The sequence below is a fragment of the Benincasa hispida genome, chromosome 1 (genome assembly GCF_027475165.1).
Source record: "Benincasa hispida cultivar pf3 chromosome 1, pf3_genome.v1.1, whole genome shotgun sequence".
NCBI lineage: Eukaryota > Viridiplantae > Streptophyta > Magnoliopsida > Cucurbitales > Cucurbitaceae > Benincasa > Benincasa hispida.
The window spans coordinates 19,913,442-19,985,530 of record NC_143478.1 but is presented as its reverse complement, the minus strand read 5'-3'; the positions used below and the strand labels follow the sequence as shown (position 1 = coordinate 19,985,530).

The 72,089-nt window shown below is 35.2% G+C and overlaps 4 protein-coding genes and 1 long non-coding RNA gene across 10 annotated transcripts in view; 1 reads left to right on the top strand and 4 right to left on the bottom strand.

Annotated features, from left to right (window-relative positions):
• The window catches only part of LOC120070380 (ATP-dependent RNA helicase-like protein DB10), a 7,453-nt gene extending 5,600 nt beyond the window's left edge, over positions 1–1,853 (top strand). For all 4 annotated transcript variants that reach the window (XM_039022304.2, XM_090309193.1, XM_090309194.1 and 1 more), the window contains 2 exons: positions 1–205; positions 376–1,853. The exon at positions 1–205 is cut by the window's left edge and continues 73 nt beyond it. In XM_039022304.2, the coding sequence (XP_038878232.2) occupies positions 1–205; positions 376–1,405 (1,235 nt within the window). In that variant the 3' untranslated portion in view covers positions 1,406–1,853. The remainder of the gene's footprint in view (positions 206–375) is intronic.
• Positions 1,854–44,600: 42,747 nt separating this feature from the next.
• Positions 44,601–50,237, bottom strand: LOC120067178 (uncharacterized). The gene is made up of 3 exons (XR_005478941.2): positions 49,629–50,237; positions 46,782–47,068; positions 44,601–44,983 (listed from the first exon to the last, which is right to left on the bottom strand). It is a non-coding gene; the product is annotated as an uncharacterized LOC120067178 (long non-coding RNA).
• Positions 50,238–56,488: 6,251 nt separating this feature from the next.
• On the bottom strand, positions 56,489–59,007 carry LOC120069614 (DNAse I-like superfamily protein). The gene is made up of 4 exons (XM_039021414.2): positions 57,601–59,007; positions 57,233–57,440; positions 56,988–57,117; positions 56,489–56,901 (listed from the first exon to the last, which is right to left on the bottom strand). The coding sequence occupies exons 1-4, from the start codon at positions 58,425–58,427 to the stop codon at positions 56,651–56,653; spliced, it is 1,416 nt and encodes a 471-aa protein (XP_038877342.1). The 5' UTR covers positions 58,428–59,007; the 3' UTR covers positions 56,489–56,650.
• Positions 59,008–59,146: 139 nt separating this feature from the next.
• On the bottom strand, positions 59,147–61,733 carry LOC120069630 (tRNA/rRNA methyltransferase (SpoU) family protein). The gene is made up of 4 exons (XM_039021417.2): positions 61,255–61,733; positions 61,062–61,163; positions 60,322–60,448; positions 59,147–59,734 (listed from the first exon to the last, which is right to left on the bottom strand). Exons 1-4 carry the CDS (start codon positions 61,459–61,461, stop codon positions 59,514–59,516), a joined length of 657 nt encoding a protein of 218 aa, XP_038877345.1. The 5' UTR covers positions 61,462–61,733; the 3' UTR covers positions 59,147–59,513.
• Positions 61,734–62,609: 876 nt separating this feature from the next.
• On the bottom strand, positions 62,610–70,761 carry PPDK (pyruvate orthophosphate dikinase). 3 transcript variants are annotated; one of them, XM_039042957.2, is made up of 22 exons: positions 70,474–70,693; positions 70,253–70,308; positions 69,858–70,147; positions 69,612–69,668; positions 69,141–69,374; positions 68,669–68,806; positions 68,361–68,523; positions 68,011–68,246; positions 67,636–67,764; positions 67,371–67,550; positions 66,938–67,075; positions 66,599–66,763; positions 66,340–66,501; positions 66,098–66,187; positions 65,843–65,981; positions 65,520–65,697; positions 65,274–65,403; positions 64,826–64,954; positions 64,268–64,405; positions 64,099–64,176; positions 63,908–63,999; positions 62,610–62,894 (listed from the first exon to the last, which is right to left on the bottom strand). In XM_039042957.2, the coding sequence occupies exons 3-22, from the start codon at positions 70,125–70,127 to the stop codon at positions 62,852–62,854; spliced, it is 2,889 nt and encodes a 962-aa protein (XP_038898885.1). In that variant the 5' UTR covers positions 70,128–70,147; positions 70,253–70,308; positions 70,474–70,693; the 3' UTR covers positions 62,610–62,851. The 3 variants fall into 3 exon arrangements, with proteins under 3 accessions (XP_038898885.1, XP_038898878.1, XP_090173140.1); XM_039042950.2 differs by lacking the exon at positions 70,253–70,308 and having other exon boundaries at positions 70,474–70,761; XM_090317014.1 differs by lacking the exons at positions 70,253–70,308; positions 70,474–70,693 and having other exon boundaries at positions 69,858–70,154.
• Positions 70,762–72,089: the final 1,328 nt, after the last annotated feature.

Sequence of the window (72,089 nt, the reverse complement as noted above, 5' to 3'; positions counted from 1 at the left end):
CTAAGGTAATAATTTTTTGTTCTACGAAGAGGTTGTGTGATCAGCTTGCACGGAATCTTGGACGTGGTTTTGGGGCTGCTGCTATTCATGGAGACAAATCACAGGGGGAGCGTGATTGGGTATTGAACCAGTTTCGTAGTGGAAAGTCCCCAATACTAGTTGCCACCGATGTTGCTGCTCGTGGGCTTGACATCAAAGATATAAGGTAAGCCTTTTTTCTGCTCTTCTCTATGGTACCGAGAGAAGATCTTGGGAGTTGGAACTAAAAATTTGAAAGAATATGGATCTGATGTGGCTAGTTGTTGGGTTTGTATGCTAACTGTCATATGACCCCAGTACTTGTTATATGATCTATTTATTTCATTTTTATGCCAGAGTGGTGATCAACTACGATTTTCCAACTGGAATTGAGGATTATGTCCACCGAATTGGAAGAACTGGGAGGGCTGGAGCAACGGGAGTGGCATATACCTTCTTCTCTGAACAGGATTGGAAATATGCTGCTGATTTGATTAAAGTACTGGAGGGTGCGGACCAACCCGTGCCTCCTGAGTTGCGAAATATGGCTATGCGTGGTGGGCCGAGTTTTGGGAAGGATAGGGGTGGGATGGGACGTTATGATGCAGTTATGGGTGGCAGTCGCTGGGATTCAGGAGGCCGAGGTGGTATGAGAGATGGCGGGTTTGGTGGTCGTGGTGGTGCAAGGGATGGAGAGTTTGGTGGCCGTGGTGGGATGAGAGATGGCGGGTTTGGTGGTCGTGGTGGGATGAGAGATGGTACTGCTGGTGGACGAGGTGGGAGAGGTGATTTCTTTTCTGCACGGGGTAGAGGACGGGGTTTTGGTGGTCCTGCTGGTGGTCATGTTGGTTGGGGCAGGGGTGATCGTGGTGGCCCACATGATAGGTTCAATAGTATGGATGGACGTGGTCGTGGACGTGGACAGGGTCGATTTGATAACAGAAGAGACTTCAGTAGGAGTAGAGGCAGAAGTTATAGTCGTAGTCCTGAAAGAGTCCGAACATGGGGTTACAGCCGAAGTCGCAGTCGTAGTGGTAGCCATAGTTGCAGTAGTAGAAGCTGGAGCCGGAGTCGAAGTCGTAGCAGGAGCAGAAGTAGGAGCCGGAGTTGGTCCCGCCGTTATAGTCGAAGCCGTAGTCGTAGCCGTAGCCGTAGCCACGATAATAATGAGCGATCACGTGAGGGAAACTTTGATAGAAAGGACGATCCACCTCCCGAGTCAGTAGCTGCAACGTCTCCTGGCACACAAAAGAACACTTCTGAATCAGGAGAAGATGTGAGGCAGCTTCCTCCGGTGTCCAGGAGCGGTAATATCGAGCCAGTGAATCCAGAAATGGGTACCGACATGAGTGATCAAATTGTTAATGCAGCAGCTCAAGTAATATGAATGAATGTTTCTATCTGTTGGTTTCTGGATGAATGATGGCCGGCTTTGGGTTTTGATAATTCCCAATTTAATATCTTTTGAAAATTTTCTTGTAGAGAAGCTTATAAAGGAAAATTTAACTAATATGAAGGTTAACAAAGGTGGGGATTCGAGGGATCTTTACAATTTACGATTGATGATGATGCTGTATGAATACGTTGGCTGTGGTAGCAATTAGATAATTACATAGGGATGTTTGGGATCTGATAAAAGCAGAGAGTTGAGTTGAACTGATAATTATTATTTGAAGAGTTAAATTACTTCTATTGTGTAGAGTTGAGTCGGTAATTATTGTCTGTGTTTGGTGTGCAAAATCGAGTTGATGAATCTGAAAGTCAGTGTTTGGGTGTAAAGTTGAGTTGAGATATTTGATGCAGTTTTTGTAAATGAGATTGGTTATTTTTTTTCTTTTTCTTTTGTTTCTTTTTACTTTTGTTTCTTTTTTCTTTTTTGTTTTTTTTTTGTTTTGCTGTTGATTAATTTTCAGCTATACACCTATTTTCTCAACTCTTTTATGACAAACTAGAAAATCTCAATTTTTTTTTTTGAATTTGTAAAATATAACAAATTCTTTTCAATGTATTCTTTTCAAAATTGTAAAAATTATAATTCTCCAATCTGTAAAACATACCATCAAAATACATGTCATATTGCTGCTCAATTACTTATGAATTGGGATATTGTATGTATGTATATTGAATCTTGTTAACCCAAACATTATTATTTAACATGGTACACAAACGTTGAATAACTATAACTTGATAGTTTATATTTATATAATATGGATTATATATGTGGAATTGAAATTGCACAGAATAATTACCTTCCATTTCATAATGATGGTGAGAATGAGATAGTGTAGTACAAATATATTGTTCTAAACATCACAAAAATTATATAGAATATATGTTTTCGGGTTGAAATATTAAGTAATCAATTTAGTGGGTCCAAGCAAGTAGTCGTGTCCAGTATTGTGTAGTTGTTTCTCTTCTGGTACAGCGACGAAGAGGTCTATCTTTTGTTTTGTGCCAATTATATCAATTAGATTACATCTACCATCCTCAATTGGCCCTTTAATACCAAATATGGCTTGAACTACCAATGTCTAAATTCCATCTCATATTTCTTGATTTTTCATGCAACGAGTTCGTCCTCTGGATGGCTCTACTAATACGCTTGCTCTGCCGGTGGAAATATCTGGTACACTTGCTCTCCTCGTGGACATATCTACTTAATCTTCTTCCATTGCATCCTCAGACAGTTGGGTTTCTTCATTATATGGGGTAGGGTATTCTTGTGATCCTAGTCAAATCTCGTCCTCTATTTCCCAGAACAAATTTGACGCCATCACCATTAAGGGCTCGTAAGACTGCCCGGTTGCCCTGTCCTTCCCAAATACACTTATAGTTCATCATAATGGGGGAATGACTTGTTTTACAATCCTTTCACATTAAGTGACTTGTTTTACAATCCTTTCACATTAAGATGACTCTACATTGGTATATGGAAGCAATATTAGATTTATACAAAAAAAGGTATGGTGTACATTGTTCATTGTTTTAGAAAACTTACTCGAACTCAGACGTCGAAAATCTCCCTATCCACCTAAACGCACTTGAACTCCTCGTTCCATCCAAACTCTGATTGATTTAACATTCCGTTACTGCCGATATTGTTTATTCAAACTTCTAATCTTGCATTTGATGGTATTCTGGTAGTAGAGTATTCTGCCCGAATATTCTGATTTAAAAATCCTTCAGCATTAGGGTAGCCAACATCACACAAGTAGTAGTATCCTGTACCATTTTTGAGATTGTAATACATGTATATTGATGGAGTACTCAAGGTTGCTTATGTATATGAGTGATTTTTATATCCTTTGGAACCTTCAATTTTTGCGGTCGCGTAACTATCCCTCAAGACCCGGGCAGTCAAGCCCTCCCATTCTGGCATAACGAAGATGAATTCTCCGTTCTGGTCACAGACCACAATAACATTTGTGGCGATTTTCCCATTTCTAATCCTATATTGTGGTCAATCTACGACACTGACATTCACTTTCACATACTTGCCGTCCCATGCACCCAGACAATTCTGTTGAAATTGTTTAATCACGATAATTCGAGAAGATGCTAGCAAAATTTATTTCAAATACATTAATAGAATGGTATTGGAACTTTATTTTTATTTTTATTTTTATTTTTTATTTTTTAATTTTAAACCATTTTCATTATCCATCGGTACATGCACTTGTAACTGGTTCGAGGGTTTTCAACAAGACTGTGTGTAGCTATATTACTGCTAAGAGAACTGGATTGAAGTATCTCGAAACCATCTCGCTAGATCTTGAAAAATGTGTGCGTACTACTCTATTCTTCAGATTATGAGCAAGAATGTGTAGGAACATTGGCACCATCTCTTCAATACCAACACATCTACTTGGCTCCAAACATCCCATCGTTCTAATCATGTTACACAAAATCATAAACGTCTTTCTATCCATTTGAGTACTTTCGTGACATGCCAGGTCACTTTCGTAAATGAGGCGAAAGAACGTTGCAGAATGCAGTGTCTAATGTTCGCTGGTTGTTGGTCTATCCTTTTATTATTGTTAAACAAAATCGGCAATGTCAAGAACAATTGTCTTTGAGACTCTGTAATATTTGTTATGATTTTAAACAACTCCTGAACAATCTCCATCTTACTAGGATAAAGGGAAAATATGTGGATCCTGAAAGGATGAATTATACTTACAATTAGTAAACTTGGATTTAGTTACAAAATGACAAGTCGTAACAACCGAGTACATCATTCATATCCTACTATCCCGAGCCAAGTACACATTATGATCATTCAAAAAATGAAGCCTATTATAGTTGCAATAGTTGTACTACATTGTCCTATGCCCTTGTTATTAACTTGTCCAACGTGCACTGTATTGTAAGACCTATACGTGTGCTTCGCTTCATCGAATGTTTCATACGACTTGTATAATGCACCCTTGTACTCACTGACTTGTTTATGACATTCATGCCAGGATAAATAGATCCCTAGGTTACAACCAATGAAAATGACTTAGAATTTGTGTTTTCCCATCTACCTATATTTTCAAAACAGGGGTAGTCAATACCAGTGATCAACTTTAAAGTTAAAGTTCTAATGGTTATGGTATAAAGGTTCTCACATAGCCCTTTACTACCTATAAAAAACTAATTATTCAACTAGATATTTTAGTTGACAAATTATAAGTGTATCTACGTAATAGTGAAACAAGTCTACATAAGTATTATAATAGTTGAGATCTTTGGATTTGTCTAAAATTTATTATATTGAGTCGACGAACTGGTCACTTTCACCCATACAAATCAAAGGAAAATTCCTCATGAACAAGAGTCCATAACTCACTTAGGATTAAGACTAAGTTGCCTAGGTTATCCTAGTGAAATAGAAACCTAACTAGTAAACGATGTTACTTCTAGCGATTACTATTTCGCAGTACAGTCTTATGCAAACTTATTGCATAGGATATCCTCACTCGCATGTCTCCTACACGAAAGTGTTGGATCATTGCATTTATTTCAAATACAAAGTGGGTCGTATCCATAGTGTCATCAAGATAAGGTACCTAGCCTTATCCATATACTATAGACTCTTTAGGCTATATCTTAAATACTGATCTCTGTATGTCTTCACATAAAGTTCAAGACTCATACAACAATCTAGGATGTTAATTTATTGGATTAAGGTTATTTAGGCAAGATAAATACAAGATAAACAATAACTATTTATTATAATAAACATTAATAACACTTTATTAATGATCGGTCAAATGTCACATTTACTATTTACGAGTTTTAAGGCATAAAACCCAACAAACTCCTACTTGAACTAAAACTCTAGTTAGTGGGATGTATATACAATAAATAATCCAAAGTTGGAAATATTAAATGTATAAGTACATCACATGAAAAAGTAAATATACAAATACAATAAACTAGGGTATCATTATACCCATTACACATCTCCCATTTGCTTTAGATTATACTATATACTTGTCTCACATACCTAGATTCTCTAGATGACCCTCGAACACTTTAATCCAGAGAGTCTTCATAAATAAATCAGGACGTTATGCTCCAAAGCGATCTTCGTGACGATCACGTCTCCTCGTTACACTATCTCCCTTATTAGTTGATACTTCCTCTCTATATGTTTTCCTCATTTGTGGCTGCAAGATTCTTTCTAGTTGGTTACAACCCTACTGTTTTCACAGTATAATGTAATGGGCTAGTCTATATTTGGAACAAATTCCAAATCTATAAAGAACTTCCTAAGCCAAATGGCTTCCTTAGCTGCTTCCTAAGTAGCTACATACTTAGCCTCCATAGTGGCATCTACTATGCATCCTTACTTGATGCTTCTTCAAACTACAGTTAAGGGTGAACACTGACCTTGACATGGATTTTCTAGAATCCTTGTCAATCTAAAAGTTAGAGTCGGTATATCCTATAAGGATCAAATCCTTAGTCCCATACACCAGCATGTCATCCCTCATTCTCCGAAGATACTTGATGATGTTCTTAACCCCTGTCCAGTGGTCTAACCCTGGATTGGACTGGTACCTACTGACTATTCCCACTACATAACAAATATCAGGCCTAATGCAGAGCATAGAATAAATTAAGCTGCCCATAGCTAAGGCGTAAGAAATGCCTTTCATATCCTCAACTTTTTGAGGTGTCTTAGGACATTGTTCCTTAGACATGTAAACCTCGTGCCTGAAAGGTAATAAACCCTTCTTGAAATTTTGCATCAAATATCGAATCAAAATTTTTTCGATATACGTTGCCTGAGACAATGCTTGCATTTTGTTCTTACGATCCTTAATAATCTAGATCCCAAGGTCATATTGCGTCTTTCCCAAATCTTTCATTTGGAATTCGGCCACTAGCTAGTTCTTTATGTCAATAAGGTACCCTATATCATTCTCAATGAGTAGGATATCATCCATATAAAATACTAGAAAAGCTACTTTATTCTTGTTGATTTTCTTGTCTACACAATGCTCATCAACATTTTTGTCAAAACCAAAAGTTTCGATCGTAGGATCAAATCTAATATTCCAAAATCTGGAAGCCTATTTCAACCTATAAATAGATTGATTAAGCTTGCAAACTTTTTATTCTTGATCTTGGGCTATGAATCCCTCAGACTGAGACATAAGTGAAGGAATCGAATCCAACAGTGGAGATAGAACACCTTACATCCCACAATTCGATTTTACATTAAACAAAACATAATATATAAACATGTAAATTAGCATGCATCAAGGAAAATATTAGAAGATTCTTATCTTTGTAGATTCCCAAGTGTCACGAACAGTCATCTCCTAGTTCCAATAAATGGATCTCCAATGATCCTGATCATGAACAATTTCTTGAAAAATCTCGAACACTACCACGAGAGTAACCTTGTTATTCTCTAGAATTCCAATAGAGGAATAAGTGGTATCCAAATATTGGGAGAGGGAGAGGAGAAAAGGGGTTTTAGAGAGTAAGGAGGATTTTCTTTATGGCTTAGAGAAAATTCTGCACAATAACACTATGGTGTTGTGTATTGTGTTCTATGTATTCCAATGTATTCCGAAAGGGCCATAAGGAGGTCTTTATATAGAAAGAACTAAACCCTTTTCCTATATTTTCCTTTTATATAATTAAATAACACTTATTTGATTAATTAGCCCAATTAAATATCACTTATTTCATTTTAGTTTGAACAATAATTAAGTAACTATTTATACATTAAACCCAATTTAATGTATATATATTTAATTATCATATACATCCGATGTATATGTGGAAAACCTCTCTATTAATTAATTATTTACGAATCTAATTCACTTGAATTAATTAATTGAATTTTATTCAAATATTACTTTCCAATTTAATTATAAATCATATCCATAATTAATTATATATTAATCACATTAATATATAGTTTCCTCAAATTAATTTGAATAATTCAAATTATCTCTTTTAAGTATCCTCTAGTGAGCTAATGAGGGGACCTGGTGGACTTGTAGATCAGAAGCTCCAACGATATGAGATTAATTGGCTAAACTCATTAACCAAATTAATCAATATCTGTTAACTGTGGGTACACTCCACTAGAGACCCATAACTGCACTCTTCTCACTATAGATATATTTCTATGTCTACGGATATAGACAAACACTAGCAAGTTAGTCCTTCACGAGCATTCGTAACTCTAAGTGGGTCAAATTACATTTTACCCTTGGGTTACCTCTGACTCCTTAAGTACTAGTGCTCCTCTAATGAACAACCTGTTTATGGTCCAACCAATAAATAGAAACTTCTTTCAGGCCGACGAGAGGGTAGGACCTTTTGTTCAAGTCCCGGAGATACCATTTAAGTGAACACTCATCTACTTACCCTTAAGATAGGAAAGAGAGAATTCCATCTTGTATTATTATGTTCCCAGCTCCCTACTCAGTCTTGTCCCCAAAATGGTAGAATATTGTGCCCGTGAACTGGTCACCCTCACTCATGCAAATCAAAGGATAATCCCTCATGAACAGAAGTTGATAATATACTTAAGATTAAGACTAAGTCGTTGATAACTTGTAGAGATACAAGTTATTTATACTGTTTTATTTAGATATTGCGGCCAAAAGAAAGGAAAGTTGCGTTAATTGTATAGAAATTAGCTAAGAAATGCAAGAATTAAAAATTGTCGTCAATACACCCACTGACACCATTATGATGGTAGAAAAGAATATTTCAAATCTGTTTTATAGGAAATCAAGTCACCGCATGTGTTCAAGGCTCAAGATAAAAAGAACAACGCATCTACGTCGCATTGTACCCATCATACGGTGCATGCGACAATCGATCAATAGCTAAGCGATCAACGCAATCTCAACCGCATGCAGTAATAAAAAACAATTTCGTATTCGGGCAAACAATCGAAGATGTGAAGAGCAACGTAAATGCAGAGAATTCTGACGCGTGTACAGCTGACTGTTTTACATTTCGGACGGGATTGATTGTGTAATAGAAGGAATATTCACTCCACCATTTTTGGAACTGCCTTAATAATAAAGTAGGGACCACAAGTCAGAGAGTCAAAGTTTAGCCTATAAATAGCTCCGACCATTCCACTGAAAAAGGATGCTTGAATATAGAGAAAAGTGTATATACTGATATGAGGGAAAGACTGGTTGAACGACTAATCAGAGTAGATCCGAGAAGAATTAAGAGATAAGGCCGAGAGGTGGGACTCCGGGAAAAGAATCCTTCCGATCCCCACCGTTGAAGCTCTGTACGAAGGTCACCTCTACCAGACGAGCAAGCTTGAGAGGGAAGCTCTTCTGTTCATTCATTCCACACGCCGACAAGCAAAACCATCGTCCAGATCTATGTCAAGACGTTGACACTTTTCTGTATTTGTTTCTATCTCTTTATCATCACTTGTACTCATCTTCTTAATCTCTATCATTCACACCATGTATTAGACGCTTAATCTTAGTATCAATTCTTATGATCATTTTCATCTCCATCTTTCTGTCTATTTTCGTTCATCCTTAATTCACTTTCTCCACGATGTTTTCTTAATCCCTTGGATAATTAGCATGAATTAAGCAAGTAATTAATTGGGTTAAGGAAATAATTATGTTTGGTCAAATCATGCTAGATGAAATCTTCACCTGTGAAAGCAGAAGTGAAGATGCCATTTTGCCTATCGAGAGAGGGTTGGAAGAATGCGTTAACTAAAGCGAGAAGTACTTCTAGAGATGGAAGCAACCTTGCATTCATCACGTTCATCCCTATTTCACCATAGAGATATGGGAACGCGGCCGATCATCGAGAGGTATACGCCAAGGGAAAGCGGAACCTTAGATATATCTTTAACACAGTTAACAACCTTGCGATGTTTGTACTAATTATCCTTTCCCCTTCCGATTCATCCATAAAGACTTGCCCTCACAGACCACGATCCTTTGTATAAACTTCACAGTCAGTCTCGAACTCAGCATCATGTATATCATGTATCTTGTATCATGCATCACATTAGCTTAGGTTTATTTTCATCGCACTTTATTTTATTAATGCAACTTTAGTTTATCTGTACAATTTTACTTTACCGCAATTTAATTTCCTATACAAACACAATCTTTATTAATTGTAAAAACACCGGTCGCATATATCATAAATGTAACACACTAACGACATCAATCCCTGCGTTCGACCTCGGATCAATCCGAGAAACTTGCGTTGGGATTATACTTGGTTTCAGTGCAAGCAAACTTGTGACAACGCATTACTCCATAGCATACTACAAGCATTTAGTTAACAACACATATATCTAGAAATAGTCATGCCTAACACAACATCCACATTCCATTTCCATCTTTACATCATCAAGTTTATGGCAACATGAGCTTGTATGATTCATTCATCTGTATTCATATTTGTCCGCATGCTGTAAGTAGTGTGAATAAGCTTAAGATACAACATTTTATGCACAACAATCGCCTAGGTTATCTTATTGAAATAGGAACCTAATTAGTTAATGGTGTTACATCTAGAGGTTGCTATTTCACAGTCTAGTCTTATGCAAATTCATTACATAGGATACCTCTACTCGCGTGTCACCTACACAAATGTTGGAATTGGTGTCCTAATTCTCCCGGTGGTCTCGTAGTTTGTAAACATTTTGTACACATTGTTATTAATAAAATAAATGTTATTTTATTTGCATTTACTAAAATCCAATAAACTAAGATCCGTGGTTATTTCATGTAACTTAAGCATGTATGTGAGACATACACGTGAATCATGTCTCAAGTAATAATCTAAATGGTCTGTAGTATAAGGATAAAGGAGGGATACCTTATCTTGGTGACACTATGGATACGACCCGTTTTGTAGATTTTACAAGTGTTGTAAATGTTGGGAATGTCCTAGAACTCGAAGTTCGTGTTAAACATTCTATCTTATCAATAGCAATGACTTTTCGATTTTGCATCTTATTATGAAAATCCAATAAATGTATCCTTGGCTATAGTCTGAATGCTGTAACTTTATGTAGTGACATAAACAGGATCAAGTTGACAGTATATAGCCTAAATGTTCTAATAAGTATACAGATGAAATTGAGTATCTCATCCTGGTAACACTATTGGATGTGGCCCACTCTGTAGTAGTTACAAGAAGTTGTAAGATGCTACAAACGATGTGATCCATAAATCGTCCATGTTGAGACATGAGAGTGGGGGCATCCTCTACAATGAGTTTGCATATAGACTGAAGCACGAAAATAGTCACTTTTCTTTATAACGACCGTTTACTGTTAAAACTGACTATTTCATTTATTATTTAACCTAGGTTAACTTGATCTTAATCCTGAGCTAGCTATGAACTCTTGTTTGTTCGGAATTATCCTTTGATATGCAAACGATGAGAGTAGTCCAACAGCACTGCTCAATAAGCTTACCATTTTGGAGATAAGACTGGATGAATAGCTAGGGATATAGCCTTGCAAGATGGAATTCACTCCTACCCTATTTAAGGTTAGCAGATAGGTTGTTCTCTTAAGTACTGACTCTAGGTTTTGAACAATCGGAGCCCCGCCTTCTCATGATAGAGAAAATATTTGATTCATAGAGATCATGAATCAGAATTATTCATTAGAGGATCAGTAGGAGCTTAAGGAACAAGATGTAGTCACAGGGGTAAAACGATATTTTTGACCTAGCTGTGATTACGAACAACCTGTGAAGGATCGACTTACTGATTATGGTTAATAAGTGGACATAATATATCTACAGCGAGGGGAGTTCAACTATGGGCTATAGTGGAGTGTCCTATTAGTTAATGAACGGGGGTTAGATCGGACTAATGAGTTTAGCTGATTAATCTCGAATCGTTGGAGCCCATGATCTGTAGGTCCGTGAGGTCCTCCTACTAGCTCGTAAATGGATAAGCTTTAGGGTAGCTTGAGAGATTAATTTGAAACGTTCAAATTAAACGGAACAAGAGAATAAATATTTAAATATGATTTAAATATATAAAGATGATTATTATGCAAAAATTAATTTAATATTTGATATTAAATTAATTATTTTTTAAAAAAGTTAAATTAAATTAATTTATGAAATTAATTTAAGAAAATAAAATTTTGAATTAAAATAATTTTTTGGTTTAAAAAAAAAGAATGGAAAATCGTTTGCATGTTGCACAAAAATGGAAAATGGGTTTTTTTCCATTATCATCATCTTTATGCTCACACAAAAAGCATTATCTTCTCTACTTTGATTCTCCAAGCATGAGTTGCAAGCCATGCACTCTATCTCTTTGCATGTTCATCAAATATATATAAAAGGAAGATTGGAGTTGTTGGAGAAGAGAATAATATAGAATTTCGAGAGAAATTTTTCTGAAGAAGAAGCTGTCTTCTTTAGTCAGGCTGTTGTGAGTTTCTCTAGTTTCTTCCCATCTTCAAGCTGTTCTTGAGTCCCACAACTCTACCTAAAGCTCCAAGAGCATAGTATGGAAGGCTTTGAGGTGATTCACGTTGATAACAAGTGAAGACAACATCTGTCGAGACGTTTTCTTGGAGAGTTCATCAAAGGTATATTCAGAAAACCCACTTTTTGAGAAGAGCTTGTTTTAGTTTTTGATAAAATTAGTGAATTAGAAAGCTTATGAATTCTTGATACTTCCGCTACATGTTGTTTTACTCTTTCAATTGGTATCAGAGCATATTTTAAGCTTTCAATTCGGTCTAATTTTGGCAAGGTGGGTGTTTTTCATGAGATATATGAAACTGATGCACTGCTATGGTTTTCTCTGTTTTGGCATTTTAATTCTCTTAATTTCTCAATTAAATTTGTAATTGGCTCTTGTTTGATGAGCATTTATGTGTTAAAAAGAGTTTGTAATTTATTTGGAGTCATTAGAGTTGAAATTAAGATGTAATTGAAGAAACGAGCGAAGGAGGTCGAGCTGCTGTTCGATATTTTTCAGCTTATGCTCAAATTTGTTGCTGAGGTTCAGTTGCTAAACGATCGTTTAGCTCCAGATGTTACATGTGAGAAGAAAAGCTAGATGATCGTTTAGTAATATGTGCTGATCGTTGTGATGTTGAGCTAAACGATCGTTACCTGCGGGAGCTAAGCGATGAGTTAATTTGCTATATGATAGCATTACGCGATCGTTTAGTTTTTGTCGTGGGAACTAGACATTTCGTTGATTTTCCTAAACAATAGTGCTATACGATCGTTCGACAACGATGCGCATTAAACGATGCGATGAAATGCTACGCGATAGCACTGAGCGTTCGTTTGGTTGCGGAGCTAAGCGATCGTGAAGATAAATGCTATGCGACGCGATGATGTTTTATACGATGGAGCTATGTGATCGTTTAGCTTCTGGCGGATACTAAACGACGACTTGAATGCGCTGGGCGATGGTGTTATGCGATCGCTTAGTACTATGCTATAGAGCTAAGCGATTGCACTACGATGGAACTAAACGATCGTCTAGTCCTATGCGATAGAGCTAAACGATCATTCAGGTTTCAGGAAACACTATGCGATCATGTACTTCCTCACAACCCCAGGTGATGACACTAGACGATTACATCCAGGCGTTACATGATCGACCTTAGAAGCATATTGAGGTTGGACCGAGAGTAACCGGTTCGACCGATTTACTCAATGTTTAAATCGGTTCAACCTTAAATGGTTGTGGTTGGTCTAGTTCAGGCTTTGTTGGTCCGATTCAGACTCGTCCAGCCTGGTTCAAGTTGTTTTGGGTTTGGTTTGGAGTGGTTCGAGCGGTTCAAAGACAGTTTTGAAGTTGTTTATAATAGTTAGCTATCTATTTGCTTGTTTATGCCAAAACGAAAACCATAACAATTAGTATTTAATTGTTTATGCATGAGATGTATGTGATAATTAAATAAATTCATGTATTTGCATACAATATGCTATGTAGATTTAAAACCCCACCGTAGGAAGCATGTTATATGCATTGACAGTATGTTATAATTGTTATAATATATAGTATGCATGTTAGGGTTATGTTTAATATAATAGTTATATTAGATACCTTTGTTGAATGTTGTGGATGTTAAACATGTCTAAATTTTGTAAGTTGTTATAAAACTGGTTAGACGTTTAAAATCCATTACAAAGAACAGTGCATGCTCACTTAGGTTAACAACTAATTTTAATCGTTAAAATAGATTGTTGTCTTATAAAATACGGTTACAAATTCATATTGGTTCATAAACTTGACTAAGGCTGGGGGTACTTAAGTTGACGGTTTACGGAACACCTCATACCTGGGGATTATGACTGAATAATTGAGAGTTGTTAACTAATTTTATGAGCTTGTGTGAGCGATGTGAGGTAATAAAATGATTTATCACCTAGACATTGTAGGTTAAATCCAATTATAAGAGTTATATTTGGCAAAACCACTTAGACTTAGGTTGTATGAAATTAGCCATCACGCCTAAGTAAATTACCCAAATATTTAGAACACTTCAGTGAGAGATTAACAATATATTTAGAACACCGTGAGTTCCATGCTCGGCTTCTTGTCGATTTTACCTCGACTGCTCTGGGTCAATAACAAGGTGAATGAGGGAAGTGGTTCATAGTAAGTGGGTGAAGGAAATGTGTCAACATTGTCCTACAGTCTCCTCCATTAGTTTGAACCGTGAGATTTCTATGTTGCGCCTGTTGTTGTTTTTATGCGACACTAGCTAGTCGTTAATCGTGGCGATCCCTACGGAGGGTTGTAACATAGGATTCGGAACAACCCAAGCTTCAGTAAAATGAATAGGGTCTTATAGTTCCGTCTTGGATATTGTCTTCTCTCTCGGAGGCATATTCATACCGTCCTATAAGATCTGAAAATGGCGGGTCACACTTACAAGAATTAATAAGTGTTAGTAAAGATCTTGACCAAAAACGATAACCAAAAGAACTATTGGGATATGAGTTATTCTAGATAATAGTATTTGGTCAAGAATTATCTTGCTTCTGTGAAGGAATTCTTGACTGCCCCACGGTAGAAGTTGTTCTAAATCACTTAAGTATCATTTCAAATAAATAAAGATTTATTGGGTACTTTATTAGTTTTGCTAAAATGGATTTAGATGCATATTTAATAGAATTTGTTTAAAATGTTTCAGCCATGTTGAACTCGATTATACAACTGCTTTCTTTTGACAAATTTAACGGAGAGAGTTACTCCAATTGGAAATCAAATATCAATACAATATTAGTAGTAGATGACTTAAGGTTTGTGTTAACGGAGGAGTGTCCTCCAGTTCCCAGTTCAACGACAACCCGAAATGTTCAGGATGTTTATGATAGGTGGGTAAGGGCGAACGAAAAAGCCCGGGCCTATATCTTGGCGAGTATATCTGATGTACTTAACAAGAAACATAAGGTCATGCCCACAACTCGTGAGATCATGGCATTATTACAGGAGATGTTCGGGCAACCGTCATCGTCTGTTAGACATGAAGCCATTAAATATGTGTATATGACACGTATGAAGGATGGGACCAACGTAAGAGAACATGTTCTTGACATGATGGTCCATTTTAACATCGCAGAGGCTCACGGGGCTATGATAGACGAAACAAGTCAAGTGAGCATGATACTGGAATCTCTTCCTAAGAGCTATCTGTCGTTCAGGACAAATGATGTCATGAACAAAATCACTTATAACTTAACGATGTTGTTGAATGAATTGCAAACTTATCAATCGATGATGAAACTTAAGGAAAAGGAAATAAATGTTATTTCTAAATCGGAAAAGTTTTACAAAGGGTCTATGTCTGGTACGAAACCCATGGATGATAAGAATGCTGATCCTTCTTCTTCTTCTAAAGATAAAACCGTACAGATGAAAAAGAAAGGAAAAGGGAAAAAAAAACCGTTGCGAAGAAAAATAAAAACAAAACTCCCAAGGGAAAATGTTTTCATTTTGGAGAGGTTGGGCATTGGAAGCGTAATTGCCCAAAATATCTGGCTGAAAAGAAAGCAGAAAAGAACAAACAAGGTAAATATGATTTACTAGTTGTGGAAACATGTATAGTGGAAAATTCTCACCTTACCTGGATGTTAGATTCAAGCGTCGCTAATCATGTTTGTACTTTTCTACAGGAAACTAGTTCTTGGAAAAAACTTTCTAAATATGAGATGATTTACAAGGTGGGCACAGGTGAAGTCATTTCAGCTGAAGAAGTGGGAGATGTGAAGTTGTTTTTTGGAAATTCTTTTGTCTTACTCAAGAATGTGTTCTTTGTACCTAAGATGAAAAGGAATCTGATCTCCATTTCTTGTCTTTTAAAAAATATATACAGTGTATCTTTTGAATATAATGAAGTGTTTGTTTATTCAAGAGGTGTTCATATTTGTTCTGCTAGACTTGCTAATAATTTATACATATTACAACCAACGGAAGCAAAAACCATTTTAAATATAGAGATGTTTAAAACGACTGAAACTCATAATAAAAAAACAGAAAATTTCTCCTAACGCCTATCTCTGGCACCTCAGGCTTGGTATTAATCTTAACAAGATTGAGAGATTGGTAAAAAACGGTCATCTAAATCAGTTAGAAGACAGTTCCCTCCTCCATGTGAATCATGTCTTGAGGGAAAAATGACGAAAAAATATTTTTCTAACAAAGGTTTTTGTGCCAAAGAACCTCTTGAACTTATACATTCAGACCTTTGTGGTCTGATGAATGTTAAAGCACGAGGAGGATATCAGTATTTCGTTAGTTTGATTGATGATTACTCTTGATTTGGCTATATTTACTTAATCAGTCACAAGTCTGAAACTCTTGAAAAGTTCAAAGAATTTAAGGCTGAGACTGGAAATCAGTTAAGTAAAAGAATTAAAACATTTCGATCTGATCGAGATGGTGAGTATATGGATTTGCAATTCCAGAACTATCTAGTAGATCATGGAATTCAATCCCAACTCACAACACCTGGAACACCACAACAAAACGGTGTTGTAGAAAGGAGAAATTGAACCTTGTTGAACATGGTTCGGTTTATGATGAGTTATGCTTAATTACCTCAATCCTTTTGAGGATATGCAGTATAGACTACAGTTTATATTCTAAACGTTATTCCATCCAAAAGTGTTTCAGAAACACCATATCAATTGTGGAAAGAACGCAAAACAAGTTTACGTCATTTCCGCATCTGGGGTTGTCCAACACACGTGTTGGTACAGAATCCTAAAAAATTGGAAACACGTTCAAAATTATGCCTGTTTGTAGGATATCCCATGGAAACAAAAGAAGGATACTTTTATGATCCCCAAGAAGATAAATATATTTATATCGACATATGCAACTTTCTTGGAAGAGGATCATATTAAGAATCATCTACCTCGCAATAAACTAATATTGCAAGAACTGTTTAAAGATACTACAGATAAATCAACAAGAGTTATTGATCAAGCTGGTTCATCAACAACGGTTGTTGTCCAATCACATCCATCTCAAGAGTTGAGGATGCCTCGTCGTAGTGGGAGGGTTATTCAACAACTTGAACGCTTCATGGGTTTAACAAAAACTCAAAACATCATACAAGATGATGGTTTAGAGGATCCATTAACCTTTAAGAAGACAATGAAAGATGTTGACAAGGAACAATGGATAAAAGCCATAGATGATGAAATGGAGTCTATGCACTTCAACTCAGTCTGGAAACTTGTAGATCAACCACAAGGTGTTACACCTATAGGTTGTAAGTGGATCTACAAGAGAAAACGAGACCAAACTGGCAAGGTACAGACCTATAAAGCCAGGCTCGTGGCAAAGGGTTTTACCCAAAGAGAAGGAGTTGATTATGAAGAAACTTTTTCTCTTGTTACCATGATTTAATCAATAAGAATACTTCTTGCCATTGCCACATATTATGACAATGAAATATGGAAAATGGATGTCAAGACAACTTTTTTGAATGGCTATCTTGATGAAAGTATTTTTATGTCCCAACTAAAGGGGTTCGTCGAAACAGGATAGGAACAGAAAGTCTATAAGCTTATTCGATCCATTTATGGATTGAAACAAGCGTCCAGATCCTAGAATATAAGATTTGACACTGCGATCAAATCTTATGGCTTTGAACAGAATGTTGACGAACCTTGTGTATACAAGAAGATAGTCAAGAAAACTGTAGCATTCTTAGTTCTGTATGTTAATGATATCTTGCTCATTGGGAATGAGACAAGCTTTCTTGCTGACGTAAAGAGATGGTTAGCATCACAGTTCCAAATGAAAGATTTGGGTGATTCTTAGTATGTTCTTGGAATACAGATCTTTCGAGACCGAAAGAATAGAACATTAGCACTGTCTCAGACATCTTATACTGACAAGATGTTGTTAAGGTATAATATACAAAATTCCAAGAAAGGTTTATTACATTTCAAGCATGGAATTCATTTGTCGAAGGAACGATATCCTAAGACACCTCAAGAGGTTGAGGAGATGAATAGAATTCCATATGCTTCTACAGTTGGGAGTTTGATGTACGCTATGTTGTGTACACGTCTCGTCATATGTTTTGCAGTTGGAATCGTCAGCAGGTTCCAATCTAATCCTAGACACGATCATTGGACCGCTGTAAAAAATATCCTCAAGTATCTTAGGAGAACGAGGGACTATATGCTTGTGTATGGACCTAAGGATTTGATTCTTACAGGATACATTGATTCTAATTTTCAAACTGACGTAGATTCCAGGAAATCTACTTTAAGATCAGTTTTCACTCTTAATGGAGGAGCTATAGTTTGGAGGAGCATCAAGCAAAGTTGTATCGCTGACTTCACCATGGAAGCGGAATATGTGGCTGCATGCGAAGCTGCTAAGGAAGCAGTATGGTATGCAAATTCTTGGCTGATTTGGAAGTCGTTCCAAATATGCACCTGCCTATCACACTGTATTGTGACAATAGTGGTGCTATTGCTAACTTAAAGGAACCCAGGAGTCACAAGCGTGGAAAACACATTGAATGAAAGTATCATCTCATCTGGGAGATTGTACACAGAGGAGATATGCTCGTCACAAAGATAGCCTCTGAAGACAACCTTGCTGATCCATTCACTAAGGCCCTCTCAGCTAAAGTTTTCAAGGGCCACCTAGTGGGACTAGGACTCCGAGTAGTGTAATCTAGGGCAAGTAGGAGAATGTCTATGGTATTGTAGATGCCCTAGTTTATTGTATTTTTCCCATTATGTATCTCAATATTATATTGTATATATTTGTTCTCATTGGAGTTTTAGTCCAAGTGGGAAATTGTTGGGAATGTCCTAGAACTCGCAGTTTGTATTAAACATTCTATCTTATTAATAACAATGACTTGTTGATTTTGCATCTTATTATGAAAATCTAATAAACACATCCTTGGCTATAGTCTGAATGCTGTAACTTTAGTAGTGACATAAACAAGATCAAGTTGACAGTATATAGCCTAAATGGTCTAATAAGTATACGGATGAAATTGGGTATCTCATCCTGGTAACACTATTGGATGTGGCCCACTTTGTAGTTGTTACAAGAAGTTGAAAGGTGCTACAAATGATGTGATCCACAAATCGTCCATGTTGAGACATGAGAGTGGGGGCATCCTCTGCAATGAGTTTGCATATAGACTAGACCACGAAAATAGTCACTTTTCTTTATAACGACTATTTACTGTTAAAACTGACTATTTCATTTATTATATAACCTAGGTTAACTCGATCTTAATCCTAAGCTAGCTATGAACTCCTATTTGTTTGGAATTATCCTTTGATCTGCAAACAGTGAGAGTAGTCCAACAACACTGCTCAATAAGCTTACCATTTTGAGGATAAGACCGGATGAATAGCTGAGGACATAGCCTTGCAAGATGGAATGCACTCCTACCCTATTTAGAGTTAGCAGATAGGTTGTTCTCTTAAGTACTGACTCCAGGTCTTGAACAATCGAGGCCCTGCCTTCTCATGATAGAGAAAATATTTGATTCATAGAGATTATAAATCAGAATTGTTCATTAGAGGATCAGTAGGAACTTAAGGAACAAGATGTAGTCACAAGGGTAGAACAATATTTTTGACCTAGCTGTGATTACGAACAACCTGTGAAGGATTGACTTACTGATTATGGTTATCAAGTGGACATAATATATCTACAATGAGAGGAGTTTAACTATGGGCTATAGTGGAGTGTCCTATTAGTTAATGAATGGGGGTTAGATCGGACTAATGAGTTTAGCTGATTAATCTTGAATCGTTGGAGCCCATGATCTGTAGGTCTCCTTAGTAGCTCATAAATGGATAAGCTTTAGAGTAGCTTGAGAGATTAATTTGAAACGTTCAAATTAAACGGAACAAGAGAATACATATTTAAATATGATTTAAATATTTAAAGATGATTATTGTGCAAAAATTAATTTAATATTTGATATTAAATTAATTATTTTTTTAAAATTAAATTAAATTAATTTAAAAAAATAAAATTTTGAATGAAAATCATTTTTTGGTTTTTAAAAAAAAAGAATGGAAAATCGTTTGCATGTTGCACAAAAATGGAAAATGGGTTTTTTCCATTATCATCATCTTTATGCTCACACAAAAAGCATTATCTTCTCTACTTTGATTCTCCAAGCATGAGCTGCAAACCATGCACTCCATCTCTTTGCATGTTCATCAAATATATATAAAAGGAAGATTGGAGTTGTTGAAGAAGAGAATAATACAGAATTTCGAGAGAAATTTTTCTGAAGAAGAAACTGTCTTCTTCAATTAGGCTGCTTTGAGTTTCTCTGGTTTCTTCACATATTCAAGCTGTTCTTGAGTCCCACAACTCTGCCTAAAGCTTCAAGAGCATAGTAGGGAAGGCTTTGAGGTGGTTCACGTTGATAACAAGTGAAGACAACAGTTGTCGAGACGTTTTCTTATAGAGTTCATCAAAGATATGTTCAGAAAACCCACTTTTTGAGAAGAGCATGCTTTAGTTTTTGCTAAAATTAGTGAATTAGAAAGCTTATGGATCCTTGATACTTCTGCTGCATGTTGTTTTACTCTTTCAGTAAAGTGCTACAAATGGTCTGATCCGGAGCATTCATGTGGAGACATGTGAGCGGGGTATCCTATACAAAGAGTTTGTATAAGACCGGACGATGAGATGATTAGTCTCTTTATATAACGACTTACGTTTCACTAAAATGAACATAGGTGACATGACCTTAATCCTGAGTGAGTTGAGAACTCCTGCCTATGAGGACGATCCTTTGATTAGTATGGGTGAGAGTGGCCAGATTGCCAACTCAAGAAGCCTTCCTTTTTGGGGATTCGTCTGGTTGAGGAGCTGGAAACTCAGCTACACAAGATGGAATTCACTCATTCTCCAAAGCAGAGGTAAGTAGATAAATTTCTCCCTTAAGGGCTGATTCCAAGTCTTGAACATAGTGGCCAAACCCTCTCTTTGGAAGAGAGGACTTAGTCATAGAGAACTATGACTTATTGTTCATTAGAGGAATCAATGGTACTTAAGGAGTTAGATGTAACTATAGGGGCAAAATCGTAAATTGACCCAACTGTATTTACGAGCGATTTGTAAAGGGTTATCGCACTGCTGATTGGTTATATAGACACATAAATATATCTGTAGTACGGAGAGTGTAGCTGTTGAATTTTAGTGGAGTGACCAATAGTTAATTGATGATGGATCTCATGACTAAAGAGTTTAGTCAGTTATTCACGTACCGTTGGAGCTTCAAACTATATGTCCATGAGGTCCCCTTGGTAGCTCAATGGATTCAATTTGAGAATAAGTTTTTGGGTTAGTTTGAAGTGTTCAAATTAACAAGAGGGAATTTGATTATATATGATATAATTAAATTGGTTCAATTATGTGATATAATTGATTTAATGTATTAGATACATTAATTGGAGGAATTGATATAAATATGATTTATATTAAAGAAAGGAGAAAAGAACTATGGTTTAAATATTACATATGATGTGATATCAAAACTATATGTTATAAATATAATATGATAAGTTAGTTATTATATTTATTTATAATAAAAATCATTATAAGATAATTGTTTGTTGGTTATTTCTTATCTCAATCAACCATGAAAGTGAGAGGTTAATTTTAGTTTTAATAATTGAAGAATAAAATAAAAAATGTTTCACACCCACATTTAAATTTAAAAATATGCATTGTCCTCAATGTATTGTAAAGTTAAAATTCATGCAAAAGGAAAAAGAGAGGGAGTTAGAGGAATAGAAAAACTCCCATGGATTAGGACACAAGCATGAATTTGGGGAAAGCTTCTCGACGAAGAGTCAAAAATATAATTTCTTGTAAAGAGAAAGAAAATCATCAACATTCTTTCAATTATTGCTCTTGTAATTTTTTCTATTTTTTTGGTCAAAATAAAAGAAAGAAACAAAAGAAATAAAGAAAAGAAAATGAAATCAGATAAATTCAACCTTTCTACCTCCAAGAAGCGCAAATTTTGTTACCGTTTGCTCGACGGTGGGTGAGGATGGGATTAAATGAATGGGGTGAAGTCAAAGCCAAGCTCGAGAGAGCAAGGTTCACTTCCCCTTCATTGAAAATCTTGAGACGGTGCCCATTCACCTTGAATTCTTTTCTAGTCTCCAAGCTCCTAATCTCAACTGCACCATAGGGAAAAAGATTAATAACTTCAAATGGACCAAGCCACTTGGACTTAAGCTTAATTGGCATGAGTTGGAGGTGAGAATTGGAAAGCAAAACCTTTTGATCGACTTTAAAGTCTCTCCTCATGAGACCCTTATCATGAATTAGTTTGGCTTTTCCTCGTAGAGTCTAGAGTTCTTGCAGGCTTCAAGTCTTAACTCTTCCAACTCTTGCAGTTCCATAATCCTTTCTTCTTCAACTTGGGATAAACTCATGTTGCATTGCTTTATTGCCCAATAGGCTTTGTGCTCGACCTCTACTGACAAATGGCACACCTTTCCACAAACAAGCTTGAAGGGCGTTGTCCCAATGTGAGTTTTATAAGCTGTCCTATACGCCCAAAGAGCATCATCAAGTCGTGTGCTCCAATCTTTCCTTTGTGGGTTGACGGTTTTCTCAAGGATACTGTTAACCTCTCGATTGGATATCTCAGCTTAGCCATTTATCTGAGGATGGTAAAGAGTGGCAACTTGATGATGGACTCCATACTTCTTTAGAAGGGCTTCAATGGTCCGGTTACAGAAGTAGGAACCTTAGTCACTGATTATAGTGCATGGAACCAAACCTAGAAAATATGTTAGCCTTCAAAAATCCTGAAACAACAGCAACATTGTTAGTCCTAGTGGGGATAGCCTCAACCCACTTTGACACATAATCACGGCTAACAAAATGTATAAATATCCATAAAAAAAGGGAAAGGGCCCCATAAAATCCATGCCCCAGACATAAAAAAACCTCACTAACAAGAATTGAGTTAAGTTTCATTCTTCCTAGAAAGAGATCCTAACCTCTAACATTTTTCATAAGGTTTATAGAATGCATAACAGTTAGCAAATAAAGAGTTTCAGATCAAACCATCATCTAAGACCTTCCTAGCAATTCTCTTAGGGTTAAAATGCCACCACATGCCAGCTCATGACAGAACGATAGTACTGACTCAGATTATTTATCTAGGACACACCTTCTAACTATTTGGTCAGAGCAAATCTTCCAAAGGTAAGGTGGATCTGAAACGAAAGTCACTATGCAGTTTAGCTTTCCTAGAACCAGGCATATCATAAGGGAACTTAACAACCACTAGGAAATTAACCATGTCAGCATACCATGGTATCAATGTTGTTTATCTGGAATAAGTACTCATCAGGAAAATCCTCTCATATAGGTGTAGGATCTTCTTCTTGCACTATTATGCTCAAGTAGTCTGCTACTGAATTTTTTTACCCTTTCCTATCCTTTATGGTCAAGTTAAATTCTTGAAGAAGAAGAATCCACCAAACAAGTTGAGGCTTGGACTCCTTCTTGGTCATGAGGTACCTAAGAGCAGAATGGTCAGTATAAATAATAGGAAAACTAGGAATATAAGATCATAATTTATCTAATGCAAAAATGATAGTAAAAATTTATTTCACAATCGTGGTGTAGTTGAATTGGGTAGGATAGAGGGTCCTTGATGCAAAATATATGACAGGACTTTTCTTGTCAAGCCGTTGACCTAGAACTACTCCTACTGCTAGATTACTAGCATCACACATTATCTCGAACGGGATGTCCCATTGTGGGGGCTAAAGAGTTGGGGTAGAGGTCAGCTTTTCCTTTAGAGTGTCAAAAGCCATATGGCACTCCTTATCAAACTCAAATGGAACATCTTTTCGCAGCAATAGAGGAAGAGCAAACTTCAAAAGTCCTTGATAAAACGCCTGTAAAAATCTACGCTACCAAAAAAAGAACGAATCTCCCTAGTAATGTAGGATATGGAAGGTTAACAATAACATCTATTTTGCCTTATATACTTCAATACCTTTGGCAAAAACTAGATGTCCTAGCACAATACCATGGGAAGCGATAAAATGACACTTTTCATAATTAACCACAAGATTAGTTTCAATGCAACATTTCATCACAAGATTGAGGTTATGCTAACAATCAACGAAAGACTCTCCACAAACTATAAAATCATCCATAAAAACCTCAATGCACTTTTTTATGAAATCTAAAAAGATGCTCATCATACACCTTTGGAACGTACTTGGGGTATTACAAGCCCAAATGACATCCTCCTGAAGGCGTAGGTCTCATAAGTGCAGGCAAAGGTCGTTTTTTCTCGATCTTCTTGTGCAATCGGGATTTGGAAAGATACAACCCATGCTTGGATTATTGAAGCTAGAGTCAAGTGGATGTTGTGAGAGCAAGTTAACGAAGGTGAGTGGATAAATCCCACATTTACCATTTTTGCGTTATTCTACTTTTGATTTTCAAAATGATTTCTAAAATCATTTTGTTTTTCAAAACTGAAAACATTTATTAATTTTAAAATTAATTTCATAAATTAATTTTCTAATAAAATTAGTAATAAATAATCAATTTAATTAATTCTAATTAATTTAATATCAAATATTAAATTAACTTTACAAAAATTCCACCTCCATGAATTTAATATTTAAATCATATTTAAATATTAATTAAATTCTCCAATTTCGTTTAATTTTAAAATTAAATACGTAATTATATCTCATATAATTATTAATTTCCTTAATTCTAATTTGAATTTTTCAAATTAATTTATCACTCTACTCTAAAGCTAATCCATTTATGAGCTAGTAAGGGGACCTCGCGGACTTACAGATCATGGGCTCCAACGATCCGAGATTAATTGGCTAATCTCTTTACACGGAATTAACCCCCATTCGTTGACTAATGGGTCACTCCACTAAAGCCCATAATTGCACTCCCCTCACTGTAGATATATTATGTCCACTCGATATAACCATGATTAGTAAGTTAACCCTTCACAGGTTGTTCATAATAACGGTTGGGTCAAATGTTTGTTTTACCCCCGAGATTACCTATTGTTCCTAAGTCCCACTGATCCTCTAATGAACAATTGATTTGTGATCCGATCAAAAAATCAAGTCCCTCTCGGGCCAATGAGATGGTGGGGCTTCTTATTTAAGACCCAGAGTCAGCACTTAAGGGAACAACCTCTCTACTATCCCTAAAAGCGGGTAGGAGTAAATTCCATCTTGCATCCTATGTCCCCAGCTATCTACCTGGTCTTACCCCTAAAATGGAGGTTTATTGAGCCCGCGCTGTTGAGCCAACCCTCACCTATGCAAATCTCAGGATAATTCTAAATAAACAGGAGTTCAGCTCAGGATTAAGGTCAAGTTACCTAAGTCATCGCTTTAAAATAGTCAGACTTAAACAGTAAACAACATTATAAAGTAAGAGTGATTGATTTTGTGGTCAGATCTTGTACAAACCCATTGCACAAGACGCCCCCACTCCTCATGTCATAACATGTACGAATTAGGATCACATCGTTTGTAGCACTTTACAACTCCTCGTAACAACTACAAAGTGGGCCGCATCCGATAATGTTACCAGAATAAGGCACCCAACCTTATTCATATACTGTAGATTATTTTGACTATTTACTTGAACCTAAGCCACTTTTATGTCTCCACATAAAATTCAAGTACTCATGGGTCTTTTAGTTTATTGGATTTCTAAAATGAAATAAGCAATACATATATTCAATAACAACTTATTGAATTTTCAGAATAAATTTTATTGTTTACAAACCACGAGTTTTAGGACATAAAACCCAACAGGTATAACGTGAATTGGACTTACCCATTTACTGTCCGGAACTGGATAAATGATGTCAGCCTCATTGAGCTTAATGATTTCCTTAAGCACAACCTCTTTCATTATGGGATTGAGCTTTCTTTGTGGTTGAATTGTGGCTTTGGCACTGTTCTCTAAGGTGATTCTATGCATTCTGAGAGAAGGACTTATCCCTTTAATGTCATCAAGGGTCCATCCAATGGCTTTCTTATACGTTTCAAGGTCTCCACTAGAGAGCCCTCTCGGGTGGATGTTAGATATTTAGAGATTATCACAGGAAAGGTGTTTCCTTCGTCTAAGTACACGTATTTTAGATGATTAAGGAGAGCTTTTAACTCAATCACTTGTACCTACAAATTACTAAGACCAATGTCAGAAGAAGGGTCATCATTGTTGCTAACATTAACAGAAGAAAGAGATAGATCACGTGAATCCAAATCAATACAGGGGCAATCAACTCATCAAAATCATCTTCATCATGCAAAACAATTTCATTCACAAAATCATGAGTTTCGATCATGCAAAGAGACATATATTCTTCAGGAAACTACCATCATACATAATGAATGAGACAACTTTTCGATCAAATTCCATAGAAAGATATTCTTTATCAACATCAATTTTCGTTTTGTAGTTTTCATAAATGGTCTTTCTAACAAAATTGTAGAATAAGAGGTAGAGATCTCATCCATTTTCAAAATGTAGAAGTCTATCGGCCAACAGAATGCATACGACAGTTCTTCATAAATCATTTAATTTAAGATCCTCATGCACATGGTAAGTTATAACATAATAGAGGCTCCTAAATCAAGCATAGCATGCCGAATAACTCTATGACCGATAATATAGGGTAAAGTAAACATACTTGGGTCACGACATTTCTCAGGCATATTTTGTTTTAATAAGGTTGAAACATTTTTACTTACCACCACACGTTCTTTGTCCTTACCTATCCTTTTTTTTTTTGTGCAAAGCTCTTTCAGAAACTTAGCGTACCTTGGAATTTTTTTAATTGCATTTAAGAGGGGGATATTTATCTAAACCTTCTTAAACATCTCTATCAGTTCTTCATCCTTGTTTTCTTGCTTCAGTTTCGCTAACCTACTAGGAAAATGAACCTTAGGCACATAAGGTTCAACTGAAGGCAAAAAAGACGTACTTACCTCGAGAGTCAATGGTGGTGCCTCAGATTCTACTTCACTTTTCTCATTTTGTTTGACTTCCTCCTTGGACTTATCAGACGGTGAAGGAATGGCAACCAAGGGTGTCGGGGTAGCCAAGAAGGGTGTTGGAGATGGAAGCTCTTTACCGCTTCTAAGCTTGATGGCACTCATATTAGCATGGTCCGATTGAGTAGGTAGCTTTCCCGAAATCTTACCTTCTAAACGACCCACCATTGTGGCTAATTGAGTAACTTGAGTACCCAAATTCGCTAACCTCGTTTTGGTCTCATGCTATAATGCGTTGGTGTCCTGCGACAACTGGATGGAGTCCTTTTATAATTGATGAAGTTTCTGTTGAAATTTTAAAGAATGGTCAACCAAATATTTAACAATGTCCTCTAATGACATACTTGAAGAAGACAATGATAGTTGATTGGAATGGTTTCAACTATGATGTTTTTGCCCTTGACCTCCCCATTTGATGTTGGGGTGATTTCATCATCCTGGGTTGTATATAGGAGCATGAGGGTCGTACTTTCTTTGGTAACCCCTAACTACATTTACGTTGGCTTGAGGACATGCTTCAAAAGAGAGTCCCAGCGCTCCACAAGCTCTACAGTTCTTCATTAGGCTACTCCTTATGCCATCTGCGTAACAAGAGCAGTCAAGTTAGAAAGTGTGATCTCAATTATTTCACCTTAGAAGATGAAGATGGATTAAACTCAGTAGCCCTAGTCCCAAAATTTTGATCATTTTCAACCATGTGCGAGATTAACTCCTGGGTCTCCTTAAGAGTCTTATCAGTAAGAGCTCCTCCAACCGCAAAATCTATGGAACTCTTGTCACTAGAGAGTAAACCACTATAGAAATATTGGATTAGTAACTAATCAAATATATGATGATGAGAAAAACTAGCACACAAACGTTTATACCTCTCCAAGTATTCAAACAATGTTTCTCCAATTTTGTTTAATTCCATAAATGTATTTTCTAATTGAATTGGCTCTAGAAGCTAGAAATTCTTTTTCAACCAATCCTTAGCACCATCCTATAACGAGAAAGGAAAGGTTCTAAGATTTAATTTTTCTTCTGTAACCCCATGAAGTCACATATTTACATACACCATGTGGAAGTCTTTGATATGTTTGTGAGGGTTCTCTCCTGAAATTCCCCTGAAGATTGGCAACAGATTAATCAAACTAGGCTTGAGTTCAAATGGCACGGTAGTTGGAGGAAAGACTGCACATGGGTTGTTGATCCATGTCTGATTCAGCTAGCTCCCGTAGAGTTTTCTCCCGAACCTCTTCTGTCATGACTTCTAGTGAATTGTCAGCAACTTGATAATCTTCTTCTTCTTGTGTCTTTCTTCAGCGTTCTCTTCGAATTCGCCTCTCCTCTTGAGCAATATCTGCAAAAAAAAACGTAAGCTCTACACTAAAAAAGGAGCGGGTCTAAACCAAAGGAAAATAATAACACACTTTTTTTTTAGTTTTTATTTAGAATTCTAAAATTTTCCTAGGCTAGTTACCAAGTCTCCTGGCAACGAAGCCAATTTGTTTGTCGTCATATTTAATAGAAACATTGTTGCATACAATCACTAACTCAAACAAAAGAAATATGTTCACTGATCCTAAGACTTATACCAAAAATGTAGTAAAAGTAGTTAGAACGGGGTCGAATCCACAGAGGAACTATTGACTAGCTAGGTTGATTAAAGAATTTCATGCGACAATAGAGGTTTTGGCTTGTTTTGTAAAAGAAATGAAATAAAAAGTAAACATGAAAAGAAAAGAAGGGTTTTGGCTTGTTTTTGTGAAAGAAACGGAATGAGCACACAATTGGGTTGGAGTAAATCAATAAAAGGGGTATTGAGATTAGTTTATATGTCTAGTTTCAATCATTAGATGCTAATTAGTTACACCGAATCTGTGAATGCCACGACCTATTAAAGATACTAATAGCTTAATTAGCCAAATTTGATATTAAATCAAGTTGGCCCTAAATTAATGTAAAACTCTTCTTTCTCAGCGAAATCCAAGCAAAAATTCAATTGCATTACGAAAAGGTTCATGCATTGTGACATACTACAAGTTGGAAAGCCTAATCTTATAGCATTATTAATTGGGCAAGATTAAACTAGGGCAAACATGGGTGAGATAAGAAACAGTTTTAGCTTACACATGCAATCCTAATTCGTGTAACATAATCAACAATTGTGCATAGCACCATGAAGATTTTGCGAACAATAATTTAATAAAATTGATTTGTCAGACCAATTCAATCAAATTCCATTAAAAATAATCCAAATCATACCCAAGAGTTCACAGAATTCAGTACAATTAATTATAAATCTTCAAGAAATCGAACATTCAACTAAACCTAAGAAAGAAATTACCTAGCCTTGCATATTCCTCAAATCAACAACATAAATTGGGAAGATGAAAGGCATATGGAAAAGATTAATGAATGAAGAGGAAAGAATGATGAACAGGTGGAAACTCACCTATAAATCGTCCCAATTGTAGCTCGAAATTGTTCTCTCTCTTTTTGTAATTTTCTTCACACCTTCAATTGGAACCAAAACCTTCTATTTGTAAAACAATCGTAGCGTCGCAACGCTACTAAGAGCGTTACAACACTGCTGCCAAATCAGACCTCAAATGTCGAAGAAGAGGCACAACGCTGCTATGAAGACTCGTTGCTCGCGCACGGAAGCCACTCATCTGTTGGAGTTCGTAGCATTGCAACGCTGTCCTGTTCGTTCGCTTCAGTCTAACAGCGTTAAGCTGAAGCATTGGAATGACATTGCGACGCTGACTGGTTGTCCTGAAATCGATGCTTAATACCTTTCAGCGTCACATGAGGGTCAAGGGAGGGTTGCAACGCTGCCTTTAAGGGTAGTTTGGTAATTTTGACGTCTTCACTCAATATGGTGCATTCAACTCCTGTTTTTGCTTCTTTTTGGCTTTGTTTTCATCCTAACAACACATTTGCTCTTGGGGATCGATTTACCTACAAGTAAGACAAATTATACATAAAAATTATTCAATAACGGTAGAATTAAGGACATAAAATTAGCTCTTTTGCTCATTCCTGGAAGTGGGGGTTTGACACGAACTGCACAAGCCAAGTGTATCTCTCATGTGATGAACATTCTCGAACGCATAACCCTTTCTTTGGCCTTAACTGCAACACTTAGTAAACTTATTTGATTCTTACGTTGAAATGCGTTAGTAAAGCAGTTTTTTGTTAAAAAGGATACTTTTGTATGCGTTTATCACATGTATGGAATTTCATATGTTTTCCTTTATAACGAGCGCGTTTATATCATTAAAGATCCTAGTTATTCCAACTTTCAAAGAACAACAACTTGTATATCTACAAGTTATCACACCTCCAAATTTTGAACAATGTTCATCCTTGAGTATTCCTGAAATAATTCCTTAACATACTCTTATGATCTAAACACACTAGCTTCACCTCTCATCATGTCTTTTAACCTACAAATATTTGAGATTGGCATTTGAAAATGCAAGTTTGTTCCCTTTCCCAAAGAAATATATACTCGATCTGTAGTGCGGCAAGCCCTTTTTTCAAACTCTTTTGCTTTCTAGAACATTTCTATCTTTCAAATTCAGTAATACATTGGAAGGTTTTCTTGTATAAAAATTCTTCTAAGTGTAATTTATTATTTTCAGGACTACCCATGCGTTGATTTAGGTGACTCACTTTCGTTTTGGCTTGCTCTCACAACTATCATGTGGACATCCAACTACGAGCAAGTGCCCTTCACAACTTAACTCTTATCTAAGCATTTATGCGTTGTGTTTTTCTTCCTTGGGCTTAGATAGCGGAGTTGGGATGCGTTGGTCTTGGTTACTTAACTTCATTTTGCCTTACCCTCAAGGGTGTCATGCACACATCCAACTATAGGTAAGTGCCATTTCCAATCTTAACTCATATCAAACTGGGATTTCTCCCTTGCATTGATAGTGGAGTTTTGCTCATTACATAAAGAAAAATGTTTTTTTTCCTTTATTTTATTTTTTTATAAATTATATTTTTTTATAAACAAGAGAACACATCAACTCAAACCTCCCTACCCCCAAATTTTGGAAATTAGCAAGGTTTTCATTGTTGAAAAAAATTATAAAAATGTCTTAGAAAAATTCAAAAAGGGGTTTGAGTTGAGGCTTGCACGCATGAAAAAAAAATGTATCATTCAGTAAGGTTCTAAACTTAGATTTCTAACACCTAACCAAACATGTAAGTTATCAAACATTGGTATTATCATTGAGGTATCAAAGGTCAACGCAAGACACAAAAGTAAGTAAAAGAAAGTATAAAAGGAATGCTTAAAGACAAACGCTCGAATCATAATGATATAAATTTCATTCATTAATCAAGAAATTTACATGGAATTCATAAATGCATAGATGCATACAAAAGTTTGAAAATACAAATTAAATAAAAAGAAGGCCAACACCCCCAAATTTCATTATAAGACTGGCACATCGTCCCTACGTTCAAGTGTAGGGTCTTCGTCTATGAATCTAAGGGGATTACTTAAATGATTTGACATAGGAGGCACTACAAACATTCCTATCAAAACCTAGTTAATGTACTGCATTGTAAAATTGAATTGGTCTTGACTTCTTTGGGTTTGTTGATGCAGATAATCCCTTCCAACAACATTCTGGTGTTGCAGGGTCACCAGTTGCAAGTGAAGTGCTTCCATAGACGTGACCATGGGTCTTATTTGAGCTTGGATGAATTGTTTGAGTTCATCCAAGTTGACTTGGGAAGCAGAAGGTATGAGTGCGTGGAGTCGAAGTGGCTAGTTCTCACACATCTCTTCAACTGTGTTGTCAATGAAGGATCCCAACGAAGGGTCCTTGAGTGGAAGCGGGATCATCCCAAAATTCCCAAATCTTACAGAATAAAAATTTTACAGAAAAACATACATAATTATGCATATAATTCAGAAAATAGCATGCTTCTAAAACAAGAACAGAGAAATAAGAAGGGTTTCAGGAATCTTTTACCTTTGAAGAACCAATCTTCACGAATCCGCTTCTTTGTGAAAATCATAAACAACTCCAAATGGGTACTACCACAAGATGACATTGGTATTCTCTGGTGAGAATCCAGGAGTTGTGGGCTCTAGTGATTTTGGATTGAGAGGGAAGAGAAGTAATTGAAAGAGGAGAGGAAGAAATTTTCTCAGAGAAAAAATACAGAACAATTCTATATTCCAAAATCACTCACCAAAAGGGAGAAGAGGATCCATCATCTCCCTCTGTCAATCACCCACATAATATGTGTGTGGAGAGAAAAATGGAGAAAGAAGTTAATTCTTTCTCAATAATTCAAATATAAAAAATAAATAATTTTAAAAAAATAATTTAATTTAAATGAATTAATATATATATAATAACTAATTTATTATACATATATACATAACTATATTTTATATCACATATAACATATAACTTATAGTTTTTATATTGTATCAAATGCAATATAGCTTATAGTTTTAATTTTCTCTCACCAATGGTTTTTAATATAAATCACATTTATATTAAATTTAATTATATGAATCCAATACATATAATTAATATTTGTATCATATTCAAATATTTATTTCCTCTCATAAATACTTAATATAATGTATCAAATACATTATATTAATTATATCATATATAATTAATTCCCCCAATTAATTTGAACAATTCAAATTAATCTAAAAACTGATTCTCATTAAATCCCGTTGAGCTACCGATGGGACCTCATGGACCTATAGCTTGAAGCTCCAATGGTACGTGAATAATTAATTAAACTTGGTTAATGAGTTTAGCCAGAGAGTTTAATTAATTATTCACCATCGTTAACTGTCGGGCACTCCACTAAAGATCGATAGCTGCACTCTTTGCACTATAGATATATTTATGTGTCTATTGAATATAACCAATCAATAGTACAATGACCCTTCACAAATTGTTTGTAAGTACAGCTAGGCAAAAATTACTGTTTTGCCCCTATAGTTACATCTAACTCTTTAAGTTCCATTGATCCCTCTAATAAACAATAAATCATAGTCCAACTATGACCAAACCCCTCTCAGGCTAGGAAAGGGTGTGACACCACATTGTTCAAGTCCCGAAAATCAGCTCTTAAGAGAACAATTTATCTACTTGTCCCAACATTGGGGAAGGAGTGAATTACTTATTGTGTAGCTTGTTGGGTTGTATGTACTAAAACTCACAGTTTGTAAAGTTGAATATATTCTAAAATATATTCTATTATTGATAAAGATGTTATTCAATATTTCTTCAATAAAGTTGTTATTGAATCTATAAATTGCATTTGTAAAGTCTAAATCCAATAAACTAAGGTTCATGGTTATTATACGAATACTTGAATTTTATGTAGAGACATAAAGATGGATCAAGTTCGAGTAAATAGCCAAAACGGTCTATAGTATATGAATAAAATTGAGTGTCTTATTTTGCCAACACTATCGGATGCGGCCTACTCTGTAGTTGTTACAATTTGTTGTAAAGATGCTACAAACGAAGTGATCCTGATTCTAGCAGAAATAGCAAGCCTAGATGAGCACAATAGAGATGAAATGAAGATGGTGTAGATGCTTGTTTACAATATAAATGTATGTGCTATGCGTTGGAAATTCTATTCTTTAGTTCATGATAAGTTTAGTGATGGGTGGAAAATGGAGAGTAAATATGCGTGCATCTTATGATATGCGTTGATCTCCATGCGTCGATGGTCATGCGTTGGACTAAGAAATATACAATATGCGTTTAAGAATATATGCGATGACCATGCGTTCCTGCCACAAGTTTTCTTGCCTTCTCGCCAAGTATAACGAGAACGCAAGTTTTTCGAGATGATCCGAGGTCGAACTCAGGGACTTGTAACTAAATGTTGCGAAGCAATACGTTTGCGAAAATGAATAAAAGAATAAGGGAGTTAAAAGACTATGCGCTACTCCTACTCCTAACTAAACAGATTAAGCAATGGAAGTATGACTATGAGAATTGGTAGAGACGCGATAACTGTTAACGCGTAATAAGATGCATGGAAAAATAGATAAATGGTGGAGAGGATAAATTCACCGCATCATTAAGTTTAATCGCAAGGGTAATCCCAACTCGCCACACTAACGCGTCTACACCTCTCGGTGGTCAGCCGCATGCTTATATCTCTATAACGCATGGTTGTGTTGAACATAAGTTTATTCCTATCTCTAGAAACACTGCTTACTTTGCTTAGTGAGTTCCACTACTTACCCTCTCGGGCAGTTAGTCGCCGCTGATCAGCTCATAGACAAGCATTGTGACCATTTATAGACAAGCGTTGCTACAGCCTCACACTAAGCAAAGAGGATTAACTCACTATACTTACGCAATGCACACTTCTCGGTGGTTTGCTACATGCTTCATATCTCTATGCCACATGATTAAGTATGCGATAGCACTTGTAATCTTACTTAGTTCGTTGCAATGAAAGTAAGGGATGATAAAGAAGAAGATAATGAAGATGGTGTCGAAGGAAAATAAAGAGATGCATTGATTACACAATGTATTAATGTCTTAAGCCAAAATGTAATACAATACAAAGATAAGAAGAGAGATGGAAGGCTAGATATAGGCAATCTCTTGCTTCCATCAGATGTATGTCAAGGCTGCCGGTGAAGCCATGGATGGGCGGTGGAGTAGTCTCTCTCGAGATCTATCTCCGGCAAAGCACCGGTCGTCACTCAGAATGGGTTGAAGAAATGAAGAACTCTCAAAGAATGTCTTCTCACGCTAATCTGTGATCACAAGGATCTGCCTTAAGGCAGAAGCTTGGATGTTTTGAATTTGGGCTCTAAGGCTCTATTTATAGAGCTCAATCGCCAACAGCATTGATGGTCCTACTCTGAATCACTTCCACTTTTGGCGCGGTAGGTGAAATGTCAACATCATCTTTTTGGTACTCCCAAGGTATGTGTTCATGCTTGTTTTCCGAAGTACCATCACATTCCATCAACCTTGCAATCACCCTTCTATCATGGTTATTACTCTGTAGCCGCAACATCCATGCGATGAGCGCATGCGATCAATAGCCGCAACACACATGCGATGAGCGCATGTGATCAATAGCCGCAACATCCATGCGACGAACGCATGCGATCAATAGCCGCAACATCCATGCGATGAACGCATGCGATCAATAGCCACAACATCCATACGATGAACGCATGCGATCAACTCCTGTGATAGCTACAAAAATAGACATGTCGACGCTGAATAACGCATAATATTGGGTTAGCCGAGATTTTCAGTACTGATCGACGCAAGCTCACTTTTCACATGAATTCTTAGTATTATCACCATATATTCTGCTTGTTAGCCCTCATAATTCTAAATAAAAGGCTACAATAGCTTGTATTTCTACCAGCTATCATTCAGCATCTCTCGATGCGAAGGCCATATGTAATTCTATCTCTAGGGTGCATGCATTGGTCATAAAGAATAGGCAAGAGACGTGAGCAACTTTGTCTCTAGACTTACTTCATGCCTTGACTTAATGCGTTCAATAGTTAAATTGCTCTCTCGAACAACTTTGTCTCTAGACTTACTTCATGCCTTGACTTAACGACATCTCCCATAGAGATTCCATAATCTCCCTTGTTGTTTCCATGGTCTCATGCTTCTTGTACAAGACTTCAGTTAAGCTTGCCAAGATGTAGGCACGGGCCTTTTCGTTGGCCTTTATCCATCGGTCATAAGAATCCCTCGTACCCTGTGATGCGTTACGAGTAGGGACTGGAGGACATTCCTCTAATAAGACGAACCGCAGATCGTCAATAATTAGAATCATATTCAAGTTGGTTTCCACTTAGAATAATTTTTGCCGATTAACTTTTCATTTTTAAGTAATGCGATAATTGAGGAAGACATTACTGAAATTAAACAAATAATGGTTGTACTGTTATTTTTGCCTTAACCCATCACACAAGCAAACAAATTGCAAGGAATCCAATCATTTAGCAAAAACAAGAAATCATAGAAATCTTAATAAACTATTTATTTAGTTTTTACAACGATGCTTCAGAAGTTTAGAGCAACAGCCACCGAAGGGTAATCAGCTATTCCTCCCCTGAAATGAGACAATTCTCAACTAACTCTAATGCCAGAATAACTCATATTCCTATAGGTATTAGCCACCGTTGTTCGGTCAAGAATTTGTTAACTCTTAACTCATCCCCGTAAGTGTAACCCTCCCACTTTCAAATCCCAAAGGTATGCACCAACAGGTTATCGTTAGGAAAGACAACTGCTGGTAATTAACCTAAGTGACTCTATCCTTTTCAGAAGTACACAGTGTTCCGAAACCTATGATCAGACCCTCTGAAGGGATGGTCGCTTCAGGAAGACATACAAGCGAATCATAAGAATCTCACGATGCGACCTAGGAGTGGAGACCAAAGGATACATTGACACACATTCTGCTTTCACTTACTATGGACATTTTCCCCATTCACCTTATTATTGACCCATGCAAACACTTTCTGAAGAGAAGACGCGCCCAAGGCGACACAAAGCCGAGCATGGATCTCAGGTGTGAATATAAGAATGTAGAAGCAAAACTTGATATAAAGATCTCATTTTGTAATTTTTCTCCCACTAAAGTGTCTATCGTATTTTAGGGTTATTTAACTTAAATAAATCCGACTAAGTCAATCTATCTAAGTCTATGCGTATTATAACCAAGGTCTTTTTCCTATGTTCTAGGTGAATTATGATGGTGTTGACATTCAACATTTGAAAGCAATTAGGATTTTAAGCACTCTAATTCCATCAATTTTGGCAAAGAAGCATGCAAGTTCAATAAGAGAAAAATAGGGTTTTGAAGTTATACCTTTGTTGAACTCTTCAATCCTTCAAATCCAGCACAAATTTCCTCTCTAGTAAGTTGTAGATGATCACTTGATCTTCCCTACCATTCTCTAAACCCTTAGATTGGAGGATGGAATCCAAAATGAGCTTCAATTTAGGGAATTTAGAGGTTTTTTTTTTCTTCTGGTTTTTAGATAATTGTTGGAGAAAACCCATTTTCTCTTTAATTTTTCATATGCATAAAATCAATTTAGCCAGAAAGAATTTGATTTTGATCAAATTTAGCATGCCATCTACTTGCTCATGGCTTGACACCTAAAACCACTATAAGAGAGTGGAATTGTGAGTGTTCAAGTTGGGAAAAACCCACTTTGTATTTTTCTTTAATTTTAAATTGATTTTTAACAAAAAAATCAATTTAAAAAATTAAAAAGAAAAACAATTTTATAAAATATTAATTCAATAATTCATATTATATAAAATTCCTTAATTTTTAAACAAAAATTAATTTTCATAACTAATTTTGTATAAAATTAATTCTTAATAATTAATTAAATAATTTAATATCAAATATTAAATTAATTGAACACATCAATTCTAAACAAGATCCCTATTCATGTATATAATATTTAAATCATATTTAAATATTTTTCTAATTCTCCAATATCGTTTGATTCGATAATTAAATGTTTAATTATATCTTATATAATTATTGATTCCCTAAATTCGAATTCGAATGTTTCAAAATCTCTCATCACGCTATTTTAAGGTTTAGTCTGTTTGTGAGCTAGTAACAGGACCTAATGGACCTACAGAGCAAGGGCTCCGACGATCCGAATTTGATTGGCTAAACTCTTTAAATTCAATTAATCAATATTCGTTAACTACCGGGACATTCTACTAAAGTCCAGTAGTTGCACTCCCTCACTGAAAATATATTTTTGTCCACTTGATATAACCATAATCAGTAAGTCAACCCTTCACAGGTTGTTCGTAATAACGGCTAGGTCAAAAGTTGTTTTACCCCCAAAATTATATCTTGTTCCTTAAATCTTACTAATCCTCTAATGAACAATTGGTTTGTGATCCAATCACCATACCAAGTCCCTCTCGAGCAAATAAGAGGGTGGAGCCCCTTGTTCAAGATTCGAAATCAGTACTTAAGGGAACAACCTCTCTACTATCCTTTAAAATGGGTAGGAGTAAATTTCATCTTGCACTCTATGTCCCCAGCTATCTACCGGGTCTTACCCTTGAAATGAGAGGCTTATTGAGCCGGCGTTATTGAGTCAACTCTCACCCATAGAAATCTAAGGATAATCCTGAATAAATAGGAGTTCATAGTTAGCTCAACATTAAAGTCAAGTTACCCAAGTCGTTGCTTTGAAATAGTCAGTCTTAAACAATAAATAATGTTATAAAGTAAGAGTAACTTATTTCTCGATCCGATCTTATACAAATTTTTTGTGTAAGATACCCCCACCCATATGTCTCCACATGAACGATTCAAGATCATATCGTTTGTACTAAATACAAAGTGGGTCACATCCAATAGTATTTCTAAAATAAGGTACCCAGCCTTATTCGTATACTATGGACTGTTTTGCTATTTATTCGAACTTGATCCACTCTTATGTCTCCACATAAAGTCCAAGTACTCATGTAATAGTCATGGATCTTAGTTTATTGGATTTAGTTTTTACAAGTGTAATTTACTTATAATAGTTTTATTGAATGAACCTCAATAACTTCTTTATTGCAAATAGAATATGTTTAGTTTTACAAATTGTGAGTTTTAGGACATACAACCCAACAAATTAAACTCCTTTAATTAACCTAGTGACATTGCATGCTAACATTAAACTATGATTAATTCAACTCAAGTTCCAAATCAATTTTCAGGTAGGAGGTGTTCCGTAAACCGAACTTAAATACCTCCAACCTAGACAGAACCTAACCGGTAGAGATCCCTTATAATCATAGTAATGAGACAGAACCTAACCAGTAGAGATCCTTTATAATCATAGTAATGTTTTTCCTATTTAGTTCATTAAAGCTATTTTAAAATTAAGTAAGAAATAATTCTAATCCTGTTAGAATTAAAGTGATCTTAGGTTTAATTAATTTTAAATAATTTTAAAATTAATTAACTATCTTGTGATCCTATATTTGGATGTAATTCTTGATTATAGATTGACGGTTTCTAATCATTAATTTTAAAACTATTTTCAAATTTTAAATGATTATCCCTATAACCATGCTCTCTATAGTTTAATTTATTTAACAATCATATTCTAATTAATTAAATAATCAATACTATATGCATTGCATGAAAATATAACATTTATATTTATAAAATGGATGTTTCATGCTCAATGCACCTTTGATTTTCATAATTTTATTAACATAACACTTTATATTAAAGTCAATCATGAAAATCAAACAAGCATGCTCAAGACATTCAATTAAATATAACTTTTATATTTAAACTAAGTAATGTCATGCTACATGCTTTATTAATTTCATTAATTTAAGATAACAATTACATTAAATAACTCATGAAATTAAATCATCGTGTATAAAACCATATATTATCTCTCTTATAATATAAATTATGCATGAACATGCTTAACTAAGGTGGGATCATATCTAAATGACATCCATAAAGCATGCATATGAACCGGTTAATTGGCCCCTAGGATGAAATAAATAATAAAATTTCATTAATTTCATGAAAGTCTATCCTATAAAGTCTTCATGCGCTCCAAAACGGGACCAAAATCACTTGAATCGTGCTGGAATCGCTCAAACTAGGTCAAAACCGCTCGAATCAGGCAAAAAAAAAACGTTGAACCAACCAAGAACCGGTCAAACCACTGGGGCCAATCAACTAATTGATCAAGAAACAATTTAACCGTGCCTCTATGCGATCCCTCGATTTCCCGTTTTCACCATTTTTGGCCAAATTTGGTCCCGAACTTCATCAATTTCAATCCTATTCTTAGACATGAACTTACAGAGACTCGGTTTACATGAAATCACACCCAAAAAACGCAGGGACATTTACAAATGATCAAATCAAAACATGTAAATCTAAAGACAATTAACCTCCAGTTCACAGCAAATTAACATTCATACTGCAACAATCCCACCTTAAACCAACACAAATTTTAATCAAGAATTAAAAATTGAGTTATCTCTGATACCAATTGTAGGGTTTAAGGCCCTACGCAGTGGAAGATGATCAGAGAACCAAACCTCATTTTTAATTAACAAATAAAATATTCATATGTTGACAAATTTTACAGTATTCTAATCAGGTAAATCTACTGTAAAACATAGGCTACAGTATATTGAAAAAAATTTGAACAAACCTACAAAGAATAGGAACTGTGAAACAAACTACATTGTGACTCTGGAGGGCTTCATCAACTCTTCTTAACAATGCACCAAACAACACCACCACATTGGTTTCATCGGTATTCTCTTAGGATTGAAAGTAGAATACTTGTAGGAGTCTTTTCTTAGAAGGAAAAAACTTCTTTTTTTTTTTTTCAGAGAGAAAAACCACTGGGAGAATAAAAAACTCAGAGTCGATCCCTTTTTAGGTCCACCGTCTTCATGCCAATAATGAAGGAAGAATAAATAAAAAAATTCCCTCGACGTGTGCCATTTGGTTAGGGAGAAAGAAGACCAAGTTCAACCTTCCACATATGAGATATCAGTTACTTTAACTGATCATCAATTTAATTTAAATAAATTTAAAATAAATAAATAAATAATTAATTAATTAATCAATCAATTAAATCAATATTAAATAACTATTCCATTTAAATCACATTTAAATGAACATCTCCCACATAACCCATGGTTTTTATTTAATTTATTTAATAAAATAAAATAACTTAATTCTCCAATTAATTAATCATTAAATTAAATAGCATATATTTAATTTAATCCTATAATTGAATCACATTCAATTATCTTTCTTATATCCTATAATTTTAATGTGCATTCAATGCATAGTAATTTTAACCTATAGTTTTAATATGAACTCATTTCATATTAAAATTAATATTTGAACTCCTTCAAATATTTAATCCTCCCTTACATTAATTTTTTAATCAAATTCAAAATAGATTTATATTATAAAGTTTAATTAAAATATAAACTTTATATTATAATGTATCTCCATACATTATAATGATTTCCTTTAGTAAATTTGAATATTTCAAATTACTATAATTACCTCAATACTCTTTATGAGCTACTAGTGGGACCTGATAGACCTACAATGAGATTAATTGGCTAAACTCATTAACCAAGTTAATCAATATTATTAACTGTGGATACACTCCACTATAGACCCACAGTTGCACTTTTCTCATTGCAAATATATTTCTATGTCCACAGATATCAACCAATAACAACAAGTTTGTCCTTCACGAGTGTTCGTAACGCCAGTTAGGTCAAATTACCATTTCACCCCTAGGTCACCTCTATATCCTTAAGTACCCGTGCTCCTATAATGAACAACATGTTTATGGTCCTACCATTAAATAGATACCCCTCTCAGGCCAGCACGAGGATAGGGCCCTCTGTTCAAGATTCGGTGACACCACTTAAGAGAACACTCATCTACTAACCCTAAGGTCAAGAAAGGGTGAATTCCATCTCGTGAAATTATGTTCCCAGCTCCTCACTCGATCTTGTCCCCAAAATGGTACGCTTATTGAGTCAGAAAACTAACCACTCTCACTCATACATATCAAAGGATAATCTCTCATGAACAGGAGTCCATAACTCACTCAGGATTAAGACTGAGTTGCCTAGGTCATCCTAGTGAAATAGAAACCTACCTAGTCAATGGTGTTACATCTAGCGGTTATTATTTCGCGGTTCAGTCTTATACAGACTCATTGTATATGATACCTATAACATCCCACACCTTTTTATTTATTTATTAATAATGTAAAACTTTTCCCTTTTCAGTAATTGTCCTTAGTTGAAGGGCATGTTTGGAATTCTGAATTTAAAGTATAAATGTGAGGATTTAAGTGTTGTCATGGAATTTATTCAAAAATTATTCAATTTGAAAAGTTATGGCAGGAATTAATTATTTTTGAAAAAAGCGAAGAAATTAAATAGTATAAAATGGGTTAAGGAAAGGATCTAATTTGAGTTATACTATTTTTCTTTTTTTTTTATTATTATTATTATTATTATTATTATTATTATTATTATTTATTATTATTATCATCATCATCATCATCATTATTATTAGTATTTTTTTAAAAATAAAAAAGACCCCCCTTCACCTTCTCCCTCACTCACGCAGCCCCCTCCCCCCCCCCCTCCCGCACTTCCTCGCCGCCGTTCGTGGGTTCCGGTTGGCCAGATCCCGCCGGTCAGACATGCTCTCAGTTCGCCCAGATTTGAGCTGCTGCTCTCCGCCGCCCAGATTCGAGCCGAGTCTCTCCTCCGCCTCCCACCGCGTCGCTGCCGGCTGTCTCCAGCGCCGCCAGCCCTGTTCATCGCCAGGACCCGCCTACACCACTAGACTTGTGCTTTGAGTAAGCGATTGATTATTTTTTAGCAAGATTTTGGTTGATCTAGTTTGATTACCCATTTGGATTTTGGGTTAAAAATTTATTATCTCTATATTTGGAATCCAGATCCAAGATTGGAGTACTTCGGAGTGCGCAGCATGCTGTTTAGCGAATTCGAGTTCGTTCGGCAAGTATTTTTGGTAAGCGTTGTGACCCTTATTGTTGATTGTTAGGCACTTTTGGTTGTTGGACTAATGGATAGTTTGGTTTTAGTTTCTCGAAGGTTCCAAGTCGTCGTCCTTTAGGTTCTAAAATTTGCTAAGAGGAAATTTTGAGTCGAAATCTCACGAGTGTTGGTTGATCAAGTTTCGTTGGGTAAGTTCATTGGTGATCCCAAAATTTAATTTGTATGTATGGATCTTGGTTCCAAGAATTTAAAATTTGTGTTATGTTCTGTATTAGGGGACTTAGTTCAGGGGTTTTTGGTTGGAGATCATTAGCTTGGATTAAAAATCGGAATTGGATTTCGAGGTAAGTAATCTTACTACTGGAACTGCCCACGGGCCAGGCTTTAGTTGTATGCTAGCATGATAAGCGTATGTTATGGTAAATGTTAGCATATTGATTGACAGTATGACCTGAATCAAAATATGTTCTAGCACGAATTCTGAATTGTTTACATACACACTTAAGTACTTGATCGTTAGTATGTGATAGTATGTGTTTTCATATGTCGTTGTCTGATCTACTGGTGTTGAGCCATACTTGCATGTTGTGGATTTATGATGTAAGTTAGGCATGGATGATGTATAATATGTTGTTAAGAAATATGAGTATGTGATGTAGACATGGTATTAAGGATTGTTATGTATGCTTTAGAACTATACAATGTTGAATCTTAGCACGTTAAGACTGTATGAATATCCTTATTGATTAGTTAGATGCTCACCAGTTTGTGTTTTCTTCGGAATTCACCAGTTTGTGTTTCCTTCGGGATTCACCAGTTTGTGTTTCCTTCGGGATTCACCAGTTTTGTGTTTCCTTCGGGATTCACCAGTTTTGTGTTTCCTTCGGGATTCACCAGTTTTGTGGACATACTTAACTACAATAGGGTATGACTCAGTCTCTTATATATTACATGTATTTATGTGCCATATGTGGGTATCTAGAGGACATAAATGTCTAGCCTGACCCCAATGGTGGGGTTACTTACTGAGTATTTTATACTCACTCTTTCTTATGTTGATGTTTCAGGTAAGGGTAGAGATGCACCGGTGATGGCGCAGCGGAATTCATGATCGAGCCACTGGGACTAGTTTTTTTTACGCTTCCGCATCATGAGATTTAGAGTTCTTTTCATGTTTCCCTTAATGATTAGTTTTGATGTTTGAAACTTATTATTAAGAATTATTTTTCATATGTACTTATTAACCTTTATGATTTATGGATACCCTATTATTGTTTTTAACAATTGCATTTAATAAATGTCTTTTGAATTTCTCTTGTTTTTAATTAGCATTTATTTCAAATGACTGAGCATCGTTTTAAATTCTTTGCATGCATTTATTTTAGTAACGACCTTACCTAGGTCCTAGGGGTTCGGGTCGTTACAATACCCCCTCTTGTATGTCCACTACCCAAATACGTTGGATCATTGCATTTGTATCAAATACAAAGTGAGTTGTATCCATAGTGTCACCAGGATAAGGTACTCAAATTTATCCACAGTACCTTAAACACTAATCCCCGTATGTCTCCACATATAGTTCGAGACTCATATAATAGATTAGGATGTTAGTTTATTGGACTAGGATTATTTAGGCAAGATAAATACAAGATAACCAATAATTATTTATTGTAATAAACATTAATAATACTTTATTAATGATCGGTCAAATGCTACATTTACTATCTACCAGGGCATAAAATCTAACAATTGCAATACAATAATTATGCCTAAAAATAACGGGCCCTTACAAACTTTCATAAAAGTGGTAAAAACTAAGCCAATTTCGCAAACATCAAAATTGCAAAAATCTAGAATATACATCACTATGTAGGATCTAAACACTCACCCATTAATTCTGAATTTGAGGTTCGAAAATGAAAAATAGAGACTCAACCAGCGCTTTGATACCAATTGAAGGATATGTGAATACCCATAGTAGAAACATCGTGTCTTTATTTTACATTTTACAAAACCACAATAATATAGAGACGGAAACTTGATAAACAACATGTAACGCCTGGATCCTTACACATTATGATTCGACCACTACGACATGCATACTTAGACTTTTCTATCATGAGATTAGTTCTGGTGAAAATTTCAAAGAACATATCTAAATTTTATTAATTAGATAGAAAGACTATATAAAAAGTTTATTTATCAAAACATCAAGATCCATAAAACATTAGTATGGTGGTACAAAATGCATATGCCTATAATAGTGAGTTTGATGGTTGGCCATTTGAGCGACGTCCAATTCTGCCATCTATGTTGTGTCCTTACCTACAAAGTTTGTAAAAATATAGGATGAGTATATAATATACCCAGTAAGTAGTTCTCACGTAAGGTAGTGACCAAATGCATAATCACAAGCAACATGTCATGAAAACATATGATCGGGACCGAAAACGTATAATAACATGTGGTGGTCGGTTATGCTTCCAACATAAATCTCTCCGCCCTGATAGGAAGATGAGGACCTAAGCGAAAACTAACCCATCTGATGATTAGCGGGTCATGCAGTCAATAGAACAAAGTCGCATCCAACATTAGCATAAACGTAATATTGGACTAGAGGGGTGCAACCATACATACCCTGCTAGTCCTAGCATAAACATAATGTAAGATTAGGACTGGAGGGGTGCAACCATACATGCTCTACCAGCCCTGGAAGCATAAATTTCTCCGCCCTGATAGGAAGATGAGGACTTAAGCGGAAACTAACCCATCTGATGATTAGCGGGTCATGCAGTCAGTAGGGCCAGAGTCGCATCCAACATCAACCATTAACATAAACGTAAGATTAGATTGGAAGTATAACTTACACCTAATTAAAACTTGATTTTAACGTAATCGTGAACAAACATAATGCATGGGGTCCCTTGTAGAGAAACGTGTTCTAAACTTGTAATGCAATATAACAATTAACATAATCATGCAAAATAATAAAGGTACACTACCATAGAACACTTAAAGAGAGGGTGAGATAAACTACTTACCTTGACTATGATCTAATTATTCCTTATTATTCTTTATGATTTGATCGGTAGAGCTTTCCCTTTTTAAATCAAAAGAAAAAATTTGGGCAGCACCTTACCCGAGCTTTTCTCTTTTAATCTCACAGAACTTCCTCACTCACACTTACTTTTTCACACGATTTTTTGTTACTGAGATTTGTTTGAGAATGGGTTAAATCTTCGGCAAAGGGTCCTATTTATAGTAGTTTTTAGCTCTTCTCAGTGTGACAAATCATCCTACAGGTGGCTTCTTTAGAATTACTTAGGGTTTAAGGATTCCTCTCAATAAGACACCTAATCTTGGCTAACGTTTGCCCTTACATCATCATTCTTTGTTTGTATTCAATTTTAGGGTTTTCTATGAATAATCTATAAGATCGTGGCCAAATTCAACGCATAATCCACGCTTCTGTCCAAATCTCGCTCTTTTTGTTCTTGAAATCTCGCTCTCTCCAACTTTCTCGTTGGTTTGGCTCTCGCGACTCCGCTCTCGCTCTCGTTGTCGCTGGTCGCACTCTCGCTCTCGCTCTTTCCTACTGTCTCGCTAAGAATCTCGCTCTCTTTACTCTCGCTCTCTCCAATGTTCTCTCCAATCTCGTCTCTCCAATGTTCTCTCCAATCTCGCTAGTTTTCACGCGTGGTTGCCTTCACTGCTTGTGGATTCTACTTCCTCTTTTTCAAATTTTAAGAGTATATGGGTAATTAATTCACCTCCAATTCTTCCAATGAGTAGTGTCCAAAAAGAAGTTATCTACTGCCCGTTGTCTCCTGAATTAGCTAGCGTCCAACTTCCAATTAATCCTCCCTGATTCTGCTCTCTTATTCATTATTTTTTAATAATGAATAAATTTTCAATTAATCCAATAAATTTTCAATTTCCAATTATTCATAATTATTATTTTTTTCTTCTTCTAAATTTCTACCCCTTTAAATAAAATTTCGTCCTGCTTATTATTTGACATTTAATTTCCTGTATGCGTTCAAATTTGGGTCATTACACAACACCTAATTAAGCATACAGTTTATTGTGAAATTTAGAGGAAATGGGGAATTGGAAGACTTACCCTTGATGAACCAAGTCTTCACGTTTCCTCTCCATTCACAGCAATGTCATGAACTCTTCACACGAACACAACAATCTGAACCCAACAAAATGAGATTTCTTTTAGGCACCGTCACGAGGGCTTCCCATTCTCTAGGATAAGAAACGAGGTGGAGTTGTGGGTTCACTCTTAATTAATTCTGGGAAGAACGGGAGAAAGGTTTTCTTTGCTTGAGAGAAACCACAATTTTCACAAAGAGGAATCTTGGAGCCAGAAAACAAGAGAGAAGACGATGAATCTCCCACCCACTATCAAAACGTAAATAAGTTAATAGATCAAAGGGGAATGGGTTGTTATTTAAAAAATAACTCCCTCCTTTTTATTATTTAAAAAATAAAAATTCATAATTCATAATTTTATTTTCAAATAATAACCAACTTTATTATGATAAATAACCATGTTATATCATATATAACATATAACTCATAGTTTATATTATATTACAATCAATCTCTCAATTAACCTATAATATCAATATGAATCACATTCATATTAATTTTAACGTATAGTTTTTATATGAATTTATTCATATAACTAATATTTAAATCATATTCAAATATTTATTTATCTCATTAAAACTTTATATTATAATACATCATATACATTATATCTCATATAAATAATTCTCTTTAATTAATTTAAACAATTCAAATTAATCCAAAATTAATTAGATTTTCATTAATCCTAATTGAGCTTAATGAGGGGACGTTATGGACCTATAAATTGAAGCTCCAATGATAATTGATTAATTAATTAAACTTTTTAATTAAATTAATCAACCTTCAAATAGTCATTCCACTAAAGACCGACAATGGCACTCTTTGCACTATAGATATACTTTTGTGTCCATTGGATAACCAATCAACATTAACCCTTCACAAATTGTTCGTAAGTATAGCTGGGCCAAAATTATCGTTTTACCCTATAGTTACATTTAACTCCTTAAGTATCACCGATCCCTCTAATGAATAATTAGTTCTAGTCTAACTATAATCGAACCCTTCTCAAGCCTGGAGAGGGTGTGACACCACATTGTTCAAGTCCTGGAATCAACTCTTAAGGGAGTAATTTCTCTATTTACCCTAAAAGTAGGGAAGGAGTGAATTTGTGTAACTGCGTTCTCTGCGCCCCAATCAGATGAATCCCCAAAATTGTAGGCTTATTGAGTCAGCAAATCTGATCACTCTCACCCATATAGATTAAAGGATTGCCTTTATAGGCAGGAATTCACAACTCACTCAGGATTCAGGTCAAGTCACCTATGGTCATCTTGATGAAACGTATGTCTCTTCTAGCAATGGTGTTATAAAGAGAGATTATCAACTTCGTGGTCCGGTCTTATACAAACTCTTTGTATAGGATACTCCACTCACATGTCTCCATATGAATTACTAAAATCAGATCATTTGTAGCATTTTACAACAATTGTAATAACTATAAAGCAAGCTTTATCGGTAGTGTCACCAAACTAAGGTACTCAGTTTTATTCATCTACTATAAACCGTTCAGGTTATCACTTAAACATGATCTACTTGTATGTCCCCCACATACATATTTAAGTTACATTAGATAATCTCGTATCTTAGTTTATTGGTTTTTTTGTTAATACAACCAAATATGGAATAAAATATCTCTTATTTTATTAGATAAATAAAATGTTTGTACAAATACAATTACAAACTACAAGACCACGAGATTTAGGACATCAATCCCAATAGCTTCTGCTAGAAGAGGTGTGATTAAAGACATTCTAAAGCGTTACGAAGATGCATTTGGCCAATGTGTTAATTATTCTAAATCTTCAATCCTTTTTAGTCATAACGTGGATTATGAGGATTTAAACTATATTAAGGAAATGATGCAAAAGTGCTAGCGGGTTGGAATGGGAGTTACTTTTTCGTGGGAGGGAAGGAAGTACTTATCAAGATTGTTGCCCAGATGATTGCCATTTATGCAATGTCTTGTGTAAGGCTCCCTTTGACTCTTTGTGATGATTTGTCCCGTTATATGGCTCGTTTCTGGTGGGGATCGTCTCAGCAAAAATATAAAATTCATTAGATGAGATGGGAGAAGATGTGTTATCCGAAAGGAAAGAGGTGGTTTGATATTCAGAAACCTGTAGGTTTTAACAAAGCTCTTATAGCTAACAGGTGTGAAGATTGTTTTTGAATCCTCATTCTTTGGCTGCTCGTCCTTTTAAGGGTAAATATTATCCACATCCAATGTCTTGGAAATTTATGAGGAAGGTTATTAGGAGAAGAATTGGGAACGAAGAAGACACTTTGGCTTTTAGATCACCATGGTTACCTTGTGAACATCTCTTTTGCCCCGTTACTATTCTGGCGAACGAGGGTGGAGTTAAAGGTAAGTCACTTGATCAATGAAGGAAGGTGGCACTCGACAAATTGAATGAAATTTTATGTGCCAATGATGTGGAGGTAATCTTATTTATCCTTATTTGTCAGACAGATCGCACGGATGATTGGATTTGGCATTATTCAAGAGATGGGGTGTTTACCACCAAGAGCGCTTATAAGCTTTTTATCAATCATAATGTTGAAGCTTCTAGCTCAACAAATGGGGATTGACTTTGGTGGTGGAAGAGGTTACGGAAGCTTTCGATTCCTAATAAGATCAAAATTTTTATGTGACGTTTGCTTCATAAAATCCTACCCACCAATCAGAACTAGTGCATCTGAACAGTTCACTCAAATCTGTGGTGTGCATTATGTAGTAAACATTATGAAACAAGAGATCATATTTTTCTTACTTGTGAAAGAGCAAAGCAATTATGGAATTATCTTGTACCTGAGTTTCTACCAACATTGGCCTAAGCGGTGCCTTTAAACGGCGTCCTGGTTCCGTTGGCTATGGAGGGGAGTGGGTTGAATCTGGAAATTTTCAGTGTTGGATGTTGGGCTTTGTGGATGGATAGAAATAGCGAATCTCGGCAAACTCAGATTGTCGATGTTTCGATCAAGGCTGAATGGGTGCTGCCTTACATCAATGAATTTAAGGAAGCTAAGTCATCTTCTGCTATCCCGACCTCTATGACAAATGGTAATCGGACTGGCATTATCCATCAATCGGTCTGGTTGCCGCTGTCGTGTGGAATATTTAAGCTTAACACCGACGCTTCGTGCCGGCCTGAATCGTAAAGGGTCAGTGTGGGAGCAATTATTCGAGACTCCAAGGGAGAGGGGGTGCTTGCGGCTACTGAGTGTATACCGAATAGGATTCGGGCGTTGGAGGTCGAAGCTATGGCCCTCTTGTTCGATTTGAAGATGGCGAATCATCTTCTTCCTTCATCTCTTCAGGTGGAGTTGGATGCCCAACTTCTGGTGCACGCTATTAATGAAGACTAGGGCATGACGTCAGGAGTGGGAGTGATTGTTGATGAGATTAAAACGTGGATGAGGAAGACCAATACAATGAGTTTCAGGGGTTTCTACGTAAGACCTTATAAATAGGTTCATATTTAACATTTCATTTTTTTTTAACCAAAAAGATCTATTGGTCTCTATTTTGGTAGTTATTTATAATTTAACCTTCAACTACATTATATATATATATTCTCTCACGTGCATATATTCTCTCTTCCCATGCTTCAAGATCATTTCTTCATCTTCTCTCTTTTCTCCTTCTCCCTTCCTCTCCTTTCTCCTTTCCCTTTTCTTCCTCCTCCCTCTTTTTCTCTTTTAGTTTTATTTTTCATATTTTTTATATATACTTTGACGCATTTGTATCTTTTCTTTTTTTTAGCTTTGATAGGAAATTTGATAAATACTGCAATATATGTATTCGTTTATTTGATATAAACGATAACTTTTTTTTATTTATACTTCATATACTATGATATATCACTACAACAAATATTACATTCGATAGCTTTAAAAAAACATGTTGTCGTAGCCCATGTTACTAAAAGTCCCTGACTTTCCATAGCGTTTTTTTAACGCTGTAAAAAATCAATTTTGATAGCACATATTTAATGTTATGAAAACATTTCATAGCGTTAGCCAAGAACTCTATAGAATGTCTTTTATAGCGTTTTTTATAACGGTAAAAAAACGTTATAAAAGAATTTCTATAGCATTTTTTATAGCGGTAAAAAACGCTATAAAAAACTTTCTATAGTATTTTAGACATGTTATTGTGCCGACGTTATTGAAAGTCTTTGACTTTCTATAACATTTTTTCAATGCTATGAAAAAAGCTATAAAATATTCATTTTTATCACATAATTTTAATGCTCTAGAAAGTTTACATAACATTAAATGCTATAATTGAATTTTGATTGCAGTTTTTACAATCATAAAAAATTGCTATAAAAACCATATTGCATTTTGAATCTCGCCTTGATAGTCGATTTTGATCAAATTGTTTTAGTTTACATAACACTTTATATCAGTAACAAATTATTACAAATGAAGTTATAAAATCAACCATAATCATATAAATCTTTAATATTGTATGTAAGCACATTTAAATCAAAATAATTTTTCAGTAGTATAAATATCGCTCGTAATAGGATGCTTTAATCAATACAACATTCCATAAAAATAACCATCTTTTTTGTGGGGTCGACATGTTGTACAAATTACATTAAGATAAAGAAAAAAACAATGCAAAACCCCAACTTTCTAGTTTCCTCAAGATACATAAGTATCATTTAGTCTCCATCTTTTTAAAATGATGCAACTATTAGTATTTACATCAAAAAATCTAAGAAGTCTTTTATCCCTCTACAAAAAGAACATATATTTACCATCAAACTCAAAACTCATTCATCAAATGTGACAATATTTTTCTACAATAGAGTGTGGAACATGATGTAAAACTAAAATTGTAAAACACAATTATGAGGGGTAAAAAATACTGCATGCAACTAAAGAGTATACCAAAGTTCAAAAATAGAGAAATCACGACCTTTACCTTCAATTCAATAAACCTATAATATCAAGGGTTTACATAGTTATTAACATAAACAAGAAGATTGAAGCAAACACTTACTTTAAAGATGTGTATTCTTGAAACCATAGATCAATACCTAAAGAAAAGTCAAAGTCTTTAGCACTAGACATTTGGTCAAGCCAACAACAAACTTAAATGCAAAATTAAGAATTTTCAACATTACGAACAAAAACTAATACAAAACTAAACTTACACAAATATGTTGAGTGATATGTGCATCTCCATTAAAGCCTAGCATTTCTCCTTGACCGAAAGCAAGTCTTGCAAAAATTCAACATCTAAATGAGATATGAAGGTCGTAGATGAGAGTTTGGGACATAGACTTTACTTTACGTTGAGAACTAATATGAAAGATAAAATTAAAAAAACTATGAAGTGAACTAGAAGTATATTTTCATAGACGAAATTGAAAAGCCATGAAGTGAACTAGAAGTATATTTTCATAGACTTTATTTACCCTGTATTTTCATTTGCTACTTACTCCATTGAAGGGAGCCAACCTGTCAAATGAATCTGTAAAGAAATACACAAGTAAAATCGAGAAACATACAAACAAAAGATTTTGTTACAAGTCAACTTCGTGCAAAAAATATAAAAGAAAAAACTCTAACTTGTACCTGATATCTTCCAAAATGGTACATTATATTACACTTGAAATTTTATAAGACCACTTTTGAATCTAAAGGAAAAATCATAAACTCCATCTTCAAGTTATATTGCAATCATAAAGAACAACAGAAGGCATTAGTTTTGAGCCTATAATTGCAAAAAATAACCAACATAACTTTCTCTGAATTCTTAAGAGAACAAAGATACAACCCCTTAATAGAATAAGAACACAAAAGTACAACCGCTTAACAAAATAAGAGACAAATAACACAACCCCTTAAGAGAACAAGAACATAAAATCATTCTATAATAAAATAATCATTTGAAAGAAAGCCAATGTTGATTATTTAACTCAAAGTAACAAAGGATAGGCACAATGGTTAAAATCAATTCACAAATATCTAAGTTACGACGAGCTAAGTATTCCCTATTCTTAATTCAATTTGACACCAAAAACTGCATATTATCCAAAAAACAATGAGTGTAGAAGAGCATTAAGAAATTCAACAGATGGTTCTACTTTTTTCTACTTTCAATGTAAAATACTCAGGCATTAGCTCCAAGCAGGAAACTCCTACAAGTTTCTATATCTCTATATGATTCTACTTTTTTATCATCCTTTTTTTAATAACCAGAATGTTGAAGGATCTCATTCCCCATCACCAATAATCTTGGAGATGCTTTGTCAATCCAAAAAAGAGTATAAATAATAACTATTTGTATATTGGAAAGATAATAACACCTCTCTCAATAAATGAACGACTTATGAGAGTGTAGAAGAGTATTACGAATTCAACAGATGGTAAAATGAAACATAAGCTTACATACCTCATTGCTCCTACTCTTAGGAAAAGAACAACTCTTTGCCATTGAAATTGGGCATTCTAATTTCTTCAATGAGATTTTTGTCTTTCTTCTCAATCCTCTCATTAATGATTAATTGCATTTTCACTTGAACTTTTCCTTAATCAAAGCAAAGATTCACTAAAATAACCACAAATAGAGGGAAAAAATAGTAGCATAAACAATCATAAAGCATAAATATAGAGGGAAAAAAAGATAAAACCTATTAAAAAAAAGCAAGTGGGTGAGCATCGAGTGGGGGAGCATCAAGTGGGTGAGTATCAAGTAGGTGAGCATCGAGTGGGGAATCGAGGTCGAGTTCTAGACCGGATCAAGACTTGGATCGAGGATCGAGTTTTGGACCAGATCGAGTTTGAATGGTTGAACACCAACACTAGAACGAAGTTGCACACATAAAGGTTCGAACACACAATCTGGTCGACGACGAAAGCACGTGCGATTGGAAAATGGGCAGGGAAGCTTTGGATTTGTACATATGGTAGAGCAATGTAGATCAGAGATGGATCTGCCTCCATTAACAACCTTTTGATGGAGGCAGAGAGCTGACAAAAGCAGTAGATTGAGAAGTATAAAACCCTAGGATTTGGGCTCTAATACCATGTCAAAATACACCGAATTGTCAAGATTATGAAAATAAAAAGAATGATAGAGCCACCATCAAGTTGGAAAAAATAATGACAAAGCTTTGTGAGTAAAATAATTTGTGAAACATAAAGGAAAATTTTAAGTAACATAAAAATAGAAGCTTTGTGAGTACCTCAAGGAGAGTGTGTCCCTTTAGTTGTTCCTTTTTACAAATCACATAATGAGAATAAAGAAGTTGTGCTTCGACAAATGGTGGAGTTGCAGACGGTAGGACTTAGACTAATGGTGGAGTTGCTGACGGCAGACTTGGACGAACGGTGTAGATGGTGCATGAACAGAGTATAAGATGGAGAGATTCCCAGAGTCGAAGATGAGAGACGAGCAGATGAATAGAGTATAAGAAGGAGAGATGGCAAATGACAAACATACGACAGAGAGGTGGAGAAATCGAATGGAGGAACACGAAAATAGGGAGAATGACAGAGAGGTGGAAAAGGGAAAATAAGGAGAACGACAGAAGTGAAGGATCGGAGAAAATGTACGAGAGAGAGGGGGAGGCAGAAGAACGCGAGAAATGGGGAAAGAGGGAAATTTGGTACGCACGGTGTGGAAGAGGGAAATTTGGAAAAGGGAAATTTGGAAGAGGTATGCACGATAGAAGTGAGTATACTGATCGCACGATGTGGAAAAGGGAAATTTGGTACGCAAGTGTGCCCTAATTTTTTTTTCATTCCCTTGCGCGCCTTTTAATTTCTTTTCATTTAATAATGATTTCTATAAGATGCTATATTAAGATGTTATTAAAAGGGACATTTGTTGTAGTGTATACAAATTTTGATTGTTGTGATTTTTGACTACCTAAATGGTATATATGATATATATACTATGATATAAATGAAATTTATGAAGATTTATATACCATAGTATATTTCACATATTGTTTTATATTGTGATTTATGTCAAGCATTGAGTCAATCTCTAATTTATAAACTGTGGTATATTTCATAGATTGGTTTCCAAATACCTAACAAAATGTTATAAGGTATATTTGAAATAACCATGAACCCATAAAAAAAAAAAAAAAACAAACAGTAAGTTGATATATGAAAACCAACATAAATAGAAAATAAATTTCATTAAATACATTTTCTCTCTCCAATTGAAAAATGGGGAAAAAAATATACCATGATATATTTCATATATTGGTTTATGGTGGGATTTATATCAAGCATTGAGTCAATCTCTAATTTATAAATTGTAATATATTTCATGTATTGGTTAGAATATTTCCAAATACCTAATAAATGTTCTAAGGTATATTTAAAATAACCATGAATCCGTAAAAAAAAAACAAAAAGTTAATACGTAAAAACCAATATAAATAAAAATAAATAAATAAATTTTCATTAAATGCATTTTCTCTCTCCAAATTGAAAAATTGAAAAAAAAAAATTACGATAAATACATTTTCTCTCTCCAAATGAAAAATGAAAAAATTATATTAAATATATTTTCTCTCTCCATCATTAAGGTAGCTTCGTAAATAGTGAAATATATATAAAAATTGGATATAAATAAATGAAAAAAAGGATAAAACTGTTAAAAAAAGTAGTAAATGACTTTTTTTTAAAAAAAAATCAAATTCAAGGACATTTATGAAAATATATGGCCAAAGATGATTTTTTGTGTAAAAATCTCTTAATTTTATTCTAAGATCTTGTAACCAAGTGGGCCATCAACTTCCTACTTGGGCTTGGGCTAATGTGGGACATGGATTCATTCCACCCCCTCTTGGTTGGGTCCTTTTGTCAATTTTGATAGGTCAAGTTGTAACTCTTGTATGGTTTCTTCTCTTTGATTTAATGAAATCTATTTTCCTATAAAAAAAAATACATGATACTTTTTTATTTATGCAGCTAAAAATTTATATATTTTTTTTAGTTAAGTAAATTGTATTATGGTTTATGGCAAAAAAAATTAAAAATCAATTTTAGCCCCAAACTTATTAAATTGTATCAATTTGAACTTCAGACTTTCCATTTCATCAAATTAGATCCTAAATTTAAAAAATGTTCTAATTTTCACTTTATCCAATTTCCAATGTACAATTTACTAAATTTAACGAAAAACAATATAAAGAACTTCCCAAACTCATTAATTTCAATAGATATAATTTTGAACAAAAATAAGTTCAACCAATATATAAATTAACAATTGAAAAACTGTCAAAATTCATAAAACTCAACATAAAAATTTAGCTCTAATGGCATTTCTCTCTAATTTTACCAATTATATATTTTACATAGGTTTTATAATTAATTGAAGATGTATAAGAAAAAAAATCCTTTGAACTACATCTAGAGTAAGAATTAAAATTGTAACCCATTTTATATATAGTTGTCTATGGGATACAATTTAATGAAATTCAAAGTTAAAAGTTAAAATTGATAGAAGTTGATAAGGTCAAATTTAATTTCCGTTTTATGTTGGTTTACACACAAGAAAAAGAACAATCTAAGAATCATCTGCATGGTTTCACCAAAATAATAGAAACTAGATTAAAGCTTTTGAAATCAATCAAATTAAAACTGCCTTAAAATTTTTATCCCAAAAAAAAAAAACAAAAAAAAAGCCAATTTTTAAGTTATAGGGACAAAATTGAAAATCTTAAATTATAATGTAACCATTACAATTTTTTTTATGAATCCAAACTTTTTCCATAACAGTACAGAACAAACTGATAAACTTTCGTATACTGTAAATTTACAATTCTAGTGAAAAGTCCTAACAAAAAGTATCTAAGTATGCATCAATGACATTCCTATCGAAGAACATGTTTGAGTCAACCTAGCAATCCTTTGCTTTAAATCCTTCTGCCCTCTGCTTGCTTTCTGTCCTATTCCTACAAACTCTGCCTTGACAATATGGTGGTCGGAAGTACCTTTCGACGAAACAACCGAGTATGAACCCGGGACAAATTTAAATGTTGAATCATGTGAAGCTAAGATATAGTCGACTCTCGTGCCGTATTTGCAAGTTCCCTGCACATCTGTGTTGCAAAACATATGAAATTAGCAACGTTTTTCAGTAGATTTCAAAGATAAATGGTTCGTGAGCATAAGCAGTGTCTCATACTTTGGCCTTTGGCCATGATCACCACTGGCTCACAATCTCCTGCATAGTCTTTTGAATCTATGTACCCTTTTCCCCTCAAAAACTTCATCACTTCCACCTTTGGAGTCGGCTTCCCAATCTTCTCATAGTACTGCATCCGAAAAATTTTGAATTTATTAACTTCTCATGGTCGACATAGTGGTTTCATGATCAATAGATTTGGTTTAAATGTTCAGATAATAGATTTGTTCAAGCATGAAGATTGCCTCAACTATGTCGGTCCATCTTTCAGGTGAGTAATCAGATCTCTCCAAAGAATTGAGACCACCCATCAAGATGTGCGGACAATCAACTGATTTTGTTATTGAATTAATCTGCCTCATCCTCCAATTCTCATCAAGATGGTCAAGTTGAGTGCAGTAGATGTTAACTTCTCCCATCCTTGGCATGTCAATTGCGACTTTCAACAAGTTTCTGCGATCCAAATTGAATGATCCATCAGTTAAGTATTACTACCATTTCCCAGAAGGCGAAACACAAACCGATTATAGAAAACGAAAAGGAAATAGAAAAGAGCATGGGTAATTTCCCATTGAAGTTCTCCTAACGAGTGATGAGGAGGAGAATTAAGGACCTGAAATCATCATCATCAGCAATCTTCTGAACTTTCCATCTTTTGATTGGCCATTTGGACAAAACAGCATTTCCATACTCAGGAGCCCAGCTCTCAGCAAATACATAATCCATCCCTAAAGCGGCTGCTAAATCAGATAGAGGCTTCATGCCTTTTGATTCCTCAGCCTTCACATCTTGTAAAGCCAATATATCAGCATCTGCCTCTTTGAGAACCTCTAGGATGGTTCTACTACTTGTCGAGTGATCTTCACAGTGCCAATTAGCTACGGAGAAAGGAAAGCACACAGGAGACCTTACTGGGACTTCGCTTTTAAAGTACCTTTTGTCAGTTGTCTTTGATAAGCCCCGTGTTTTGTCTTCCATGGAAGCAGACAACTTGTTGTTGGCTAACGAAATCTCGTTATCAGGAAGATTAATGGAAACTTTTGGCTTTGATCTGGAGAGAGATTCAGTCTTGCTTAATGCAGTATGCAATGGAGATTGCTTTAGTATACTCTTCGGGCAATGATCCACAGGGCTTCTAAAATTGCATTCCTTTCTGAACCCGAATGTTGCTGGTTTATCTGCCACTGGAACAGCATGAGCAAGAGAGAACATGGCAACATTGAATGTAGCAACTCGAAATGGCCTTTCAATGACAGAATCACGCAACTGGCTCTTCATATAAACTCTGGCTTTAGTTTTATCGGGTCTGCCTTTTTGTCGACCTTTCACATTCATCTTCCCAAACCTTTTGACAATAACTCTGCGCTTCGGATGCTTCCATATCAGCCACCATAACCTTGAGCAGAGACGTCGAAGTTCACTCCTCAGGATCCTCAACATTTCAGCTAAATGAAGGACCTCTCAATTCTATTTATGTCAGTAACGATCTCAAAACTTCATTAAATAATCTGGGAATTGGCTAAGTTTCCCCTTTGGCTTTGAGACACAGCAAGTCATGTGGGCATCCATAGAGATCCCACCAACAGCCCAACTAAAAAGTAGGGAGTTGCACTGTAGTGAAGAGAGAGAAGCATAACATAAAGACAAGGAACAACTACTCCATTACTTGAGAAGAAGGTTGACAATGGTTAAGTATTGTTGAGCTCCTTTTTCCAAATAAACCAAAAGGGAACCAACTACTTCCACTGAACTTAGAAAAATAACTTCCAATTGGACTTGACTCTTGAGAATGACAAAACCCTCTGTTTCAGAAAGGATCACTGTGATGTGAAAGAGGACTTTTTGATACCTTCCCAGTCTGAGTCTAGCTGTGGTGAAGTTTTCCTTGGTAGGTACAACAAAAAGTTTCGAAACTTTCGTCACTTCTGAGTTGAAATCTGATTTCTCTCATTTCACCATCTTTATAAAAAAATGCTTGCTTTGATTTTTGGCGACCATGACCATATTTGATCAAATCTTAAACTTTCTCAAGGTTGGTTGTTGTGGGTCCCCCTCATGAAATGGAAGTATAAAAATAAGAAAATAAAAGAAAAAGGAGGAGATAGACGTATCTGGGTTGGAACGGGTCGGTGGTCAGAAGAGAGAGAAGTAAACAGACATTATGAGAAAGAAATTTTGATATTTCCTATGCATATCATGTTACATGTACATGGTTTTATTTGACAAAAAGATAGCAGTATCAACCCTACATTTCCTCAATCAACCCTACCCCATGTGGCCATGTTTTTTTTTGGCAAGTCAACCATCAAGTTAATTAACTAAATATAATTCCACAAACTTTCTAGGAAAATTCAAAGATTAGAGTAAAAACGATAAAGACAAAGGAGAAGAATTTCCTCTCTCCAGAACAGGTTCCTGCACAATGAATGCCTTCAGTAATGGTACTAATCAACAATGATCCTGCAGGCTGCCGGTGGGTTCTGGATGCACGTGATAAGAGAATAGCTACTCCATCTCCAACTCCAATCATTGGTCAATAAACAATGTATCAAGAAGGTTGGATGTTGAATCATCAATCACTCCCTCATCAAAGAAGCCTTTAGAAGCATTCTCCCTCCTGGATTTTCGCTCTTCAATAATAGATTCTTCTGTTTCAGGGCAATAATTCCGCTTGGCCTGTTTAATTGGTCTTTCAGCCACTATAAACTTGTTACCGTCGCGACATCTTTCGGGAAATCCAGCCCAAACTGAAAAATACAGTCTATGAAAAGTTGGGTTTACATCTAGAAAAAGAGACAAGTATCATTTCCATTAAATCAAATAAGACATAACCAACTTGATATTCACTTAAATCTCGATATATGCACATTAGAAAGTAGAAACCTACGTATACTTGACAATGGGAGGATGATTTATCAATCTACCTAGATGATCATCATCAGCATTAAACATGTGAGCTATTGCGAACTGCCACATTATTCAATTCAACCAAGGCATAGTTATTTCTAGGATACAGTTGCCTTAGTTTCGGCTTGAAGGGATCATTTCCCATTATGAAGAACTGATTCAGGACTCAAAGAAACGGGTAAAAATAATTAGATCAGACAACTGCGCCTCCTTACATACTTTTAAGATATATGTGCATTTCTTCCTATAAACCTTTCATAGATTGCGTAATTTTACAGTACTCACAATTTTGCTCAGCCAAAAACCAAAATTACAAATGAGTGATATTAAGAGAGACTCATAATTCTTACAGGTGATATACATTAGACATGTTAGCAAAAGAAACTCATAAGGGGAAGATGAAAATGCAAAGGTCTGAATCAATTACCACCAAAATGATGTAGGACAATGGAAGCAGCTACAGTTACATTCAAAGAAGCAGTGCCAACACCATATTGTGGGATGTAAATGAAGAAGTCGCAGATTGCACACTCTTTAGCAGAAAGTCCTGTTCCCTAAAAACAACGTACATATAACCATCAAAAGGATGACTCGATGCTGAAAATAGTGTCAAAATTATTTCCAAATGATTCTGATCCAATTCAATCCAGATAACAGATGACCATGCCACTAACTTAATCTCAATTCCGAAAGCATCATAGAGACATGGATCCTACAATAAAGCAAGAGATCTATAATGCCAGCCATATCAAGTTCTAATCCCATCATATCAAAGGTGGAAAAATATTGTATTATCATTACAGAAAATATAATTGCTAGATAAACATTAAGTAGTTATCATTTTTTACCATGCTATCAGAGCTCATTTCTAGCATTATAGAACCCGTGGCCAACCCCACTAGTCTCAAGGATGTTTTGCCCACCTCAAGAACAAATCGAGGAGACTTCTTTAAGTCATAACTCATAAGTATGAATTGAATTATAGAGAAATTTGTTAACTGACTGCAGCATATAGAAGACAACCCCTATCAATTCAACATTATGAGTTACAGCGTACAGAAATTCCCTGGAAATAGATCAAGGACAGATCAAACAAGGGAATTCCAATACAAGCATATAGAGATCACGATCAATGACAAGCCAATGGAATGAAAACAAACAACCAACCTCATTTCCAAGAAGAAAAGCGGTGCTCCTCTTGAAAGGATGCTGATTGACAGCCACGGCGTTGTCAGTGATCTCCACCCCACAAATATCGCAATCCTTCTCCTATAGAACCGAAGAACGCAATTCGAATTTCAAAACAAACCCATAACCAAACTAAAACGTAAGGGAAAAAAAGAAAGAAAGAGAGCAGAACCTTGAGGAAACTTTGGGCGTCGAGAAGGGAATGAAAATGGCGGAAGCGGAGGTGAGAAGTGGAACCATGGCTACCAAAGGCGTTGAAGTCCCGACGGCCGACGAGGAGGAGTTCCGAGACGCCGAAGGCAGTGGCGCTTCGGGCCAAAGTGCCAACATTGTGCCTTTTGGCTATGTTATGCACCAGAACGTAGCTTTCGATCCCCATTCTGAATTCAATGGTGATGAACTGATTGAAAATGAAGTGATGGGTTTCAGAGATTGAGGGTCTCGACAGAGCTTCGCAATTCAACTATGGCGGCGGATCGAAGAAGGAGAAGAAGAACGAGCGGTTTACTGTTTGGCCTAGAGTCTGATGCATTCTTTTCAATACGATGTCGTTTGGCGACGGATCCTTCCCACTAGGCCAGTACCGACTACCGTGAACTAGGTCATTTTTGTACGGTGACCAAAAATTGAAAATTTTTCAATACAAACAGCGCTGAGTTAAGCTTATTTGACCTTAAAATTTGAAATGGAACCCGATAAAAGATTTTAATCTTTCTTTGATTTTTTTTTTTTTTCTGTTTCTATTTCATTTTCTCATTTTCGATTTCATTCTGGTTCATTTTCTCGCTCTTATTATCGTTTTCGTTCAATTTATTGCTTTTTCTCTGCACTTTTGTTCATTTTGATTTTTTAAAAGATTGACTCGTTTGATAATATTTTGTTTTTTAAAATTTGACTAAAAATTCAACAACTGTGATGTAAATATTTATAAAAAATGTGGATGAAATAGGTTTAATTTTCAAAAACAAAAACCAAATGATTAGATCATAATTTTTTCTTGATTATAGATGTATAATAGCCTTAAAAACTAAGATTAGGTTTGGTGTCACTCGTCACTGTTATCAATATTGGTTCAATAATATGAATCATTAAACTTTCATGAAAAAATAGTTGCACGATTAGTTACCAATGTAATCATTAAAATTTAATGAAAATTCTTATACATGTTAATTGATAAACTAATTATGGATCAAATTTATTTTATAAACTAAATAGTTAGGCAATAAAAACTGCTTCCTTTTGATAGAATCTATAACGAAATTTTTACGATATGAAATAAATTGTTACAAAATTAAAAATACAATTATTAAATTGTTATGCTATCAAATTTCAATATTTTTTAAGGACTATTTTCAAATAAAGAAAAATGAATCAAAATATTTACAAAATATAGTAAAATTTTAGAACTATCAATGATGTTGATAGACACTGATAGACTTTTATCGATATCTATCAGCGTCTATCTTCTAAAATTTTGACCATTTGAAAATAATTTTTCCTTTTTTTAAAAAAAATGGTTGGGGCAAATGAGCAGAAAAAAATAACTTTCTTTCCATTTCTAATATTTATACAATACTTTTATTCCTTTGTTTTTTTCTTATACAATATTTCTATACATTTAATAAGAAAGTAAATGATTTATACAATATTTCTATCCTTTCATAAACTTTATGAAGGTCTCCTTTTTTATCTTCCTCTACAACCAATCAATTCTTATTTACAACTCCACAAACTTATATCCCAATTTGATCACTTTCTATCTCTCCCTCTTAAACAGCAACTTGGGCTGCAGCCAATCTAGCAACTGGAACTCTGTGAGATACAACAACAAAAATCAGAGGGAAATAAAACAACAAATCATTTCACAAATATTATTTGGAAAATCTTAAGTTTCATCTTCAAATTTTATTTTCTTTTACTGTATTTGACTTCAACCTTAAAATTTTATTCCCAACAAATTGAACTCTAGTATCTGACTAAGCAGCAAATACCCCTTCCTTTGGGATTGACTTTTTGTTCAATAAAATGAAAAAACTTCTAGTACAATATAATAGAACATACTCCTCCATTTGACATTTGACACGTTATTAAACAATCTTTTAAGATAAACAATGAATGAAGATAGTAGGAAAAGCTTTATAGTATTGTAGCCATACATCTTCATTCGACATTTGTTTTCTCCGATCTTGACATTTTATACTATGGGCATTTATATTATTGTTGGATTTTTTTTAATTTTTCTATTAGCTAGATATTTGGTAATCTTGCAGTTGGTTTTCCAAGCATCATTTAGTAACAATTTCAATTTTAGTTTTCTGTTTTTGAAATTTATGTTTGTTTTCTAGTAATTTTATACTATGGCTTTCACATTTTTTTTAAGAAACGCTTGAATAATTAGTCAAATTCCAAAAACAAAAACAAGTTTTTGAAAGGGCTATTTTTAAATATAGAAAAATAAACCCAAATATTTACAAAATATAGTAAAATTTTAGAATTATCAATGATAGACGTTGATCTGTAAATATTTTTAACAGTTTTACCATTTGAAATAATTTTCCTTTTTGAAAACTACTTTTAATTTTCAAGTTTAAACCCAGAATATATATATATATATATATATATATATAAGTTAAAGGTGAAAGTAGTATTTATAAGCTAAATTTTTAAAAATCAAATGATTATCAAATAGGACCTAGTTATTTTCTAGCTTGATTTTGAAAAGATTACCAACTAGCCTATTTGCTCAAGTTTAGGATTTAATTTGATGAAATTTTTAACTAGTTTAAAAGAAATAGAATGTTTAATGGGACAAAACAATAGCAAACCTGAAAGGAGAACAGGAAACATAGTCAAGTCCAGCCTCGGCAAAGAATGCAACAGATGAAGGCTCTCCTCCATGTTCTCCACAAATTCCAACCTGTTATTAATCCTCTTTCTCATCAATATCAGCTCATTTTCTTTTTTAAAGAAAATATTGGTTTCAAAACTTATTTATTATTATTTAAAGAAAGAGTACCTTCAAACTTGGCCTAGCTGCCCTCCCTTTTTCTGTAGCCAGCTTGATCAGTTGCCCAACTCCTTTCTGGTCAAGCACCTGCCACAAAACAAATACATATCCAATTCATTTGTAAAACCAACTTCTCTTCAAGAAACATATACAGTGGATTTTTTGAAATGGCACCGACCTCGAAAGGGTCATTTTGCAGAATTCCTTTGGATATGTAAATAGGAAGAAACTTGGCCACATCATCTCTACTGTATCCAAAAGTCATTTGTGTAAGATCATTGGTCCCAAATGAGAAGAAATCTGCTTCCTTAGCAATCTGTCAGTCAAACAGCAGCAGTTCTTAAGAGTTGAGCTGCACAGTCCATGGATCATGTATGTTCTTCCAGTACTTTATTATTAGACCCTTGTGGTATTCTGTTTAACTTATTAGTCCTTGTTCTCTTTTTTTTTTTTTTTTTTTTACATGTCCATCTATTGAATTTCATGACCTATCACTTAGGTACCATATGTTCAGTTAATTAACCTTCCACTTTTCTGTCTGACATTTCCAATTCTTACACTGGTTTGTTTGTTGAATAATCTCATGTTAAGTTAGTTCAAATTCAATCTGATAGAGACATTGTTTTCACATTCACATGAATATCATATAAAATTTGATGTATGGCCTACAATGTTAAAATACATTATGGCGAGGACTAGAATGCATAGAGGAAAGTTTGTACAATCTATAAAATACCTCATCTGCAACCAGAGCAGCTCTAGGAATTTCAATCATGGTTCCAACTTTGTAATGTAAGGAGGAACCCATCTCTGAGAACACCTTCTCAGCAACACGGCGAATCAAGCTGACTTGATTTCTAAGTTCCTGCCATAAAAAATGCCATTATTCTACAGAAAGGTTGCATTTTTCTTCTTCCAGTTTTAGCTGTCATGTTATGTTTTGATTCCTAAATATAGAATAAGCACAAGAATCTCATTCGGATACATATACATGGATCGGTAAAGATGCTAATCGAATCGTCTCTATAGAAGAAACTTTTATGTTCTGCATAGTTTTAACTGGTATGGCACATACCCTCAAATAAGAGGTCAGAGGTTCAGACTCCTGTGTTATCAAACTCAAACAAAGAAAAGAAAATTGTATGTTCATTGGAACATTAATAACAGAAAGAAACAGTTCGTACTTGTGGTGTTCCAACCAATGGAACCATTATCTCAGGCAAAACTTTAATTCCTTGATTGCTCATTGAGATAGCAGCCTGGAAGATAGCACGAGCTTGCATTTCCGTCAGCTCCGGGTACGAAATTCCGAGCCTATGTTGTCAGACACAATGAGAAACGATTTGAATAAAATTGGCAATGGCATGGTTATTTTTTTCCAGTGATCTTTGCCTTTGAAGATAAATTCATTCATTTATGATATATCATACCTGCAACCGCGAAAACCGAGCATTGGGTTAACTTCTGAGAGCTTCTCAATTCTAGAGAACACTTCATCTTCACTCATTCCAGTCTCTGCAGTTAGTCCTTTGACAATCTCTTCCAGGTCACCTTCTGGAAGAAATTCATGGAGTGGAGGGTCCAACAGTCTAATAGTCACTGGAAGACCTGAAATTATACAGCAAACATCACAAAAGCATATGAAATTACTTATAAGTAACATGTCAAGCAGCCAGAAAGCAGTAGGCTGAATGTTTGATGCCATATTTTTGAAAGGCTTCAAAATCAAGTTCTTGGAAGAGAGAGGAAGTACCATCCATTGCTCGAAAAATTCCCTCAAAATCGGATCTTTGATAAGGTAGTAACAAGTCCAAAGCCACCTTTCTTTGTTCAACTGTAACTGCCATTATCATCTTCCTTACAGCTCTGATCCTCTCATCCGATGCAAAGAACTGAAATATTCCATATAAATGAGAAAACGGTTTATCATATTGAAAGTTTAAAGTGAGAATACTGATGCCATTATGACTATGATGAAAAAGTGAATAGAAGAGATGAATGAAATTACCATATGCTCTGTCCTGCACAAGCCGATTCCTTGGGCGCCATTGTTACGAGCTGTAAGAGCATCTTCAGGAGTGTCAGCATTGGCCATAACCTTCAAGAGCATCAAATTATCAATCAATGAATAGAATGATCAAAGCATCAAATTATCAATCAATGAATAGAATGATCAAAGATTTAGCTGGAAGAAACACAACACAATCACTTGAAGTTGGGAATTAGTGAAGGCTAATGAGTATCGAGCACCTTAAGATGTCTTATTTGATCAGCCCAAGACATAAAGATCTCCAGATCCCCACTTAAAGCTGGGGGAGAGAGTGGCTGCTTTCCCAATATCACTTCACCTGTAGAGCCATTGAGGGATATCCAGTCACCTTCATTGATTAACAAATCTCCAATGACAAGAACCTGCATTGTTATGAAGTAATCTTCACAATCCACTTCATTCTATTGTTGTTTTTTGTATCACCCGTAAGAAAAAGAAGAAAAAGGTTAAACGACTGACCTTTTCAGAGTCATTTACTCTGATATCTGAGCAACCAGAAACACAGCATTTCCCCCATCCACGAGCGACGACAGCAGCATGAGAAGTCATTCCACCTCTAGCTGTCAAAATTCCTGTAGCTGCATGCATACCACCAACATCCTCTGGGCTGGTCTCCGCCCTTACCTTTACAAATCACAGCCACGAAAGAGTTCAGAGTGCTATTAGGGTGATTGCTATTAGTTGACTGTTCATTTTCTTATAATTTACAACTTTGGAATTGACAAAAATGAGACATTAATGAATGATGCTGTGAAAATGAGACTGAATCTTTGTCAAAGTATATGAACATGGACATACCAAGATGACACTCTTTCCCTGAGCATGCCAGGCTTCAGCATCGTCAGCACTGAATACTATCTGCCCCACTGCCGCACCAGGAGATGCAGGCAAGCCTGTTGCAACTACTTGGTCCTTGTAAGCAGAGGGATCTTCAAACTGAGCCAACAGATAGAAATAGAGATGTAAGACTATGTATAAATTTAGCTGTATTTGCAAATTTAAGCAAACAACAAAACAACATCGTACTCATGCTAAAAAATTTCAACCAAACTCAGTCGGATATTAAATGCTGGTGAGGTTGTGTATGATACCCTGATTTGTTTTTTAGTAGATATCCAAGTTTGGCCCCCAACTTCTTGGATTAGTGCGGTTGCTTCTTTACTTATTTTGATAACAGTCCAATGAGTAAAAGTTTTAGGTTTGATAAAAGGAAGGACAAAGAAAACCATGCCTGAGGATGAAGAAGTTGGTCGAGATGTTGTGGCTCAACCATCCTAATCGCAGTACGAGTGTCAACAAGTCCTTCATTCACCAAATCCACAGCTATCTTCACAGCACCTTTACCCGTGCGTTTTCCAGAACGACATTGCAACATCCATAGCCTATTTTCTTGGACTGTGAACTCAATATCCTGAAAATTTTGAAAACATTCCAGCTTAGTCACTTGACATGGTACATAGCTATCAGAATGCCATTTCTGACTAGTATATAAATACCATCATGTCTTTGTAATGTCTCTCTAAAATTTCACAATTCTCAACCAGCTCTTTGTAAGCTTCAGGCATGCAATTATTCATGGTGTTCAAGTCTTCAGGGGTCCTTATCCCGGCAACTACATCCTCACCCTGATTATTAGAAGAAAAGGAAAATGATACAACAAATGTTTTTTTTTTTTTTTTTTCATAATGTAGCCAGAAAATAGTGGATCTTTACATTCCTACATACAAGAAAGGAGTAATAGGAAGTAGAACCAAGATTAAGGGTCTGTTTGGAATGACTTTCAAAATATTTTAAATCATTTCTTTTACTTGACAACATTTTTTAGCACTTTTCAAGTCATTCCAAACCGGCTGTAAGGTAGTGAATGTAACCTGAGCATTGATGAGAAACTCTCCATACAGCTTCTTTTCACCAGTACTTGGATTTCTAGTGAACAATACTCCTGTCCCAGAAGTTTGTCCCATGTTTCCAAACACCATGGATTGAATGTTCACAGCAGTTCCCTTCAACCCGGTGATTTGATTGATGCTTCGATATTTGTTGGCCCTTGGACTATCCCAAGAGTTGAAAACTGCTTTGACAGCTAACTGCAACTGTTGTTTTGGGTCTGCAAATCAATAAAAGTGTTGAGAGCAAGAACGGTCAAACAATAACAGGAAGATTGGCTGGAAGGCCTCTCTTATTTTTTATGCTCACAAAGGAATGTTAATGATGAGAGCACCTGAAGGAAATGTTTCGCCCGTAGCTTCGACATAAGCATCCTTGTACTGTTCCACAAGCTCCTTAAGATCAGAGGCAGTTAGTTCAGTATCAAGTGCCTTTCCTTTTGCAATTTTCAAGTTTTCCAACTTCTCCTCAAATAAAGAATGTGAAATGCCCATCACCTTCAAATGGACACCAAATATGTTCAGTTGGTTCATACCTTTTATCAACTAAAATGCTTGATACCCGTTATCCAATAATTGAAGAAGAAGAAAAAAGAAAAACAGAAGGCATAGATCAGGAAACAATTATACATGAAACACTTACAACATTTCCAAACATGTCTAGAAAGCGCCTATAAGAGTCGTAAGCAAAGCGCTCTCCACTTTTGGCAGCCAATCCAGCAACTACTTCGTCATTTAATCCAAGGTTAAGGACAGTATCCATCATTCCAGGCATTGAGATCTAGACATCAACAGAAGAGATATTAGTCATGATGATTCTGAGTCACATAGAAGGAAGAAACTATCATTTGCTTATCTTAGATCATTCTCTACAAGTTGAACATTTCCTCAAAATCACACTCCAACTTTGAACTTCCCCATGTTTAATTTTTCATGATGAGTGATGAACAATGTCAATGGCCTACTCTGTTAAATCATAGTCCAACTTCCCCACCCTCATTTTAGCATTTATTTCCATTTATTTACATCAAGTGAAATGAACACTGTTAGTGGTCTAGTAGTTGAGATTTGTAACAGAGAACTAATATGTAGATGTAAAAGGGAAGACCACTTACAGCAGCACCAGACCGAACCGAGAGAAGGAGAGGCTTTGAAGGATCTCCAAGAACTGCTCCCATGTCCTTTTCAATACTTTCCAAGCCTTCCAGAATCTCTTCCCACAAGCCATCTGGTAATCTATTTCCATTTTGCTGGTACTCTTGGCATGCTTCAGTTGAGATGGTGAGTCCAGGCGGAACGGACAACCCAATGCTCGCCATCTCTGCAAGGTTTGCTCCCTTCCCTCCCAACTGTAGCAGCACAACAGTATGCTATGAGTCCAATGGTTGTAAATAGTATCAATCTATGTGAACATTCTGGTATCATTGAATATTTTAGTACCCACTACAAATGCTCAAGCAATTGTGTGTGATTTTATGACTAGCATAAGCCTCTTCACAGTTGTTTCAAAGATATCTTCAATGGTTGCAGCATTTCTTACCAGTTTATGATGGAAAAATGATCTGAAAAGTTACAGAAGCACTTACCAAGGACTTCATGCTCTTGTTACCCTCACTCCTTCCTTTTCCAAAAGTGAATACTCTCTGTTCAAACAAGAAACTGAATCAAAATCAGCTAAATTGCATATCCTAAGGAGAATATACATGTTATGAACCTGACAGGACACTACCACTCACTAGAGTTATCAAATTGACAACTATGGAAAGAACTTACCTCCAAAAACTTAAGACATGAAAAGAGTAATCAAAAGTCACAAGAGTAAATACAGCAACCTTTTTGGTAGTAGGTATTACAGGGCTAAGGACCGCGTCGGCTCTCGAACCGTGACGACTGGGAGGCTCATGTCTCTCTGGCTTTGGGCTACTGATATGCAAGTCTTGGCAGCAAATACCTTTACTTCTGCCACCCCTATTTGTCCTCAAAGATGAATGTTTTTCTTTGAGAAGATAGGTATGACCCAAATGGTACTTTCCCCTCCTCAACAATCCTTGATCACAATCTGCTATGGTCTGCAGCAGTGATCCATGCATTAAAGAGGACATTCTTTCCTCTCCAATCAGCCCTGCCATGTATCATACAAAACGCGAACAGTTAGTAGATGACATACATTTTTTTCTGCAAACTCCCACTAAAACAATGAAGCAAACTGAAACTTTTCAAACCAAACCTGAAAGCCAGATTTCCTATTATGGTCACAAGCTAAAAACTCATTGATCTATCACACTGATAAGTTGCATCAGTAAAAAAGATTCAATCTTCATATAAAAAGAATAGACTCTAGAGCAATAGAATGAGGTAATCGCGATAGAAAACTCTTGGAACTTTTTGATAAGTAAACAAACATGGCAGCCTAAAAACAAAAAGAAGAAGAAGAAGAAGAAGATAAACCTTCAATATGCAATGTTGTAGAAACTTTCAAAAATGAATGTGTGAATCTTGTGAGGACTGAGGATCACAGTATCTGTAACACAAAGGGGAAAAAATGACAGTTAGCTTCCTCTTTTTTCTGGTTCTTTCTTCTTGTTCTTCCTTTTTCTTTCTTTCTTCTTTTTTCTTTTTTTTTTTTTTCCTTTTTTTTTCTTCCCCTTCTCTGCTCCTTCTGAGAGCCCATATATTCATAATGCTTTGAGTAGCGACGTAAGTGGATGGAATGAAATTACTGTGGAGAAAAGTCCCATATTGCAAACAAAGTTTTGACCTTTATTTGTCCAAACAACTGACATGTGAATTTCCCAAAGTGCCCTCTCCATGTGGACCAGAGAAAGAGTGACCTAATCAGTTTAGAACACGTGGTCAGACAAATTTTCTGAATTATGGAGACGAGACCACTAGAACATACCCTTTTGACCACACTTCTTCCATTGGCGTGGCACACATATCAATAATGCTACTCTTTCTTCGTTCTTCACAAATTTGGGACTCGGGAATTGGACGTAATTCAATGATTTGTTGAGGGTAGTTCCGTCAATTGGTATTGATATTTCTGGTGAGAGGTCACCTATGGGGAAAATTGTGACGCCGGTGGGACCTTTCCCATACTGTTGGACGGAAGGAACATCGTAGTCACAGGATTGCGACACGTGGCATCGTCTTGGACACAAGGATAGAGGACTAGTCCTCCACTCCTCCTCTATCTTATCTTCCTCTCCACACATAACAAAGTGATGCAATAATTTAAAACTCACTTTAGCCAAATTGCTGAAACTCATTTTTTAAGTAATTTGAAAATCATTTATAAAAATTTGATAAGGATGTATTTGTAATCAAGGGTAAAAAAAAAAGATAATTTCACTTCTAAAAAGGTTAAAAAAAAAATAAAACTATTTTTAGGAAGCGTATCATATTTTATATAGCTTTTTGTTTTCAAGTTTAATTTTATCAATTTTCCGTCATTTGATTAGTTTCTTTCCAAAAAAAAAAATTAATAATATTCAAAAACAACTTTTCAAAAAAATAAAAATAAAGAAATTAATACAACTTTTTTTTTTTTTTTGAAAGCGAAGATTCAAATCTTGACATTTTGGCTAAGGATATAAATCAATTAAACTAGATTCGAACTTGTTACACTTGGGGTACCAGGATTGGCCATTTTGGGAGTCAAGTTGTATGTCTATGGAAGACCACGTGCAGGTTGACCGTTATACCCTTGGGTCTTTTTTTTTCGAGTCATATTTTCTAAGCCTTTGTTTGCTCAAGGATGTTTTAGCCACTTCTTTGGAGTTGATGATAGTTATTAGTTTGGTCCATTAAAAAAAATACCGTAGGCATGGTTAATATTATCAAACATTTGTGATGAAGAATTGTTAAATCGCTCAATAATCTATATCCAAGTTAGTGTGATTTGATTCATTTTATTTTTGTTGGTATATATTTATAAACTTATCAATCTAGTCCATGTCAATCATGTAGTCAAATAGTGACGATGAACTAATATGACAATTATCTATTTAAATTAACAATAAACTAAAAATAGTCGCCCGCTAAGATTAACATGACCATCATAG

Coding starts and splice junctions, on each gene's coding strand:
- LOC120069614 (XM_039021414.2), bottom strand. CDS start 58,427: ATGTTGAGGATCCTGAGGAGTGAACTTCGACGTCTCTGCTCAAGGTTA. Junction 57,118..57,232: donor GATGGACCGACATAGTTGAG/GCAATCTTCATG, acceptor TTTCGGATGCAG/TACTATGAGAAGATTGGGAA. Junction 56,902..56,987: donor GATCATGGCCAAAGGCCAAA/GTATGAGACACT, acceptor TTTGCAACACAG/ATGTGCAGGGAACTTGCAAA.
- LOC120069630 (XM_039021417.2), bottom strand. CDS start 61,461: ATGGGGATCGAAAGCTACGTTCTGGTGCATAACATAGCCAAAAGGCAC. Junction 60,449..61,061: donor CTTTTCTTCTTGGAAATGAG/GTTGGTTGTTTG, acceptor CGTTGTTTTTAG/GGAACAGGACTTTCTGCTAA. Junction 59,735..60,321: donor TGTCCTACATCATTTTGGTG/GTAATTGATTCA, acceptor TGTATTTTTCAG/TTTGGGCTGGATTTCCCGAA.
- PPDK (XM_090317014.1), bottom strand. CDS start 70,154: ATGGCAGGGCTGATTGGAGAGGAAAGAATGTCCTCTTTAATGCATGGA. Junction 68,524..68,668: donor TAGACATGTTTGGAAATGTT/GTAAGTGTTTCA, acceptor GTCCATTTGAAG/GTGATGGGCATTTCACATTC. Junction 62,895..63,907: donor GTTTCCTGTTCTCCTTTCAG/GTTTGCTATTGT, acceptor TGTATCTCACAG/AGTTCCAGTTGCTAGATTGG.